Source organism: Pseudopodoces humilis, chromosome 19 (assembly GCF_049639895.1).
Source record: "Pseudopodoces humilis isolate 2021_Gansu_Grassland_sample_001 chromosome 19, ASM4963989v1, whole genome shotgun sequence".
Taxonomy (NCBI): domain Eukaryota; kingdom Metazoa; phylum Chordata; class Aves; order Passeriformes; family Paridae; genus Pseudopodoces; species Pseudopodoces humilis.
In genome coordinates this window covers 11,010,280-11,082,368 of record NC_142218.1, presented here as the reverse complement: position 1 = coordinate 11,082,368, position 72,089 = coordinate 11,010,280, and the positions used below count along the sequence as shown (strand labels likewise).

The following is a 72,089-nucleotide window of genomic DNA, read 5'->3' as shown; positions in this document are numbered from 1 at the left end:
TAAGTGTTTTTCTATTTTGAAAAATTCTCTGAGGATCTGGATCACAACAAAGCATGAACAAAATGCCTCGTTACCAAGTTATTTGTTTCTAAGAACAAGTAGATGTCACCAAACACTTTGTTTTACTGTCTAGAAGCCTAGTGGCAAATCAGAAGTATGTCTTTCCAAATCACCATGAGCTGAACTTTCTCTGTAAAATTCATATTTTGCATTGGGAGGTTATTTTGAGATCATATTTTCCAAAATAGCTTTATCAACTTTCCTGCCCTTCCCTCCTTTGCATGCTTGTGTTGCTGAATAGGTGCCACAGAACCCATTAACGCCTAAAGTGTCAGGATTTTTCCCTCACATTCCACATTTATCCAAATCCTTGGTTTTTCTAACACACTTCTACACCCAGCATCTATTTTGAGGAAACTGTTTCTTTCCTACAACTATTAATAACCTTTTTATGCTGCTTATTCTATAAATATCTGTGATATTATAAGTAGAGTGCAAAAACTGCTCTCTGAACCTTCCAATATAGAGCTTTTAAAGTGTCCATAATTCCATGGAGCTGAGTGCAGAGTGAAGCAGTGGCTCCACAAGGGCAGCAGCTGAAATCATCTTTACATCTTCAATTCACTTAAGCCAAAAATCTCAAATTCTGCTTTACAATGCATTTCCTTTAACAAGCCTTTTGATTAGTATTTTGCAATTAATTCCAAGCATGTAAGAAAACCTCAAGGAAGGATGGTGCCACATCACTTAGCCCACAGAGAAGGCACAATACAAATATTTTACACAGCTCTCCTCCCAGTCCTTACTCCTAGATTTTTATAAATGCAACATGTAGAATTTTTCTACGGAACCTGTGAGAACAGACAGACAAGACGAATCACAAGTATTTTCCTGGGATATTAAAATGTGTGTATCTTTCTGAAACTCATTTAATAAATGATGTGAAAAACATCAGCTTGACTTGCTAAGTGCAAATGAAAGTGGGTCTCGAGTTGTCTCTTATCTAACAGTTGCTTATTTCAATGATGTGCAAATGAGTAGTTCCCATATACAGAAATTATGGATTGGCAGAAAAACTTAATAAATCAACCTACTCCAACAAGATGTCTAGGTAGAATCATCTGTGATAAACTGTTGATCTGATTTACCATTTTTAGTAAAGATTTTATGCTAATGGAGTGGTAACTAAATTTGAGAAGTTTGGATCCTTACCACAACCAGATCTCACTTTCTTGGTTGGAATTAAATTCATCCACTCAGTAATCCCAAAGTAAAGCAGCTGGAGAATAATCCTATCAATATATTTCAAAATCCCTTTCTAGTTTATTCCCATATTAAAGTCTATACCCTACCCTGAGGAGGAGGCATTTTCAGGGAGAAAAAAGCCTTCAAATTTTAAAGAATTATTTTCTTCACAGCAAAAATTCTAAGCAGGACCCCAGAATAATCTATGGAAGAAAGCAGCTCAGGCCATGACAAGGTTTTTAATCCTCTTGCATTGGCACAAAGTTACTTTTTCTTTTCTTACACTTGTCCAAATTCCCCTGCCACTGAAGATCATTGTGCTCTGCAAGGGGACAATGCTCCAACTGCTCCTCATTTGTACAAACCAGGGCTTGGTGCCTGGTAAAGCCAAATATGTGCATGACAGGGATGCCACACAGCTTGTAGTGGGAAAGCCACAATGGGAATCTTTTTTCAGTAAGAAATTGGATATTGAAGCACTCTTATTTTGCTGCAAAAACCAAAACATCAGCACTTTCCAATAAGCAAGGCTTTTATCTGGTCAGTCTTAATTTCAGCCTGGGAGGAATATAAAATTCCTGATTTCAAGTTCCACAGTGCAATCTTGCCTACAATAAACTCCCCATTAGGGCAGTGTGTGTTCACAGCAGAGACAGAAACACGCAGCTCCAGGCTGGCTGTTTGCCACAGCATCAACCATTGCATGGTGAAGGATGTGTGATGGAGGGACATCTAAAATCTCCCTCAATTTCTCTGCAGCAATTTTTCTACAGGGTTGATTGTGATCTCTTACTCTGTTTTAGAAAGAAAACCCCTCTCTGAAATATTGCTTGCTGTGGGAGCTCATGTCACCTTGTCAGTGCATTCATCACCATTATCATATTCTACTAAAAGATTGGCAAATTTGTTCAGCTGTGTAAGACAGATGTTATGGCATTTGACAGATGATTTCAGCACTGAGATGAATTTTTTTTGCATGTGCTGTATACTTTCGCACTCCCTTATGCAGCACAAGAGTGAATTTTCTCATTGTTATCAGCCAAACAAGCCTTGAAAAGTGGGAATCATCAGGGAAGAATTATTCCTAAAGCCTGAAAATGGATTTTCCAAACACTGCGGTTTTAGTTCTAATTTCCTAATTATGATATGAGTTTGGTCACTGATTGGTCACATTCCTATTCTGATTGGCTGGAAATGGGTTTAAGATGAAGCCTTTCCCTCTCTGGCTCTCCAGAGAAGATGGTGTTTGGGGAGGATGTCTCCCAGATCACCAACTCATTTCCATAATGGGATTACCATGCCTAATGCAGCTAATGAGGAGCAAGGAGAGAAGCAGAACAGCAGAGAGAAAAGCCTGTAAAGGATTCCTGCTCACAAAGAAATACCTTTCCACTGTTTCTTCTGTCTGAGACCTGAGAGAGAAACCCAGCATTCAATTAACTAAAACAGTTTTTATGATTAAAACCTCAGCAGTGGAGCCTCAGATTCTGCAGGCCGATCCAGTGGTTGGGGTGACAGCTCTGAGACCTCAGAATTCCAGCTTTGTTCCAGTTATTTTTAACCTCAATTACCTCTGCACTGCATTCAGCACTGCTCTCCTGCCTCACTAGGGATATGTGATGGTGAATACATCCAACATTAAGTGCTGCACAGACACTGTGTGATGAGTTGCATGGGCAAAAGATGACAAAAGGACTGAAAATCTTCCCAGGAATCCTGTGAGGAAAGCTAATTTGATGGTTCCTGCAAATTTGATAATCACTCTGGTGTGAAAACTGGAATATCTGGCAGTGAGAAATGACTGTCAGCTTTAGGAACTTGAAATTTGGCATTCATAAGCTTTTCATGTCTTCACAAAAACTGCTGGAGTAGGGAGAGGCAACACCTCCTCACGTTTTGGCTTTTGCTGAGAAAAACAAAGGTGCTAAATAGTCTTAAGGTTGGATGATGGAGGGTGAACTCAGTTTTAGGACACCAGATTTAGGGAAAACAGGAAATATGTGAAAGAAATGTCCAGGTGGCTGAGCCACCTCATCACAGAAACTACCTCTCTTAATGGTACAGTTCATTATTACAATTTCATGATTAGAAACCTCATTAATTTTTATTGAGAAGTAAGGTTTATCAGAAGCACGACGTATTTGGAGGTAGGCAGCACCTCTAATATCTTCTCTTTGACATGTTTTTTTATAGAAGGCTGTCACATTGATGGCAGATGTTCAGCCTGCTTGTTTGTACCTTACATTTTCCAATGCAGGGTGCTGTGGCTTAAGTGATTCTTCAATTATTTTCAAGACGAGTGTTTGTTTTGTTTGGTGTTTTCAGTGTTCCAGTAATTAAAAAACGTGGCAGAACATTTGTCTTAATTGCACAATGAAAGCCCCTCACAATAGTAATTACTCCAGAATAAAGTCCCATAAAAAAATCTACTTGGCTTGTGAAAAAGCACTTTCCAATTAAAAAATTGATGTAAAAAAGTAAAGAAAGCCCCATGTCTGTATCACAAAACTTCTGTGTGTGCACAGCCAGCCCTATCAAAACACACAAATAAAAAGTGACCATGAAAAAGTGTGGGTTGAAGGTCACAACCTGAATCATAATTGGGATTCATTTAAAAAAGCTTAATGGGATGTTCCAAAATCACAGTTTTATAGCCAGGAAATGAGTGTGCAGATGGAGGAAATATGAATACCGATCACAAACTACATTCCAAAAACGCAACATTTCCTTAGAAGTATCTGGAAATAAAAAATTACCCCAGAAATTTTTAGCTGATTTAAGGAATAATGCATATTACAGGGTCCCTAAGGCCTCAGCCCAGAAGCCTGATCTGTTCTGGGGGAGCCCCTGTGCTCTCCCTTATCTTGGTGAATTTTTTATTGAGAAAAATGCTCGGGTTGAACAGATAAAATAAAATAATCTGTCCTGTTAACAGAAGAATTAACTTTTAAATTTTTTTTAGTGTATTAACTGCAAGTCCACCAGGCCTATGTAACTGTCATATTTTTAGGGAAAAGAATTTTTTTAGGGGCTGGAAAACCTTGTTATTGATTAGGTAGCTGCAGTGACTGTAACCTGAGCTGTGTTAGAAGTATTTTCCAGAAAGCTCTTTCTCATGATTAGATATGATTTCAAAATAATTATTTAACATAATTTGTACACAGATCTATGATACAATTGCACCTGATTATGATAATACCTAAGTGTAGGTTCTCAAGTGTCATGAATCATGATTAAGATGTTTGACACACAGAATTGAAGGCTCATAACAGACTTCATCTATGGTACACCTGTTTATCAAGTCAATTTTCCACTTTCAGAAGGCACTGTATGTTATGTACTGAGATTGTGTACAGAGGGTGGAGATGGAATGAACAAACTGTATTTTGAGCATGAATTATATATGTGAGTAATTTATTCAAAGTCTTTCACTCCTATAATTTTAGCTAAAAGCCTCAGAAAGCTTCTGCCAAAGTTTTTTCTGTTGGCTCAAAGGAGTTACCCAGGAATATTCTCTGGGAGGGGGAGAGGTGCAGTCACTGAGTGCTCACAGCTTTCAGCATCCTGTGAAAAATGTACCTGCAAATTGTTGCCTACTGACTGCACAATGCATTGGTAGAACTCAATCAAGGTGCCATCAAAATTCATGGAACAATTAATTCTGTTAAATTCAGTGCACTGCAGATCAGATTGACAAGGTAGTTAAAACTCCTCTGAAATTTGTAGGGCTAACAGCTACAATTTTGAATTTTTTAATATTTTAAAAAATGAGAATGCTGACCTGCTTGCCATGATTTTACCTCAATATCTGGTTTTAGCAACACAGTGGTAATTACATTTTCTCTTTCTCTCAGAGACTGAGTTTTTTCTATTAAATAGTCCAAATTAGCAGGTTATTCTGCATTAACTAGCCAAGATCTGCTTCTTTTGAATGTCACGTAAACAACATAATTAACAAATCCAATATCCAAGCCTGCTAATTTGTGTTTATTATGTATTTTTGTATTAGGTTATTGTTCATGTGCTTCCAGTCACTAAGTACACCCAAAATCACAAAGCTTAATACATGTACCTGAGGTAAACTGGTTAAAGAGGATGGTTACAGGTGAAGATAAAGGAAATGTTATACACTGGGTTTACATGGAAATGAGACACAGATCAATCAGCAAAAGTCAGAGACCCCGAGGAAGTAGGAGAGAAGAAATAACACAAAATCACTCCACACGGGTTAGACCTCAGTTGTGTGGCCTGTACTAGGAAAAGCCCAGGAAACAGCATCATCAGAGATACTGGGAAGCCAACAACAAACATGAAAATGGCCAAGAAATAGATGGGAAGCTGGATACTGGGAATGTGCACAGCAACCTCTTGCCAACAGCTGCATGTGAAACACAAATTTCACAGCAAATCCTGCTTACAGAAGGATGGATCCCAGAGTGCCCCAGTCTGTAAGGCACAAAAAGAAGTCTGCAATCATGTTGATTTATTCAGTTTAGGAGTTGCAGTGGAATGGGAAACTGCATCAGACACTGTCAAGTTAATGTGTTTTTTTGCTTCTCTATAATGAACTATTAGAATTTGTCTCTTAAATAGACCTACTCTTATCAAGCGAGCACATCTGTGTTGGCTTGCAGTTGATTGCTGGCCCTTTATTAGTTTTTTTCATTGTAAAGTTCTGTTCTTCACAAGCTAATCCCCAGGATGACAATATTCCAGGAGTAATGTCTGTTCGGTGAGTGTGGATGTTGACTCGTCCTCTCCTCATGAGCCCTTCTGTAAGCATTTGTGGGCCTTAATGATCCATATGGTGCTGTAAAGTAGGAGGCAGTAGGATAAAATATCCTATTTTTACCAATAACTTTGCCTGAAAAGAAAACTGATTTCCAAGGGAGACAGGTGAGGAAAATGGGTAAATGATTTTAAAACTGTTTGTCACAGTGTTGAGAAACAGCAGCTATCACAAACCCAGCTTTGGGCCACAGAGCTGCAGTTAAAATTTGTTTATGTTCCTACCAGACCTCAAAACTAGCTGCAAGAGACAACCACCTATTACAGTGTGCAGAAATCACAATTACAGCCCCATCCAGAAATCAAAACGAAGTTCTCCTGCCTCTGTTCTCTACCTCACAACTATTCTCAGCCTTAGCCAAACTCCAAACCAAGAACTATTCATACATTAGGTCCTGCATTATTTTTCAGACGTCCTGCATTATTTTTCAGACCTAACTCAGTTTTGAAAGAGAAGGAAGTAAAATTTCAGCACCTTAAGCTATGAAAGCAAAGCATTTCAGTATTAGAGAAAAAAAAAAATCCCCAGAACACAGGCTGTAAATCGATATTTTGTGGTGGAAGTTAACACCTGCCCACGTTTTGTACCCAGACATTTGTTCTGCTTTGTGACACACACACTGTCATCTGAACCTACTCCTCTCCTACTTTGTAACTCTTGCATCCCTGCTATCACAGATACTATCCCTGTGCAAGAAAATTCTGCCAAATTCCTATTGTTGCTTCTATTCTGCTGTATTGACAACCTGACTGTAAGCAGGGCATGGTGTGAGCCTGGAAGGATCAAAATCTGCTGCTGTCAGTGAAAATGCTTGCACCAGCTTCACTGGGCCATGCCTGCAGAGAGGAAATCCAAATATTTGATGGTACCCTCAAACTGGGGGTCCTTCTCCCCAACACATAGGGGAGCAGAACTCAGATCTCAAACAAGTTCAACACTTCAGCTGAAGTGAGGCATGGAACAACAATCCAGTTATGTAAACCTTTCACCACAAAGCCAGAAACCAAAGTCCAGCTGATTTCTGAAGATTAAAATTAAAGTAGGTTAGTTTGATTTAAATATTTCGCCATGATGGCTTTTCAGAAACATCAAATTCTTGAAACGTTGACAGAGGATAGGAATAAAACACAATTCTATAGCTATTTTAGCTGTTGTAAGCATGTCCTGAAGTATAGTTTTCTTTAAAAAAACCTTTTTTAATATTTATAGAGATGTGTATTCAGCACTGTAATCCCTCCCTTCCTAGACCATCAGCAAATTATTCATACTTAAAAGCCTTGCAGCTTTTTCATGGCTGATTTTCTTTTTTTTTTTTCTGTGACAGAAGGAATTAATCATGGCTCTAATGGCTCTCTGGCAAGTGCTACTTAAAAGCAACAAATGCATTTGAAAAATCATTAGGTTTGCCTGTCCAGTTTAAAGTTAAAAAAAAAAAAAAAGAAGAGTGAAAGAAGCTCTTGTATCTTAAAGTGTTTGGGAGCTGGGAGTGACCAAAACATGGAAAGAAAAAAAGAACTAAATGGTCCCTAACAAAAAATTCCCAGCAACTTTTTCTGTCTCTTTAGGAACATCAGGTTCTGCTGCAGGGACAGAAAAGCTCCTGGTTGGGGAACCAGCCTGACAGGGAGGTCCAAAACAGGGTGAAATTGTCCCTACCTAAATACCAGCAATCTCTGCCTCTCCAGTGCTCCAGCTTTTTGTCCCATTTTACAGCGGGTCTGAAAAATGGGACTGATGATATTTTCTGTATGAGATATGCTGATAAAAATCTTTGTATGAGGGGTAAACCAGTAGTTTTGCTTGTGCTTTTTTAGCATTTATTTGCTTGTACTACAAAAAATAATAATCAATGCTCATGTGCTTTTCTTGTAACTCTGTACCTAAACTCCTCCAGTATTCAGCAGCATTAATGCAGGCAAAAGTCTTTAAATAAAACTCATTTCCTTAAAGTCTAATTCTGTTGCTCCTAAATAATTCTATTCCAATAAAAGGAATATGAGGTACCAGATTTTATTTGATTAATATTGTTCTTAGAAGCCTTTACACTAACATGCCACATGAGGGAAGTGTAGATACTCTAAGACTTCTCCCTCTGAAAATAAGCACCCAATTTTATTTTTATCTTGTTAATGGATTATGAATGACATATAATTATTTTCCCTCTGAAAATCATGTTAATTTTCAAGAGAAAAGGCCCAGTGATAGAATTAGCTATTGAAATGTGATAATGTACCACTGTTTATTAGTAAAACAGAACAAGATTTCCTAATCCTCTGTAAACCATTTCCATCAATCCAATCCTGGCTGACACCACTGTATTAACGAGGTTGTGCTCTGTCCTGCAGGCACCAGCAGCACAGAAGAGCACTGAGGTTTCTGTGGGGGCAGCTTGGATCCCAGATGTTCACAAATGAGTTGTTTTGGATGAGGCCCTCAACTCGAGACTGACTTCAGGAGTGTCACAACCACCTCTCAAAGCAGTTTTTGTTTCTTATGATCCAGACCTGCCACTGAAAGACTCTGGCTCAATAATGATGAGAAAATCATGATTCAATCTTCCTACACTGCAAATCCACACACAACAGGTAATAATGATAATAATAATGACCCTAATCATCATCATCTATCTGTAAATACTGCTGTACTTCTGGATGTTCAAATTTTTTGTATTTGAGCACAATGACCTGTCCAGCTCCTCACCAGAACATTATGATAGAAAGGTTTTAATGTTTCATCTTCAGTTTCACTTGTTCATTGTCACCTTGGTGCTGTGGAAATCTCCACTGATCTTCATATAATGTTTTGAATAATGCATTGAAGATACATTTTGGAAACTATTCCTTACAAATGATTACATGCAGTAACATTTCACAATAGCACAAATAGTTAGAAAACTAATTTCCTGTGAAGTACAGTATGTTTTCTTTATTAATAATGGTGTTCCAAGTTGTATATATTACAATTCTTTCTAAAGTCATAATTCAGAGTAGTGCTCTGTTTCTTTATTTTTAGATTTCAATAAACTTGACATTATTGAAGAGGATTCATAAATTTTACTGAAATTCAATTACTATAACAATTGGTTCTTGCTCAGTGTCCTGACTGAGCCCACTGGTAGAAGTATGAGGATTATATATTCTCACCTCATTTCACAGGCAATAATGAAAGAAGATGAGACTAAATTCCTCCTATCTAGGTCTTTATTTAAAAAATAACAAGGGCTTGTGAAGAATTTCTTTCCACACATTCAGAACAATGAAAACAAGAGTTGATTGTTTGATTAGGAAAAATCTCAAAGACAATTTCTTCCTATAGGAATTTTGGCTTATTTTAAAAAAGTTGAAAAATTTAAAATCACAAGTAAATGGTTCAACATGTGATTTTCTACATTTCAGAGGTAGGAAACTTCTTTAAAAAATAATAATTCCTTTATTCTAATTCTAAAAATTAACATCCTCTAAATTTTCTTTTCTCCCCTGAGGACAGGCAGGACACGGAGGGCAGGATGAGCCCTCAGTCCACCAATGGAATTCCCAGCTCTGCCCCTGGAAAGGATCAATTTGTCTGCAAATCTCAGAATCAGTCACTGAGACACTCCCAGGTTAGAACGGTCACTCAATTAACAATTAGCCTTATTAACACCCAGCCCCAGAGTGGTAAAAGACTGGGGAACAGGGTCAGAACAGGCCCTAAACCACTCACAGCTTTTCTTACTGCTCCTCTCGATAACTTGTCTCTCATTTATTTGTTCAGAGCAGATACTTATGAGCCCAGTGGTTCAGTTTAGCAGGATTATTTCAAAGAAAACAGTTACTCAGTATGCAGAAAAACATGCCCCAAGCATATTAGGAACAAGGAAACAAAAAAAAAATCATTACAGTTCATCCCTAGGTGTAGAAAATTCAGGCCATTATAATGTAACTATATAGAACAGCAGCTAAATTTGCTGATTATGACCCATTTTGTCAAGGAAGAATGACAGCCTCAGCTTTTTATCAGAAATAAATCTGGACACCCTTAAGAAAACCCTAAACCAAAATCTTTCGTGGTTATCTTACAATGAACTTCATCTTTCCTTATTCTTTCCATACAGACTAAATAAAATCAAACAAATCTCTAACATTACTAAGTGAGAGAATATTGCCTACTCTCGGCTATTGAATTAAATATTAATTTACTGTTCTGATTTTTGACATAAGATTTCATTTTCCAGGACATGTAGGTCAGAGGATGACTGTATTAATCTGTCTGTCCCCAAATGATAACATCCTATTATAATCACATGACACAATAGAGCTCAGGATTTAAAAAAAAAATAAAAAAAAAATCTTTGTATTTATTATTAGGACACCCAGTATAAATTTCTTTTAGAACTTAAAATCTATGAGACACTCTGTGGTACCAAAACTCTAAGGGAAGTTCATCTTTAACAACACATCTGTGTGAGACATCATTTTCTGTTTTATTAAATAACATCTATTAACTTAGCTTTATTTTATTTGATGTGGCAAAGAATGTCTGACCTTTCAAAGCTTTTCATTTGCTGCAGTTTAAGAGAAACATTAGAAATGCCATAAGATACTGCTGCATGGGAAACACCAAGGACTCAAAGAAATTAAACTTGGATGTGAATAGAAAAGACAACTCCAAATGTCCCTGCTCCTTGCCATGGTATTCATTTCCTATCAGAAAGCTGACATTCAGAACATTCAAGAAATATGACTGCCCTTTCAAACTTCAAATTCAGATTTATTTCCTTCCCATGCGATGTTTATTTGACCCTGTATTAATGTCAGACACAAAAATCATGTTGTGATGAAAATGAAATATGTTGTTTGACTTTTTGATTCACATATACAGCACAAATGTCATTAGAAGGAAATGATACTTCAGGTTTGCTGATTTTCTGCAGCTGTTTTAAATATTCTGGGAGTCCTTTGGAATCTAAAGTTTAGTAGCCATACCAGTTTGGAGGAGATAGTTTGGGAGATAAATGTTAATAAACTATGATAAAATATATAATAATGAATGAATTTCCTTCAATGATCTCCAAATATTTTAGGACAATGTTAAATCCCTGCTGGGGAAGATCCCACAAGACGTACAGAGGGGCTCAAGTGTGGCCCATTCTGGACTCTTGGCTTGAAATTCCTTGATATTTTAAATCCAATTTATTATTATAATTCCAGCAACAGATATTCAATGCTCTGAATGCTCTGCTATTATGGAGCTGGATTTTTCACATCCTACTAACTCAGGGAGAAGTATTTCAGTGAAAATATTTATTACAAGCATCATCTTTACTTAGAAGGCTTTAAGTTATTCATTCTGGTTTTATTATTGCTTAATAATTTATGTTACAACATTCCATTGGCATTTTTCACTGTATTAATATTCTCATCCCAAATATATGTACTGAAATTTCTGTTAAGGCTACTACATTGCCACATAATTGTTAAGCACCAGCAACTAAATTCTGATAGAATAAATAAAAATACTATTTTCACAATTGCCATGGAGGAAAAAAAAAACCTCCTAGAAACTAGATTAAGTGTTGAATTTGCCAATTTCATCACTGTGGGAAATAAAATGCTATTCCAGCATTCCTGCTGGTATTGGAACTCTACATTTAGATGGCTGGAGCATAATATTCCAACTCATTTGGAATTTATAATTTCTCCATGAATGGCAATATATTGGATTTTTTTTCTGCATGTAACCTGAATTTTGAGCAGTTTTAAATGCAGGATGTGCCACTTTAAAATAATTTCTTGCTGCTGCATCTGTTGGTTTATCAGCTGATTCTACTTTCCCTCTTTGCCAGGTATTTCAGCTGCCCAAATCACAAAAAACCTCCACAGAAAAGATTTGAGGTGCATAGCACAAGAGCTATTAATTGAAATCTCCTATTTTTGTGTTATTTGATGGATAATTTAAAAATGCAAGCTGATGTGAATTGCACACATTTAAAACCTTACTTATGAAACTCTGCAGTGCAGGCAGTGCTCAGAAGATGTTGTGTGAGCCATTCTTTCCTTTCTTGAAATTAACAGTACCAATAATTAATTAAATTATAATAAATTATTATGAAAAGCAAAAAAATAAATAGTGTAAATGTCATTGTAGTGTCAAATTTTGCATCAAATCAACAGCAAATGACAGCAGTAATTTGTTCTGTTGCTGGAAGGGCACCAGGACTTCTGTGAGCACTTGGTGTCCCACTCTGAGTTTTATTGGAGACATGCAGCAGCTGCTACTGTGTGTTCTGTTGGTCATTCACCATTGCTCCCAGCAAACATCACTTATTTATAGGTGAGGGTGTGCGTGGCACACACAGATCCCTGCCTGACACCTGACAAAGCTCAGCAGAGGAGTCTGTGTCAGGGAGCTGGAGCATGGCTCAGACCTCAGCAAATTTGTGCAGCTTCTCCAAATCTCACCTCAGCACCTATTCCTGTGCAGCACTTATAAGTCCATTTTTGGAGTTAAATAGGCCTCCCTTGGTCTTCCTCTTCCTTCACAGCACATCAAATATTGTTCAGGCTGCTGTACATTGCACACCGGTAATATCGTGCAAAAACACAAAAGGCAGAAGAGGCACAGAGCTGAGATCTGCCCTTGCCTCCAAGTCTGGCAAAACCAGCAACTCCATCCTGCCCACTGATTCCAGCTGAGCCCCACTTTCCCAGTGCTCCTGAGACAGGTTAGAAAACTCAAAATAGTCCAAACTCACGGCCAATACCTGCTTCAAACCTCCCCAGGCAGTCACACCCCAGGAGCTGTTTCTTTTCACATCCAGAAGGGTCCATCACTGCGCTCTGTGGTTTGACATCTCAGCTGGGATATTTGCTTTGCTATAGTTTGCTTAGCTAATCCCAGTACGTAGAAACAACATCTTTGCAAAAAAACATGTCCTGAGACCAAGAACTCACTCAGCTGGAAATCTCCAGCAATGTTGTGGGAAAGTGATAAAGCTTTCAGTTTGCTTCAGTCCTGAGTTCTAGTGCTGGTCTCTTCATCTTCAGGCATTCTGATTTATAACTAATAATTACTTCATCATTAATTTTGAACTGAGAGAATAAAGAAAAGGTAATTAAAAAATCTCTGGAGAAGAATAAAATAAAGAGACAGAGTGACGTTAACTGAGTGGGAGGCAGAGATACTGAGCTACTGCAAATTAATATATCCTGAGCAACCGTCTGCTCTCCTTTCCTGGTCTGCAGTTAATAGACAGTTCATCTTCCATATAGCAAGTTCATTTTCCTTCTGCAATGAACAATTCACTTTGTTTATTGCAATTTCTCCAGCCAATCTCTTCTTCTATCCTTTTATAAAATAACTCCAGCCTTGCTGATTTTTCCAGTCTCATGTTCATAGATAAAACACTACAGAAGGCTGCACCAGGGCTAGGACAACTGCAGAAAACCTTCCAACAGCTTCAAAATATATCCAGAAACAGACAAAATCCACCTTAAAACCTTTGGTACACAACTTTAGCATGGCTATCTAAAATATCATGCTGAGAAGCTTTAGTTAAAGTGGGTCCAAATGCACGACATTTCCAGGCTTTGCCCCAAAAGTATGGATAGAATAGAAAAGTACTGCAGGAAAAAAAAAACCAATCAACCAACAGATAAATGAACATGAGACTGCAGACACGTTATTTTTCATTGTTAACCACCTTTTCCCTGAAAGATAAGTTCAAAAAGAAATGTATAACAGAAGAGTAACAGATAAATTATTAAAATGAATATCTTTGAAAGAGGGGGACTTCTAACCTTAAGAGCTTCAAGATCAATTAGAATGGCTCAAGGATCTTAGAACAATGACATCAGTTTAACTATAAAAACAAAAAGAAAGCCTTTTACTTACAGAGATGCTTACAAAGTTACTCTTTGAGTCACTAACTGCTCAGTATAACAACGTTTATTTAAGAAAAAGGACAATGATCATGTAGTGAGAGAAATAGTGTGATTGATATACAAAGAACTAGGAGGATGGCATTCTTGGCAAGTCCTTAAAATACAGGAAATCATTCACTGAAGCCAAATTAGGAACAGTCTGCTGTTCACAGGGTTCTGATGGAGGCAGACTGAAGCCTGGGGCAAGCCCTGACTCTGGAGTGCTGGGGAGGGCAGGCTTCAGGAGGAGAAGGTAACTCAGAGAAAAACAAGCAACAGAAAATGGAAAAAAAGCCCAGCTCCTGTGACAGTTCTGGAGAGGGGAATTCTTGCACAAGACAGGGCTCTTACAGCAGAACTGAGTCCTCCTATCCAAACTAATCTTTCCTTGGCACTTCTGACCTATTAGAGCTGGCATTTCACCTTGAGCAGGAGCAATGCCATGGTAACAGATGGGAGCAGCACAGCCTTGCAAAGCTATGTCTGAGCATCAACCGTTTGTTGAAGATGGGATCCCCAGCCAGTGCTGTCAAACACTGAGACTCAGAATCTCCCTGTGATGGAGCAAAAACTGCCTCCAGCCACAAGCCACTTCTGCAGAGTGTGACTCAGATTAAGTCACACACAGACACTACTGATGAAAGCAGCCCAGTTCCTTCCTTTAGTTCCCACTGTTAAAAATTTTCTTCAGATAAGCTCAGAACTGCATTGCACAGAGAGAAAGAAAGAGGAATTTTCTTGTTCTTGGAAAAGGAGGCAAGAATTTCAATGGGACAAAATCCTTAACCTCCCCCAAACTCTTTCTTCATCTCTGCCCCCTCAGAAAGAACCCACCAAAACCCAAACAATCAAAAAAACAAGCAAATGAGCTTAACATGATTGGACACACAAATGGGACAAAACTTTCTAGACTGGTAAGGAAATAAGGAAATTTATTTTTCTTATATAAGAAAAATAAGGAAACAAAGGGACACACAATATCAAAAATAAAAAAGATTTTAAAGGTTTTTTTGCTACCAGAGCTACACAAAGCTAGATCCAGCTCAATCTTCCTGGTGGACAAGAAATTCCCCAGTGTTACATATAATCTGGTGCAATTCAGCTATGAAAGGTAAATTTAAAAAAAGGTGCAATACTACTGCACTCCCTGTGACAGAAGTTATTATTCCAGATGTTTTTTAATTATTTCTGCAGAAGAACAGTGACAAAACAATCCTCCTGGCGGGTATTGCTTCCTGGTTTTGTGCAGGAGAGGTTGAGAGCAGTTTTAAAGAGGAAGAGACCAAGGAACAGTTTCCAACCAGCAAATGCTTGGCAGGTTTGGAAAGCAAACCTGTTCCTTTGAGCTGCTGGGCAGCACTCAGACTCCCAAACTGCACAGCCTGATCTTTTCATGGATAAGACAATAGTTCTTCAAACCAGCAAGAGTTAAGACATCCAGGGAGCTTTTATGGGAGTGGATTTTCCTACAGCACCTTGCAGGAAAGCAGCCAGCAAATACACTTTATATCCCCTGCAGTCCCATGGAAGTTGCTGGCTGTTTTTGTGCATAAACTGGAGAATGTGATATCTTTACAGAATCAGGGCCTTGGTTTGCACAGCATTACCCCAAATGCCAGTGGGAATCATGCAGTCCTTGACAGGGTGATGACTGAATAATTTCTCCTCATTGCTTAGGCAACACATTCCAAAAGATAACCTTATTGGACAACCTGACAAGATATTTTTATCATAGAATGCAAAACCAAGTTTAGGTGAAACTTTGATTAATTTTTAGCCAAAACCTGCAGCAATCTTTTAGCTTTCTACCAAGAGTTATTTTGACCAAAAAATCTCCTCCCTCCTCAAAATGTATAGCATGAAATTATTTTGATTCCACATCTTCAAATCACAGTATTAATTCACCATTTGAAAAATGTATTTCCTTATGACTTTTGTATTATTTAGATTTTAAGTCATAATTTAGGACACCCATATTTCATGTGATCATTTTTAGCATTGGGTTTAGATCAAAAATCCAATTATTTTTCCAAGTAACTCAATCATAAAATAGTTTGGAAGGGATCTTGAAGATCACCCAGTTCCAACTCCTTTAGCACAGACAGGGAAACAATTTCTACAAAAAGTGCAAGCAAAAATGTACAATTTTATTGGAAAGAAAAGATAAAAAGGGAGTGAAGGTAACTGACCACCAGAAATGTAATCAAAAATCAAAACAGCTGCATGTTTTGCGAAGACCATCACATGACAAAACACCTATGAAGACCCCCAGCAGTATGAACAGATAAATTTTAAGCAGGAGTGGTGGTGTGAATGATACCCTTGACCTTAACTCTGGAGTTACAAGATAAACTATTCCTTCACTATCCATTTTCCAGTCAAGCCGGACAACTTGGATATAAAATTTATATGAAATGTACTGACAAAACTCCTCAAAGTTCACCAATAATTGTACCTGACACCAGGGGCATTAGGTGACCCAAACACCCATCCATATTTTTCATGTAACTCATCTAACTGTCACCAAAGCGGCTTTTGCTTAGGACCTGCTTCTCCATTAAAAAAATAGATGAAGCTAATCCAAACTGGACAAAGGGTGGATAGAAGAAAGGACTTTGAACAGTTTGCAGTCACAGTGAAGATTTTTCTGGTTGATGGAACAATAAAATTAACAGCCAAAGAGTGCTCCTGGATGTCTCAACAATCCTAAGTTTGAATTCCTCACACCCACCCCAAATCAGTAACTGGCACAGTCCTCTTGGAGCAGGGAGCTGATATCTGTTCCAGGCTGCTGACAGCTGTGTGCACACCTGGGAGAAGCTGTACCAACAGAAAGCACATTTAACTCTCTCTTTGCTGTGGGACCATCCTGGGAACAGGCTCAGGAAGGATAATGCCTTCCCCAGACAGAAGTTCTCCTCACTGTTTGGTGAGGAGACACCATCTTCCCCTGTGTGCTGTGAGATTTGTCACTGACAGGAAGGCAGGGAAAGCGGTGATGGAGCCATCTGTCCTTGAGAAACACAAAGCTCCCAGGTTTAACAAACCCTGGAGGTAAAAGCAAATGCTGTATTTTCCCAGCACAAACATACTGTTTTATTTATTTTCATTTGATTTACACAAACACAGTAAATCCACTGAAACACAAATGGCTTCCAACTAATACCTGCAGTTCATGTTTACACCCACTTCCCTAGATATTTTCTGCAGTTTTAGCTCACTACTGCTCCACTCACTGGTCAAAAACAGGTGCAGCAAAGCACTAAAACAGAGCTAAAAGTTGAATTTATAATTCCATGTTGATGCAGCTTTAAAAGAGCGTGTTTCATCATTCAGGGCATGGATGATAAAGTCCATTCCCCTTCCCATCCCTTGGAGTTATCTTTAGCAGCCTGTGAGTCAAAAGTGTAACTGCAGCTCCTGCTGACGTACCCAGAAGAGCTTTCAGCAGGCTTTGATGTGCCCATGTGGGATGCAGCAGCACATTTGGACAGCAATTCTTCATGTCTAGGAATGAAAGTGTTAAATCTGAAATTCTCTTGACATAAAAGGGATATTGAGATGAAAGAATAATCAATCTTTCATAAATAATATACATGGGTGGGTACATTATATATTCAAAGCTACAGTCAAATGGTTGGGGAGAATGATAATTTATTCTGTTGAATTTCTTCGGAATGAATCCTGGAACAGATCAAACAAAAAAGTTATAAAATAGGAATTACAGGTAATGAAGGGCTCCTTGTTGCACAGGCTATCTTCTAGCTCTCATACATAATTAAAATATATGAGGTCAGGGATAAGCTTAAAGGTGATTATGTCAGGAATCATTTTGTTATTCTTTTATTAAACAATACTAGACCTATATTTATTTTACCAAGACATATATATACAATATGAAATGACTAGGATTGAAATGCATATTTTAACTTAACGTGTTTTGATTAAACACAGAAATAACAGAGAACTTTAATATTTGTATCTTGTACCTGTAGCAGGCTTGCTCTAGATATCTAAATTATTTGCCTTATTGCAAATTCATTCCAGGAAGCAACATTTCCAAGAGGAATCTTTTGGGGATATCACCAAGTTTCCTTTTTTTGCAAAGTTTTTTAGCCATTGTGTCTTGGTGTGCTGAGAACATGATGAAGCAATGGCTGGTTGGCTGAACAACCCTCATTACACTTCCAACACCTACTTTGCATAATTTTGCCATGGATATTTTTATTATTTGACTACCTGTTTATGACACTTGATGCAGGATAAAGATGGTGTGGTCCATGTCTGTACCACCACATAAGCCAGCACACACATCTCTAATATTATATATAAAATATATTTGGAGCTACAAGCAGGCTCAAGGGATGGTGAATAAAAGCCTGGGTTTATAGTTGTTTTTAGAACAAGTTCATCCCCTTTTGTTATAATTAACAAACGGCTGAGAAGTTTTGAAACCTGACTGAAGATTTGAAACCTGACAGAAACAAGCAACCCCTGACAGTATAAACCCAATTTCCATGTGAAAGCAAAAGACCCCAAAATGAAGGCAAAACTGGAAGAAACTTTTTTTAAAAAGTCCACTTTTTTTTGGGTCAAAACAGTAAAAAGCAAAATGTCTTGAAAAAAAGTAGGATCCACGAAAGACAGTAGGAATGAAGCTAGGGAGGGTGGATGATAGGAGAAACAAAAGAGAAGGGGGGAACCTGAGTTCACATCCTCTTATGAGCAGCAACTGTCAGGCAAGAGCAGTGATTACTGTGCACCAGTTCTGCAGACAGAGGCAGAAAGGCTGACAATCCTTATCTGGTGGCAGATGTTCAATGGCTTTTGAGAGAACAGAACTGTGATGATTTGTCCCATTCAATTTTGAAGAGAAAACAAAAGGAAGAAAAAAGTTTCTAATATGCCTCCTCTTATGCTTTCAACCTAGATTATAGTCTCTTCAAAGGCTGGTGCACACTCAGCTTCCCAAATAGTTTTAAAGGAAATATATAAACTGAATTTTTAAGATTTTTCTGCTTCAGTGTGACAGACTGTCAGAAAATTAAAGTAGCAAATTCAAGAAGGGTTTAGTCTTTGTTTTCTGGTTCTTTTCTTCTTGGCATTCACTCAGAAAAGCATAAACAATTCTCTTTGTACTGGCCACATAAGGATTTTTTTTCTGGGGGAGAAGAAAAAGCAACATCCAGGGAGATAAGGAGCTCTTGGATCCTCTTCCAGCATGAAAAAAGAAATTGATTTGAGAAAAGGAATCTGTGAGATAGTAACCACCTTTCCAATTTTAACTGAAGTAAATTTCATCTACAAATATTTTATTCTCAAATGCAAATTCCGGGAAGGACAAGTCTGCATTTCAGATCTGGGTCATGTTCTTTTGAGTCACCTGTTTCTGTGTGAACAAAGAGAAGGAAAGGAAACACAGGTGGCTGCACCTTCAGAGGCTTTAAATTATTCCTGAAGTTTTGGGTGCTTCTGGAGTTCTGATAGGAAAGTATTGACTGTCAGCATCCCTTCAGAGAAACAGCCCAGGAGCAGAGGAATGGAGGGGTGGAGTGACTCAGAGCAAAAGTGAGAGGTAACAAAAGTGTAAGGAATGGAAATGAAAGACGAATGTTACCATTGATTCCTAACTATAGAAAATAGATTCTACAGGACTCAACTGACTTTTAATATAAAAGTTACAAGAAAATTGAAAGTTTTTAATGGAACCTAGTGGATTTATATTTTTCCTCTTTTTTTAATGTAGAAAAAGCTTTCAGATTATCCAATAAAATGGGAAAATTAATTTACTGTTAATGGGAAAAATAATTTCATTTACTTCATAGCTGAAAGTTGAAGGTTATAAGAAATGCTTACTTGATGTAGAACTGGTTATGTATCACATTTGAATTCTAATAAACCACATTTATATGACAAGTTCCATTTTAATGCTCTCTACCTAAGAAGCCAGATTTAAAGTATAGCAATTTTCCCAATAGTAAATAAATTATCCCAAAATATTTTCTAGTACTTCTACTTTGATTACATGTATCCACCTTCCAACCCTTTAGAATATAAGAATTCAAAGTGATTTTTAGCTTTCTTCTGCACACCTGTTCTTACAAACTGTGGCTGAACTTCACCATAAAGTCTCAATGTATTTTTTTGTTATTAAGAAGATAATCTTAAAGAAAGACTTGATCTGAAAATTTATCAGAACTTCTGGGACTGATCATAGCACTTCTTTGACTTGTCCATTAATGAGACCACTTACACTTAATAAATTATTTCATAGAACAAATTGAGAACTGAAGAGAACACTGCATATTTCGTGAGGCAGATAACCACATGAATAAAATTTAATTTAAAAAAACCAGGGATCCCACAATCTCCCTTAGAGTGGCAGTACCCCTGCAACTACAATCTCAGTCCCTGTTTGGATGCACAGCCCAGGAAAGTTGCAGGGAATCCAGAGCACAAACCCCAAATGCCACGTCAGGTCAGCAGCAACACAGAACAAAGAGAACAACCACAGAAAGTATAGTCCTGACATATCCTTTAAGTAGAAATATTTCAAAAGATTTTCATGAGCTGCTCTTTAAAGGTCACATTACATTGCTGCTGTTTATTTCCTCATCAGTTAATCAGGTGCTGTTTCCTTTTTGTAAGGTTGCCAAACCCTAGTAATTGAGTTTTAGACTTTTTTTTAAATGTTCTGAGCCTGAGCAGAGCGTATTTTTTTTTTAGATCCCAGATTACTAAAAAGTAGAAGTAACTACTGTGTTAACAGAATTCTACTTATCTGGGTTCTCATACAGAAAATCCATGAACATGTCTGTAATTCACATATTTGAGTAAAATTGTGCGTGACACCAGACATTCAAACCCTCAGTATTATAAACAAATGCAAGAAGAACTCACAGGGAAGATGTCTGGGAGATAATTCCTAAATACTTCTCTAGCTCAGAATAAAGGATCTCTGAATGAAAAGAAACAGATATTGATACAAGTGAAGATCGTTGTGTTTTGGTGCTTTTCAGGCATGGTTTTGCATAGGATCAAAGCCCCCAAATCCACCAGACTTGACACCATTTACATCCTTGTAAAATTATGGTCCCTCTGAGTCACTTATAAATCCATGTTTCCAGCTTCTTTCTCAACCAAACCTCACTAGTCCCAAGTTGGAGGTTAAACAGAAGAACCAGAAACCTGCAGCACCTGAGAGAGCACCAGGAAAAATATCCCTGGGCACGGTCCTGCCTCCACCACCACTCCAAGAATTCTGATCCCTTTTTTTTTTCCAGATTTCTAGAAATTGAGAGGAATACACTGAAATGCAGAAATTAATAATCTCCTGGTTTAAAATAGCACTTGGAAAACTTAAAAAAAAGGCAATTAAAGGTAAATTTGTCCATCATTTGCCATAAATTAATGTAGGTCTAAAAAATCCAAAAGTCTCCTCATGCTGCACTGATTTTTCTTGCACAACACTCACTTTATTTTGACAGGTTCTGTCTTTCAGGCTAATGACTACTGGCATCAATCCCATTTAGTATTTCTCAATTTACTTCTGAACTGGTTCTTTCACATTTTATATTTCTTACTTTTCCCCTCACTTTTTTATTAAAAACTGTTAAAACCTTAAACACTGTTTATGTTCAAAATTAAGATGCAAAATGAGCTCATTGAAAAACAAATCTTAAATTATCTGTGGGCATAAGGTCTGATTTTCCCACATTTTTAGAACATGAGACCAAGGATGAAGGTAAGATGTGTCTCCTGAAGTCCTATTGAAAGTTCACACATGCTGTGTATTTAAAGTTTGCCTTTTGATGTATCTAAATATCCAATCAACAGACACTGTTCATTTCAATTGGACTCAGTGAAAATTTATCTTTCCAAAATAGCCCTAGGGAGTCACAGACTAGTCCAGAATAAGTAATTTCACTAGATCAGTTATCATCTGTTACATCAATGGAATGAGAGATGAGACTGGGGCCACTTTTCCTTCTGTGGTTCCAATCTAAAGGTTTTATAAAGTTTTTTCACCTCCTTAAATCCACCAAAGTATTGAACAGAGCTCGAGAGTTCTAAGCTCCAATCCACTGCCCTTTACAAACTCTCTCCTACAGTTGATTTTGGTTTACATTTTATTAAGTTTGCCTCAAGATAATTCACACACACATCCTCACACTTAGACACATAAAACAGTGTTTAAAAGTAGCATTTACAGAATTTTATAGCAATTCACAGCAGACTAATGAATTCAGACATCTTCGGGCAGGAAGCACTGCCAGCCACAAAGTTTTTATGTGACTATCTTTGCTGCTTCAAGATAACTAGAAGGCATTTTTTAGCTAAATGAGTCTGTGGTGCTCTCATTGATGATGTATAACTCCATTTACAGTTGTAATCTGGGTAACAAAATGAATAATCCATCATTGTACTATGAATAGTAAATTAACCCAGATAAAAGTGTTGAACATCCAATCAGAATCATTAAGTAAGCAGAAGACTAAGATTGGTGAGGACACATTGGAAGCAATTATAACTAATGAATACATTAACTTCAAGCTTGAGAACAGCACGGCTGATATTCCAGTCCATCAAAATAAAATTAGATTGGGGGCGAGCAGACACAATATGGAACAGTCTCTGAAAATAAACAATTATCCAGGAATGTAATTATTTTGAAGAGAAAGCTTCTGAGCAGTGATGTATTTTACATCACAGAAGACCTGCTGCATCTGCTGAAGGTGGTGCTGTGTAAATAAGAAAAAAAGTTGTGTACTTAAAAATGTGCTGCAATGAAAATCATCAGAATCACCAGGGGAGGGGGAGAAGCAAAGACAAAATAAGTTAAAAGTGCTTTTGCATATAAACCCAAAATGGTTGATTAGCTGCTGTGAAGATCATGGGCTATGCATTATGCTAATTACATTAACTAACCTGCAAGGCAGTAATATAACAACACACTGATTGTAAAGTCTTGACAGAGTCAAACTGGCTGCCAAACCCCAAAATATTTAAATGCTGGATTTAAATCCTGTACACCTAATATATTCTGAATGAGAATCACCTAGCCTATAATAGAAAAAGAAGTTAATCTTGCACAAACCTTTTGGGAGTGTGATACTGCTTTGGTTCCTACAAACAGTGCTTCTGGTGGTATCAGCATTTATCTAGCCACTGAACCTTCCACCACATTCTCAAGTCCAAGGTAACCACTTTTTTCCCATGAGGGAAAAAATCATCTTTGAGACTGCACATGCAGCTCCTCTACTTACTCCAAGTTGTGAAATCTCCGCAGGCCCAGTGGGTAACAGTATTTTGCATCCATATTACTCCAATATTCATGGGAATCCTTAAACAAGCTCCAAATCTGATTCAACAACGGTGCCACAATTCCCTGGTAGACCCCTCTCCTGACTTGCAGGCTGGGTAGGGTTGAGCCAGGTCCCCAGGCATTGAATAAAATCATCCCTCCATCTAATTAATCCAATTAATTCCCTTATCCTTTCACACAAGTGCAGGCAACAGTTGATTTACATAAAAATCAATGCACTAGGTTTTAAAGTAATTTTATAATCATAACATTAATTTTCCCAGTATTTAAGAAATGAGTTGGTGTTTGTTTGTTTATTATTTTAGATGCTATATGACACCTCAAAGATGGAACAAACTCAGGGCAAGAAATAAAGCATAAACTTCGACTGGAAAGAGACACAGGCTTTATCTTCATACTGACAATAACTTAGCTATGAATTAATTTATCATCATTTCTAAAAAGTTTAAAGTTTTGGCAAGTACTGAAAATTAGACTTTAAGGCACTCACAGGGAATTCTGGTGTCTTGTAATTTACATCACAAAATGACATTTCCAGCAGTTTGGAAGCTGGAATTGCTCTCAGTGACCACTTCAGCAAGGCTGGACTGAAGTCACTGATGTCTCACCTGTTAGGGGCAGCTCACTCAGTTTCCAGTCCCTTCAGAATCAAAGAAACTACTCACAATCAAATTTTTGGGTAATTCCAACCAGATTTGGACCAATTTAGAATATGGAAGCCCTCAGATATCAATCTACTCCTGCAAGCAGATATAAAAATCTAGCTCATACCTAGGGCCTAAATAAAGTGGGACTTTGAGAAATGTTTGGCATCTGATGCCTTCCATCTCATTATGAATGGCCAAAAGCTATTAACTCTTGAGTTGCAGATTGCCTCACAATACAGCAGAATTCCATCTTTTCAAGGCTTATTTTCCTGAATTCCAACTGAGTTTTACATCGGAGTCAGCTGGAATTACCTTAATTAAGCATAACAGTGAAAGATAGATTTTACTTAGCTGAAATAACTTGACAACGTCTTTCTTGTAACTGGTTACCTGTCAGTATTTAATGGGCTGGTAATTACTCATTTTATCTTAAGGCAAACACTACTAATAAAGTTTTAAAAACATTGCTCTTGCAGAGCTATTTTTTCATTGTGGGCCTAATACACAAGTAATTATGTCATAAAACTGGAAGAAAATCTCAACTTGATACATTAGCTTATTCTGGGTTTGACAATATGATTAAAATTGTTCTGAATCTTTCTCCCCCAACAATTTACTCTGAAATAAAAGTGCTGAGCATTGCTATTTATAATCTAAGGCTTCAGTGTACAAAAATGAACTGTTTATAATATGCAAGGAGGTAAAAATGTCTGGAATGAGACAGAGGTAAAAAGCTTCATTGATTTGACAGTGATTGCAATGCAGCTGGAGACCTGCAGCCTTTAGACTTCCTGCAGAAACAGGGATCAAAATCTCTAGGAACTGAGGCTCCTAATCTCCTAACACTTGAATCTTCTGACCTTTTGGGTTTTTTTTTTTTGAAGGATTTTATTCATAGTCTCCCATATCCAAAAATAAAAACCCAAAAACCCCAACCCCAAAATCTTACCAGTTTTATTCACAAATTAATTTGAGCTGGTTGGTTCAATTGCATATTTGGTTTGTATTTTGTTCTGAGGCAATTAGGCTGGTCTCATCTACCTGGCTGTTACACTCTCTAGTTATGACTTACATTTTTAAAGACTACAAAAACCTAGTATTTTTAGTCTTTTCTAACCTTATGGCCATAATAACAAAAAAAAATAATAAATCAGTCTTTGCTGCCACAGCAATCTGGAAAACTGACACAAATCAGCTTTGTCCCATCAATCCAAATATGAAATACCTTAGCTTTTAGATGAATATTTCAGTTTGCACAACTGTCAAAAAATTCTTGTAAATCCTATAGATCTGGTGTGAAGGTCATGGAGAGGGAAAGAATACAAGACACTAAGCTGCCATTCCTATAGTTACTTTTCTGTTCATTACCATGCTTAAAATAAAAAACCCACTGGTTATTTTTCTTATTCTCAGCTAACACAAATTCTTTTTTTAAAGACATTTTCACTGCTTTTGGATAATAAGCCTTTTTTCCGCTCATTATTGATGAATAACTTCATATTTGCTGGTTTTAGAAGGCTATTCTTAGTATTTTTTAGCTTTCCTAAAGCTTGATGAATTCAGAGTCTGATGAACTCAGTGACAAACCCACTAAAGTCCAGCTACTTGGGCCTTTCTTTTCAAATGTCTTTCCCATCCAAAGGGAGAAAAAAATATATTTCATAGCAGAGCTCACATCAAATTAAGAAACCCACATTATCCCAGAAAGGGTAAGAAAGCTGGACACTGAGCCCATGCATCACTCCCAAACTGCTCCACTGCTCCCACAGAACACATTTTCCCTTGGCAACTGGAATTAGATGTGATGATGTGTAAGGAGGAAGCTTTACATCACTGAGAGCAGGATGAGCATCTCCTCATCTTTCCATGGCTCTGAGCCAGGGCTTTCTCCTTCCACTGCCTGCCTCCACAGCAGCTAATACTGGAGCTTTTCAATACCAGTATTTCTACTATGCCACAGATTCATTGTTTGCTGTAGAAAGGAGTCACCCAGGCAAGGCCGTGGCCCACCAAGGAGTGTTTACATTTTTAAAACAGAGATGGGCACAAAAGATGATTTCTGCAGTGAGAGAAAATGTCCACTTCAGCCCAACACTTGTTAGGCTTTGCTGAGGGATAACACTCTGTTCAAGGCTGTGTTCTGCTGTTAAAGTGAAGGACACTGGAACTATCTACACAGACATTGTGATGCCATTAAACTGGTGAAAAAACCCACAAAAAAAATCCCTTTCTCTTGTGAGGTGAAAATGAGAAGAAAGCAATGAATTTTTGTATTACCTTAAAATACAAGTAGCAGACACCCTCATTTTCAGCAGTGGCTGAGCTATAGAAGATTTATGCAGGAAAAATAAATGCAATGAAGGAAACCAACACTCCTCTAAGTTCTCATTAAGGAGATCTTTTATCCCAGTTCAAAATAATGAACTATTATTTTTATTCTCTCTCCTGCAAATTACATAAATACTAAAATCCCACTGGACTACTGCTACTGAGACTGTTCACTTTCTTGTGCATTTACTCATTCTGCAGACACAGGTGAAACATCCACCTGGCTATGAGGCAGCAGCCAGCAGAACAGAGCCATGGGAGAGGCTGGGTGAGCTCAGGGGATGCTGTGTTTTGGGATGAAGCTCCTAAATTTGTGCAGCAACATTGGCCCCACTGTGGCTGGTAGAATATATAATAACCTTGCCAGCTGCCACAACTAACTGAGCCAGATGCTTTCTCCAGACAGAAGCATGAGTTCTACACCAAAATATCTGAGAAACACTTCAGACACACATCCTTGCCTTCCATAAGTGTCTGTGGAAAGAATCAGTCTCTAGTAGGTCCTTTATCTGTTCCTAACACTTCAGTAGTATCAGGAAATATTTTGTGTACATGCAACAAATGCCAGTAGTGGCTCTGCTACACTTATCCTACATGTAAAAAGGCAAAATTTTACCTTAATTCAAGGACAAACACAACTTATTTCTCATTCCTTTCACTGAAGTGATAATCTTGTCAGACCTAAGATTTTGATGTTGTCACACAAGATCAACTGTGCAAATCTGCCCCAGGGAATTAGAAACCATCATTATCTTTTGCATAATTAACACACTAGAACTTCTCTCTAAGGAAAGACAGTAGCAGCAGTTTGCACTTCTTAAATCTTTGCAGGAAAACTCATTCTCTACAATTTCATATTTCTTGTAACCTCCAGGTAATATCAAGAGGGTAAGTTCCCTCCTAGAATTTAGCTATAGAATTTAGTTCTCCATCGTAAAGAAAAAAAATCAATGGCAATTTTATGTAGAGTTTGAGAAAATGTGAGATAATTTGTTCTTAAGATCTCAAATTGAAAGTATTAATTACTTTAAATGCACAGCTCTCTTTCGAATATGTAATTGGGACAAGATTCTGCCACTTTTTTTAATAACACACATTTTAATTGAAACTTATTTCTTCTTCAAAAGCAAATGTAACTATACACTTTCAGTTCCCATGTAGTTGTACAATACAAAGACTGGGCTTCTCTACAGCTCTTCTCACACGTGAATCAAGCACTGAAAACCCTTCATGAAAGGCACACCCAAATTGCTTACATGAAATTCTGGATAAAATTATACCTTAATTTCAGCAGGTTTGAGATCTGACCCAAAATATCAGATCCACACTGCTTTGGACTGCGCTGGATCAGGAACAGTTAATTTGAATCTGTGCTGATGTCAATGAGAATTCTTCATTTTTCACAACTTAAAATGAACCATTTTCAACGGCCAGGAGCTCGGACAATCACAGCATGAATTGCAGAGCTCTATTCATGCACCATTCTGAAAGATTTCCTTGACCTACCATAATTAAAAAGTTTCCACTTGCCAAGCATCATGTAGATGTTATGCTTGGAAGGGTGATTTGAGGCACACTTGACTCTTGCTATATAAAATGAAATGAAAAAGTCCACATAGAAATAAGCCCATGTCTACATTTTATTGCAATCAGCCAGAAGACAATCAGAAAAACCTATTTTTCTGCACTTCTAATCATAAAAACAACCTTCATTTGAGGCCTGTAATTAACCTTTTTGTATTACTGCAATTTGCTGAAAGTCAGAAAAACTGAAACATGAAACTGAGCTTAAAAATGTTCTTGCTTATGTAAAAGGAAATGCATCATGCAGCATTAGACATTTCATTATAGTAGTATTTTCCTTCTCTCTTTTTCTCATTGGATCTTTGCCCTTCTATAATTATACAACATTAATTCCTCCTCAAACAAAAAGCCAGATGTTTGCAGGCTCAAACTGATCTCAGATCAGCTCAGACTGATTTGCTGCTAAAAGCAAGTCCAGCATTAGCTACTAATGGTTGTCTTCCTTCCATTAACCTGGATACAGGTAGCACTCCCAAGAGGAGCTGGCAGCATCCAGCTTTAAATTAGTGTTTTCTAGGAAGACAAACTATAAGACTGATCAGGGTCTGGACACGTTCTTAAACATTAAAGACACAATCAGGTAAGATTTGGGTTAGTTTTTTTTTGTTGCAAGCCAATTCTGGAACAGCTAAAAGGCTGCTGAATTAATTATTACTATGAAAGCTAATTTGCAAACCCTGGTTTTCCTTCAAGCAGTGGTGAGGAAGAAGGACCCAGAGCACAGATTAGATCCAGCCATTGTACACCCAGAGCTCTCCAGGGCTGTCTCAGAGACAGAATTCCACTTGTCTGTCCCCTGTGTGTGGGAGCACTCGGAAAGGCTGCCGGGGCTCTGCTGCTGAGATTCTGTAGCAGAAGCCTGAGGAGCACCTGACATTTGGTCCTTTTTCTCAGACATACTTATCTGTTCTGTGGTGGCTCTGAGCTGTCAGACACTCCATCCTTTCCAGGAAGGATCAGTGGGACCAACCCCTGCAGGTGCATCCTCCAGGGAATCTGACACAAACTAGTTTGTGGGCAAAAGGGCACCAGAATATTGTCCAGAGATAAAAATAAAGGCTTGGGGACAAGCCCAAGCACCACACAAGTATTAACTGACCGATTAGGCCTGGCAGGAACACAGCCAAGAGATCTCAAGCAGAAGCCAGACTTCTCCACCAAAACAGCACAAAAGAATTTCATTTTCCTACATTACTTTCCCCATACCCATTAAAATGGAATGTAATTTAAAAAGGGGAAATGACATTTCCACTATCCATTTTCTAGACCTTCCTGAAGTTGTGATGTATGAAACACCACCACATTAATAACACAGACTCTGTTAATGGAAGCTTTTTAATGCTATTCCAAGAATCTGTTTCTGCTCTACTAGCATCTATATATACAAAGGAACGTCTCAGAAATAATAGAAATATAAGGAAATACTTAAAATTAAATGGTAGTGGATCAAGATTAGACTAGCACTTCTATTCCCTTTGGATACATTTGTAACATTTAATCTAATCATCATTCAGCAGTAGATACAATTCCAGACTACATCAAAGCAACTAAAATACTGCTTTGATGGTTTAATAGTAGCTGGCAGTGTAATGACAGGTGGCCAGAACCACAACCTAATTTGAAACAAGCTGCAAGGGTGGTAGAAGACACAGCCCTGAATTCTGTGAAGCATATTTCTTTGAATAAATTGAGAAATTCAGTTGAGATCAGAGCACAGTAAATTTTGAGTGCTGTGCTTCCTGTACCTTCCTCACTGGCGCTGCCTCAGGAACCTGCTGCAGTGGGTACATTATTCAACAGCAGTAATGTTGCTGCTTGCTTACGACTCTTTTTAGTACTCTCAGCACTCTTTTTGTGTTAATTTAAGATGATGAACAAAAATTCTCATTTGCACAACTGCTTTAGCAGCAGGGCATGGTCTCTTGAGAAGCTGAGTGAGGATAAACGCGGCAGCATCACCTGAGGGTGGCTTTCATTGCCATGCCCCCATCATTGGGCTTCTGTTAGGAAGCATCCCTAACACCCATTTTCCTGAGAATTCATGAAAATGCATTTTTTGCATTTACTTTTAAGTCTTACTCCCAAAGTCTGCTTTTGGAAACATCAGGTTTCTCTAGCAAAACCTGTTACCTTAACTGTAAGGCTGCCAAAACAGCAGAAGATTAATTACACGAGCTAGAAGCTGAAACTACAAGGTGCAACAAAAATCACTCATCTACTTCAAAGTTTCACAGTAGATGAGGCTTTCAAAATATTATGGGTTTGTTATATGAGGAAACACCTGGGGTTTTTTGCATGCAGAAAGAGTGTAAATAATTTTTAAGCTTAATCACAACAAAGAACCATTAGGTAGTAATGGCATCACTCAAATATTCAGACGGGCAAAACTTCACACTGTGCTATGCAAAGGAGGCTCTGAAGTCACCAGAGGTCTTTCATGATTCTTAGTGCAGCCCTTAGAGCAGCTTTTTTTATTAGGAAAAGATATTCCCCCATCACTAATAGTAGCAAAATATACTTACCTTTCAAAATATTATCTGTAAGTCTTTAAAAGACACCTGCTTTGAAATTCAGTAGGTTTCTTCAGGGAAATAGTGTAAAACAGAACAGATTAAAAGGCCCTTTCATGAAGTGATGAATTACAGCTACTTGTTATCAAAATTCTCTGAGCATTCACACAGAGAAAAAAATTTGCAAAGATTAATTGGTAGAGACAAAAACTGGTCTTAAAAACCCTGTAAGCTGAAGTGAATCAGGAAATCAATTTCTTACATATGTTTTATCAAAGCAAGACAAGCATATTTGTAGAAATAAACTGTAAAGAATACATTATCTTGGAAGGTTAGGCTTCTTAGCTGGAAAATTTTCCTGGGTGTAATCATCGACTGTAAAGGCTGATTTTTTAATAAAAATAACTGCCCAGCAACACACTGGTATTTGCTGCAAGTCAATTTACGAAGTCATGACACAGAGATAAAGCTTAAACTTCAGTTAAATGAGTTGTCCCTAAAATTACTGTAAAAAGTAATGACTGAACAATCTCTGTCCTTTTGAAGTTCCTGTATTCCTCTATTTTGTGCAAATTGTGACAAAAGAGAATTTGTGAGCTCAAGGTTCTTCATATATTTACTATATCCCCTACTTCACAAGGCTTCTCCATCACACATTTTTGCATTGTTACATTTAAAAGTTTCACCATAGAGTTTTCATGCAGCTTTCCCCTATAGTTTGATTTTGAAATTACATGGCTTGACATTTCAGTGAAACAAGTATGGACTGATCAATATAATTATATACACTAGAAACAGTTTTTTTTCTTAAAACATTGTTTTGAAACCTATCTTGTCCTTCAAATTACTGCAAAACACATCACCTTTAAGTAAAATATTTTAAAGGACTTTATTGCACTGTGCTATATAATACTAAAAAAAGGGATTTATTTAAAATTCTTCAAAATCCCAGAGGATGACAAAGTGCACACAACAGAGGAGGTGTTGTTATGCTATGAATTACACAGCTTTCCAGCTCGGGAGTTTGTGACTAATTAAGAAAGCTTTAGAAGTGTAGGAAGGCCAATAACACTGAGCAGGATGTTAAGGAATCAATATTTTTGTTAAGGGATCAAGTTTTTCTGTGCATATTTTCAGGTTGTGGGCAATTAATGATCTTCTTGCAAGAAGCCTTTAGGATCACCTGAGAATGCTGATATTCAACTCCAGTTTGGGAGAAAACAGCCTGGGCTTTCTAACCCACAGCTGGAAGACAGCACTGGACATTGGCTCATCATCATAAATTCCTTCTCACTGGCCATTTTTCATTTTGGTCCTGATGAATTGGAAGAAAGGAATAAACTGACTTATCCAGACAGTGGAAAAAAAGAATTCTAATTTAAAATTGAAAAACTACTAGAATCTAGTGAAGTAGTTATCACACTTAGGAAAGTTTTAAAATTGGCAAGAAGGTATAATATATAGTCTTAAAATGGATGATCTATAACAAATTACATCATGTTTTAAAAGAAGCTTCAGGATTTTTCCCTCATCAAATATGTTTGTCAGCAATGAAAACACTGAAGTTCTTGCCAGGAGAATTTCTGTTGGATTTCTCCCATGACAGAAGCCATTGAGTGACTCAATGACACCATTCTGTGCCACCACACAAATGGCTGTGGGGGTGTGAAACAGTATGCTGACATTTCTGCTGATTTTCTTTAACCCTAAACCAAAAGATAACAAAGGCTTTGATAATTGGAAATCTGGTCCCACAAAAACTCAGGTGGTGGCATGCTCCCATAGCTGGTAACAATGATTATCCCAACACAGAGACTATTCCCACACAACTGGAATTACAGCTCCAAAGGAACCCAGCGATTTTGCAATCTCAGCCACCACCAGGAGTTCACCACATGCAACAGAGATCTTTAAACACATGATAAACTTTCATTCTGTTTTATGTGGCATCTTCAAAGACTGTCACCACAGACCTGTGGAAACCTTGGGCTTCACTTCAGCTCTGGAGAAAAGGATAAATGTTCAAGCCACATTTTTGATCTTTTAAAGTGCTTTACTCAAGTACACTCAGAACTGAGGGTGTATCACAGGGGTTCTGGCAAGAACTGCAGAAGTTTAATTGTTACTTCAAATTACCTATTAAGATAAAGCAGTTTCCTAAAGCCTTTTTTTCCTCCTATACAGGCAGAATTAATTGTGTCATGTGCCCTCATTTTCAACCAGGGGACCATAACCCAGGTCCCAACCTCGTTATCTTCTCGGATAACTCCTAACAGAGAAGTTGCTCTAAAGTGAAGCAGTGTATTCAGTTCTTTACATACCTGCCAGGAAATTATGATATAAAATGTACAACCTCATTTGACTGATACATACTTAATGCCAACCTTACAATTCACAGAAAAGCTCCCCAAAACAAACCCCAAGAATCTTGAATATTAGTTACATATTCTTTGCTTAATTTTCAAGAACAATTAGCAGGTTAGCCTTTGTTTTGATTTCTTTCTTGAAATCTAATTATTCCATATGTCCTTTCACATTTTGTCTGATTTGCAATTGTATTTCTAATTATCATTTTGTGAGGATATGCTGCTATTTCCTCCGGTTTCATTCTCTTTTATGTTTTACTTGTACAAAATTAATTACATTGTACCTTCAAGCATAATTTTAACAGTGTCTCCATTGCACTGTGTCTGCCTTTAATTAATGCTCTTCTAATGTAGGTTTTAGAGCCAAACGGTGCAATATTCTGAGCATCAAAGAAACAAAAGATCTAACAAAGCTGAAATGAAAGAACCAGACAACGCAGCAGACAATGTATTCTCATTTGAAAAATATCACTTCAATTTTATTTTAGATAGTAGACCCGAAAAAGATTGTTTCTACTTTTTCCACATTCATCACTAAACTTTGTGGTAAGGCTCCCTCCAATCTGAGACTAAATCTGTTATTTATGAAATAGGATTAATTTCTCAATTGTCTGCCTATCTGTTACAAGTCTCTAATCCACATCCCTCTGGCAGAATTTATTTTTTTTGTTTTAAAGACCCAGCAAGTTTTGGAGCTCCCCCATGAAATACAATACTCCTGTGCTCTCCCTCCCCCCAAAATAGGCAAATTGAACTCAAATTCTCTCTCAGCTGTCAATTCAAGGGACAACGGGGAAGGAATATTCCATGGATTAGCCTATGTGCCTTTTTTTCAGAAATGCAGTGTTTGCTCACCATTGATCTAATACTTATTCAACCAGGAACTTGAATTACCACAGACACTGAGGTAATAACTGCAGTTCTGCAGGGCTCTGGGTATTTTAGACTCATTCTGATCTTTGGGTTTCAAGGACTTCAAAGCAAAGCCTTGGGTGTTTCCTGTTTCTATTAGGCACAAAATAGATTTTACTGAGGTCAGGAGTTTTCTTATCACATTACATTTTCAAAGTTAATTTTCAATATATAGCAATTATGAGCAAAATGAAGCTTTTAAAATTTCCTGATCATAAAAACCAATTTTTCAGCTGCATGCAGCCATTTACTTAAGTGAATCAAGTTAAGTTTCAGGATCTGAAGAGCACTTTCAGTTTGATATTTAGATAAAAAATGGAATGAAGTAAAAATTAGTATCTTTCACAGCTCCAGGACCTATTGAGCAACAATGTTTGTGTGCGCATACGTGTGTGTATATATATATTATATATATACACCACAGTGACTTTGTTACGCACAAAGGTGGTACCTGGTTTTTAATAAAACCATTTTCTGGGCAATAATAAGCAGAGTATTTTTGAAGGAGATCATTATAGGTAATTAAAGCATTAGGGATTTAGCTTTGTTAGATGGAAGCACTCAGATTTAAAACCAAAGCATGTAACTCAATTTGGGGATTTACATCTGTGAGTTAAAGGGGAGAAGTTAAAATTATTTTCACTTGAAAAGGAGAGGGGGTTGTCTGAGGATTATTGCAATGGGATATATTTTTAATGGGGACAAAGCCTGTCCAGGGATTCACATGAATGGCTATCAACGACTTTGATCAGCACTGTAGCCACACATCAAAAGACATAACTAATTCCAAACCAGTTTTGCTCGTTGTTTGATAAGCACTAGTCAGTTCAGATAAAGTCTGCATGCTTCAATCACCTGCCTACATTGATCTGCATTATGCAAAAGTCACTTATAATCTATGTTTCTGAATTTTTAATTGTTTAATTTTATGAAGAAAAGCGAGCTTTGAAGCACTGTACGTAGAAAAGAATTAAATAAGCTTTGTAATAGAATAAGAGGTAAAAGAAACAAAACTAGGTGGGTCATATTTAGAGCTTAGCAAACTTGACAATGTCTTTAAGGTGAAGGAATAATAGAGTTAGTCAAAGTTCTCCCTTTCATGGTCTTATAATGTCAAGAGAACAGCATTTCAAAGTATGACATTACACGGGCTCATTCTTTTCAAGAACACAAAAACTTTGATTTCAGAAACAAATGAAAGGAAAAAAGTGGCTCTGAAACAAAGCACTCCCCACATGTATATTTTTAGTGCCACGTGTTCAGACTAAGGGGCCATAAGCCCTCACATTACTTAATGCAGGAAAAAAGGCATTTCCAAACCACCTTTGAAATCTCAGTTCTCAGAGAGTAAACTTGAAACCGGCCAGTAGGCAGAGGCCAGAGCCACATTTTGAAACATAAAATAACTTAAAAAAACCCCTTTTGTATTTCAATTTTACTTTTATCCCTGAATCTTTTTCTTTGAACATTTAACAATGGACTGTCTTTTTTTTTTCCTCCTGCAGCTTCATTCTAAATCCTAAAGGGGCACTTTCCATGCAGTCAAAAATACGAAGTTCAAAACGTTCAGAGAAAATAAAGATTGAATTTAAATGGCTTGCACACATCATAGATGTGGTTGAATTACACTCTTTTGCCTTTAACCTCTGCTAATATTGGTTCTAACAAAGGCAATAGTAATATGTGTTTTTCCACTGTGAATCCAGAATGTATTCCTTTTGCCTCAATATTGTTGCAACAGAAATTTTCACATAAATGCATTTTGTGCCTTCTGCTGGTTGTGAGACAAGCATCAATATTCCATGGGGAGAATGATGATTCCACCCCAGTTTGAGTGTTCACAGAACTTCCTGTCAGAAGGGATGATAAACCCCAAAACCAGACATGATCCAGCACTCTGCAGTCTGGCAGAGCAGGCAGGTCCCCTGGACTGCTCTGGGAATAAACTGTGCCATAAACACTGCTTGATTTGTTTGTTTGCTCCATCAGACTCATTGTACACACCAGCTCGACTTGCTAGCTCTTGCATTGCACCAAGTGGAGATTTGCAAAACCATTTAAAAAGTACCATTGGCCTTTAGCTTTCAGATATCTCCCAAGTGTTGCTGATGTTTGAGCTGCAAAGCTCAAGATGCAGATGTTCTGCCCTTCAAGTCCCATGAATGCTGGTTTTGGAACTGCAAAGCCTGCTTTGACAAAAACAGAGATGCCACAGGCAGAGCTTTAGATTTTTTTTCTGCAAATGGAATAAGAGTAGAGACAGATATTGCAGCTTTCAGAAGAAAACTGTCCAAATTTGACTCTAATTGAATGGTGACAAATTTAAAGCAAAAATTCCAAGTGGTTTTACCTGAACTCAAACCTCTGGCTTTAAGAGGACTGCTTCACATGTATTCAGCTTTTACATTCTCCCACAGTAACAAAGTGCTTATATTTCTACTCCTACAACACAACAATATGGAGAACACACAAAAATATTTGGACCCTCCAGCCTTAAGATACAAAGCAAGGGGCGTCAGACTCTATAGTAATTTTAACTGTTGATCACTCAGCCAGAAGAAAGTAATGAAGAGCAGATTATGCCCCTGGTAATCATTTATTTCAAACCCCACCCAAATTAACTCCATAATCTTGCACTATTTCATCTGAATGTTCCTCAATATTCATCATTTTATCATTTAAAATTTTTTTTTTTTGATGATGCCTATAAGAAAGAAAATGTAAGGACATTTTGAAGATACAAGGACATGTGAGAGCAGCAGCTGTGTGACATTATTCACTTCAGTAAATGAGCCAGTGTGCACTCTTTGATGTATTACTGTGACAAGGTCACTCTGAGCAACAAGGGACAGGTAGATGCTTTCTGAAGTACTTGCTGGAGTTTTTGAGAATAAAGAGTGCATTCTATAGCTCCCTACTTCCTTTTATTTCTTGAGTCACTGAGTCTCATCAACAATGCAACAAGGCAACTGCCACCCAGCATGAAAAGTCATATTTAGGGCTCTAAAGGACACTAATTCTGGCAAGAATCCTAATTCAGTCTTCATGGTCAAAGATGCCACAGTACTCTTCACAACAAAATAACTACCAGTACACGGTGATCTAAACATTAGTGGTGGGGAATATAGTCTTTTGTCATCTTTAGTACTATCCAATTTAAACTACTCAAACACTTGAACACCCTTTTTGTCTAGCATAAACTACATGTTGGAATTGTTTGGTCAATGTTCACTTGCTCCAAAGCAGAGATGGAAATCTGTAATCTGAGTTGTGTTAAACAATCATTTATGAGTACATGATATCTATGTTAACCAAAATATTAATCATTCTGTGAAATAAGACATTAATTACTTGTCCACTTATAAAAGGTGCTCATTTGACTGCACTCCGTTTTTCTTTCCTACTTTTTCACAGTAGCACTGTGGGCAAGCTACACCTTCCTCCACTGAGCCTAATTTTATTCATATAGGTGTCCAATTCTAAAATAAGAAAATGAATACTTAAATTCAGCATTGAATAATTTTAAAGTACTGAAAATGCTATAGATTTGAATCAAAATTTTCTATGTAAAACATACCTGAAGTAAAACTACTTAAAGCACAAAATCTGCATTTAATGGGCTTTTAAGAGAATTTAGTTGGCAGGTGTCTGTATCCCAGAAATATGCAAGGAGAGTCCAAAATAAATAAATAAATCAGGTGAAGTTCTTGACATCATAACTTTTAATTGTTTTACAGGTTTTATAGCCTTATGGATATGCCTTTTGGCTACCATTCTGTGAAAATAAAATGTTCAAATGTTTTCATTGAGGGCCAGCTCAGAATTCACCTTTGTCTAGTGCAGAAATGTTGCCAAGAATTTTCTTTAATCAGGCACAGCATGAAAACATCGTTTTTAGCCTTCCCAGTAGTGGTGTGGACTCTCCCCAGTAGAGCACCCAAGAACCCCAGACTTCTCTGGGCTGTCTCACCCTGGGCTGCCTGGTGAGCTCTGCTCCCATACAGTTCTAATGAAGCTGTCTGGCTTTGTGCAGTGCCACTGATTGAGTTGCCATTGACTAAGAAGTGGCGTGAGGTCACCGAAGGGAAAGCCAGAGGATATGGATGGCTCAGGGCATGTTTGAACACAGGAAGAAAGAGAAAACAGAACAGTCAGGGCTTAAGTGTAGCCCTGTCTGCATTCCCTGCTCCTATTGATCTGCTCTTACACATGCACATTTCAGGCTCTGTGGAATAAGATACCAGAGAAATATTCAAAGAGCTTCAAAAATACACCACAGCAAAGTACCAAAGCTTCAAAATGAGTGAAGCAGCAGACTGGAGAGAACTGACCAACTTCAGCATAACCAAAAAAAAAAAAAAGTTGAAGCTAAATCCAGTCTTTCTGGCTGCAGTTAATTGAACAACTGTGCCTGTCCTTTGCACGCAGCTAAAGTAGGGTCTTAAAACAACCCCTCAGCATGAATTACTTTCAGATAGTTCAGAAAACTTACAGCACTTGGGAGTTAATTTCTAACTTTCTCACATTTAGCACATGCACATAAGTTCTGGTATGCTTTGATCTTTTCCTTTACAAGATAGAGGCTGATATTATGGCACAATTTCTAAAAGAAAAATTAAAGGAAATTAAAGGCACCACTAAAACATGGATTTTCTTTTTTTTTAAATTAAAAGAACTCAACTGGGATAAAACATCTCTTTGGCTCAAAATGGAACTGATCAATTGTTCAACAGTTGGAATTCATGCAGTCTTATTTAATGATGTGCTCTAATGGCAACCTTTTTATGCTTCATTTCCCAATGGCAATACACAATGACACAGAGGAAAAGCCATGTAACATGCTGAAACAATATCTTGGATTGTTGCTAAGATTTAAGGGAAATAAAGTAGTGCCAAACCGTTAGCACTCCTAAGGAAGCAGATGGATGGATGGTCTGTGCAAACTAACCCCAAGTGGAAATGAGATCCATTCTCCTGTGGCTGCACAGAGACACTTCCAGTTGGAAACCAACTCATTTCAGGCCCAGTGGACTTGGTTTTCTGAGAAGTTTTAGACCTGGGTATTCCCACATACTCATCTTCAACATGTTCACTACTGTACACATCAAAATTCTGTTTCCACTTTCGGGTGTTCATCTAAAACTGCTAATTGCCATGAACATTTCAATGTGAGCATAATATCAAAGGTCAGTTTACTACAAAAATACAAGATTGTGATACTTGTGGAGCATTTCCAGATGAGTGCTGAAATAAGTAACATTGCATTCAACTGCTCTCCTGCTGTTTTACTCAAGACACAAACTTTTCAGATAAGAGTGATATATGAAAAGATTTGGGCACTTCAAGTTAAACATTTGCTTTTCAAACCTATGTATAAAATCAAAAATCATGCTGCTGATGTTAAGATCTCAGCAGGTTAAAAAACTTAACAAAAGGAAAGGTATAATCTTTTGAAATGGTGAAATGTAGGCTCACTTAACTTAGTACACAGCTCCAGTAAAGTCCTTGCTCACACTGCAAAGGATTCAAAGGTTTGTAGGTTCATGAGGAGAGCTGACGAGCAATCTGAAGTTGTATTGCAATGACCACTGACATTATCACATGGATGATCTTAATTCCTTGTCCTTAGAACTGATGCTGTTATGAAAAAGCATTCCCCCTTTGAAATGGCAGTGGTACATCATCCACTCCTTCTTGCACAACTTTTTGATGCCTTCATAGAAACCAAACATTTACTGCTGTGTGCTCAGAGGCCACACTTATTTTCACTCTGCAAAAAACATGCTCTCTGCCATTAAAACAGTCCCCTCTGCAGAATGGACATATAGCCCTTTTAGGAGCTGCTTTTCCTTTAGGTCCTCTCCTGCTTGTCACTGGAAGCTAAATAAAGTACATGAATTTTCATGTCCTCTATAAAAAAAAAAACCTCAACCTCTTATCTACCTCTTTGTAGCAATGAAAGCTGAGCACCTTCCTGAACTCTTGTGTCATACATCCATTTATTATGTGTACAGACTTTAAAGCACATCAATCTGTATAGGTAAATTAACACCCCACACAAGAAAAGAGCTTTCCCTATATAACTGCAACATTAATCATCCTTTGATAAATCAATCATATCACATAAGGAAGGCCCACATTTTGTCTAGAAAAGAGCTTTTTACTTTTTTATTTGAGTACTAATTGGCCATTAAGAGAAAGATACATTCTGCTTTGTCAAACTTAGATTTATGTAACATGCTCCCATTTTAAATTTCTCTAAAGATATCTGCACTCAAAGTCACAGAACATTTAACTAACAGTTTCATTTCAGCCCAAGATCTAAAGGAACTAACATATTTATTAAAGCATTTTGATCCTTCAGAGACAGATTAATAAGAAGCTTGTGACAGTTCAGCATGATAAAATGAGCCAATAAACAGCAATGTGTGCTGACGTTAGATATACTGATCCACAAATAATATAATACATATTTGGTTTGTCACAAAGAAAAATCTCTTGAAAAAGCCATTGCCATGATTAAATACTTTCTGCTATCTCAAAATTTCTATATTCTATACAAGTTTTCCTTACAAATTCCCTCAACAAATAAACCAAGCAAGTCTTTTTCCTACATAAGGAAATGACAGCTTTGTATGATATCAATATGGAATAATGAGTCAAAATGCAGCATGAAAAGGGTTTCAATATTGTATGGGTTTTTGGGGTAAAAATAGAGCACTAGATGCCAGAAGTATTCAATGTTCATTCACTATAAAACAGATGTTCAGGCATGCCCAGCTAGCTGCCATTCACCTACCTATGAATTATTATTTGTATTATGCATTTGTTTTCTGGTAACATCTCAGAAATCCAAAAATTTTAATGTGGTTGTCAGTAACAATAGGGACTCAAGGTTTAGATCTGGGATAGTCTTTTCTGTGCAACAGCTTTGTTTATTAGAGCTCATCCTTTGCTGCACATCAAGTGAGGGTCAAGCTTGGGAAATACATACACTCACATGCTTCAGACACATTTCTTCCACTAAACATTGAATAATGGAGTCAATTGTTTTCTCATTTTCACTGTTTATACATCACTGCTGCCAAATGACTTTCCTGATGTCCATTGTGATTTATGACGTGAAAGAATACTAAAACTAATTTATACTAAAATGCAAACAGCCCCATTAACATCAATACATATCCTAATTTACACCACCAAAGAATCCATACTGGTATACTTAGAGCAATTTCAGAGTATTGCCTAATGAAGATAAAAGGTCATTGTACAAACTAGCAGTGATGGAAAGTTTACAGCAGTCATCCCAAGGTTCCAAATGCTGTGCATAAAACTTAATGTAGTGTACTGCATTATCCACTAATGCTTAAAATAATGGCTCCTGAGATTCTGCTTATAATGATCCTGATCTAAATGTGAAAATAACTTCATGCAGTTTTTTATCCAGTCATTACTTCCTAATCTGCTTTCTCTCTCTTCATCCAACCTGTCAGACTGATGGGGGATCAGACATAGGAGGAACTGGAATGGACCCTACAAGTTACTCATTGCTTCACACAGCAAAATCCATGCTTGCTTAGTCTGGCATGGATGTGGCAATAATAGTTTATTCTGTTACATTGAAATACTCACCATATAATGAAATACTACACAGCACACAGGAAGAAACAACAGCAGATTAAATTGTAAGCAAAGAAATAAAACAAACCATCAAAATAATTCCAATTTTGTTTTTGAGTAATTAATGTTTTTGACTTCAGCCCAAAACAAGTGTTAAATTCATACTCTAGGACTTCAACTTCACTGTTGAAGCTTCTTGTTTTTGTTTACTATCCAAGTATTCAGGAGAACACAAACAACCTAGGAGGTGCTGAGCTGGCACACAAATCAAATTACCTTTCTTAAACAACTACAGTTGTATCACCAAGACCAGCCTTTTCTGAGGGGAAATATTTGGATTTCTTTCTTTTCTTCCAATAGCATAAGATCTAGACATTTTAAAACTGTGTAATAGTGTCTTAGGAGACAACTTAAAAAGTCACTAAATTGCTACCCTAACACACTGCATTAGGAAAACACAACAGAACCATTAATATATTGATATTTTATTTTACTAAATGTATTTCTCTACTTCAGAAATTCTCTTATCTGTAATCTCTCATCAGTACACAATGCTTATTAGTACATGCTTCCAATACACCGGTTAACCAGAGCCTGGTTCTCCATATGTACATGTAGGAAAGAGACAGACAAAAGGCTCTGATCCAAAGTCAACTGCAGCTAATGCAAAAAGCCCTGCTAGTGCCATTGGCAATTTCCCAGCACTGTCCTGGCAATTAAAAGCAGATGAGTGATGGAAAACCAGCCTTGGTGACCAACACCTAACCCAGGGTCACATAATGAGTCTGGCTCAGACCTGAGACTGGAACTCAAATCTACTGAATTTCTGTCCAGGGGTTTAATCACAAAACCACTACTCGTAATATAAAATCAAAAGATTCTGAAAAAAAATACAAGTAAGATACAAATTTTTCACTTCAGGGATCTATATCATCATTCAGTTAACCATTTTTTTAAAGATCTCAGACCAAAACAAGTAATCAAAGTTCTTTGCTATAGTGTTAATTAAGGATTTCTATTCATACCTCTGAGCAATCCACTAACCTCTAAATGATGTTCTAACTGAAGCCTGAACAGGAGCAAAACTAAAGTACAATTAAGACTTGCAGATCTGCCTATATTATAGCTTTTTGGCTATAACCTTTCTACCCTGTTCTATAATTAGTGAACCAGATCGTACGTTCTCCAGACACAGACATTTATGAAGAGTTCAAAGCTTTTTTTTACAAACTGTGGAGCAAGAACTCCAAGAAAGTAGAGTAATTCTGAATCAGCAAAGCAGCACTACCACATACAGCACCTGCCTACCTGGTTGCCCTTTGCAGAAATTGAGATTATTTTTTTTCCCCTCACACACCTCTTGCTTATCAGACCACATCTTTCAAGTCAACAAAATGCAAGGTTTTCTACCTTTCAGATTTCTCACACAGCCCAGTTCTCCTAGGTTTGTTTTCACTCCTGTTCTACAGTCAGCAGAATACACCAGATCTGCATCTCTTTTGAGCATAGCTACAGATAAAAGCAGGTCCCTCACACCTCAGCTCCTTCAGCAGAAAAATCCAGCAAGGACCCACAAGTCAGAATAACCTGAAAGCCACACATGGGGCTGAATGTACAATCACCATTTCCTGTATCTCTCTGGCAGTGTACAAAACCAGGACTTATAAAAGGCACACTCCCTCATTTCTCTGGAGCTAATAGCCAGGGATTTACAAACCCATTGCCACAGGAGGGAGGCTGAGCAGAGCCCAGATAGCTGCTATACCTGCCCACCTGTCCCCCCAGCAGTGTGTGAGCTGCCAAGAACCCCATGGCAGCTCAACCTCAGCAGGAACCTCAGTGTTCCAGCCAGGAGCAGGGACTCACCCTCAGCTGGGCCCGAGGACAGAGCCATGGGCTGTAGGACCACTGTTGCCACTCGGAGGTACAGGAGAACATCCAGGCCGCACAAAGCTGTAGTTGGGCTACTAACAACCAGGAGAAACTCCTATAAGACTAAGGGAGGACTACCAGCACCTCTCTCAGTTTTATACCCCCTCACAGCCTGGGAGGTAATTAGAGAACCACCAACACCTGTGCTGGACAAAACACCCTTCCCTCAAATTGGAGCCAGCTGGTGCTGGGCCTCTTTGGAGCTGCAGCTGAGGGACCATGGCCGCTGCTCCCTCAGGGCTGCTCGGCTTCCTATCCCAACAGCGAGGGCTACCAGCAACCCCTGCTGTGTCCCCTGAGCCATTTGGGATTTAATTTCCCAAATTCTTTTATCGATTTTTTTACAAGTTATCTGTGATACTGTAAATTCTGGAGGAAGAAGCTGGGCTAGTTTGTGCACAGAGAACCAGAGGTAAGTCTGAGAGGGTTCCCCCTCAGGGGCTGCTGGCTGGCTCTAATTCTAGCCAATATTCTGCCTATTGGGTATGCAAAAATTCAGATGATATTCCAGATTTTACTGTGTGAAAGTATGTGTGCATGTTCTTCGGGAAAGGTAGCCCTGTTAAGCTCTCAGTTGCAGAGGAAATTATTTTCCCATGATAGGAAATGTGTGAGAAATCTTTATCTGGAATGTTCTTTCTTGTGGGGTGTTTGCTGGCCTGAGGAATGGGGGGTATATCTAATGGTCCCAAAGGCAAAATGAGAATTTAAGGATGGTTTTGGTGTGGGACACTGTGTGGGAATGGTATTGCTAGGCTGCTGAATGAGTGTGAGCAAGTGGGTTGTGTCGCTAGGGCAAAACCCACCCTAGTTTGTCACCCATTATAAATCACTGTTATGAGAAAATGGTATAAGGAGGTGATTTTACTGGCCATTTAATATTGATCCTCTGCTATTCTGACAGTGCTCCTTGGGGATGTTTGGCCTGTTATACACTGCTCCATATGATGTTTGAATGAAATACCTGTTTGTGATCAGAATATGGTACTTACCCATAATTACTTCATAAATCCTAGTAATTAAAAAAAATCTCTAATAAGCAATTCTGAAAATGCATTAAAAACATACTCTCTGTTTTCCTGTTTTGTTCAGAATAAACCTTTTCTTTGCCTTTCACACAGAGCTTTTAGAGTACACTTGAGTCATACTTTCATACAGTTCTCCAGAACCTGAGAGCTAGCAATATAAGGATTTTTAAATTGAAGTTGGGATTCTCAAATAATCTTAAGAGCCTGAGAACTGGGACTGTAGGAGAAATAAACATCACCAATCTAAATATCATGAGTCTGATAACATGGAACAGGGATAAACCAGAGATTTATAGATGAATGGAATAAAGGAGGAAAGCACAAGATCAAAATGAAGATGTTGCTTTCTAGGTAATTTAAGTTTTCTGTTTAACATATTGTTTAGGAAGAGTGGAAGAGTGCTGATGAGAATGTAAAGGGAGAACTAAGGCAAGTGTTATATTTGGGGAGGTTTGTGCTTATCTGCTGCAAGTGAAACAGCTTGTTACCAGTGTGGGTGAGAAGTGGGGTATGGTTATAATCGAAAGATAGCTCTGGCTGTGCTTATTTGCTACTGTAGTTGGACCACCTAAATGGCTTTTGTCACTATGCTGGATATCCTCTTGTTTTTCTGAGAAAACGAGTTCCTTAACTTGCCCTTCCTTTGCAGTCTCTAATTGTAAAGTACAATCAAAGTCAGATTGAAGTGTATTGTGTTTACCATGTGCCTTCAGTGTTAACAAAGGAATGAAAATTCTGCCCTGATCTAGTAAAAATACACATGCTGTTACTTTCTTTGGGTTTGCTTCCTTGGGTTTCTGTAAACAAAGATGGATTTATTAACTGGGTGGGTTTATGCCAGCTGTTCTTTCAAACCTGTCAATGTGCCACTTGGATTTGTGGTAGCGACTGGAAAAGTAGGAGCGCCCTTTTCCCAAGCACAGGACAAACAGAGCTCCAGCAGGCTCCTGAATTCGGTGTGGCCTCTACAACCACGATTTTATCGTTAATCAGACCTGTTGAAATAAGCTCTGGATAAATGATAAAACTTGTCAAATGTTAATGCACTCATCATTGTGTGAGGCTTGGGTTTTACAAACCTGGTTCTTGATAATAGTTCTTTCTTGGGAAACCACCACATATCCAGGTCAGTTGTTTTAGCCTAACTTAACTGTTTTTATGTGACTGAAAGTACTGCTTTACATAGCACTTAGCCAGAGAAACAGTACTGACCTTTGGATAGAAACTCTTTAATTTTGTCTATCCATGGATTACCACTTATGGTGAAAAATGTGGGGTCCAGGATGTCCTGAGGCAAAAATTCCTGTCAAAATTGAGGGCAGCAGATGAGAACTCCCTGAGCAGCCTGGAGACAGGTCTTCCAAAACTCTGTTTGCAGGTTTGTTATTGGTTTGCTGTAATTGCCCAGACAAATCATCTGCTTGTTACTTTACCTGGCTATAAAATTGGAACAGTAAGGGGATCAAGATATTTCATGTGTGAATTTTACTTATTTAATACTTTGAAAGAGCCCTACAAGCCCTTAGTATTTCTATTGAAAGTATTTTGGAAGCTAAATTGCTTTCTTTGTGCTAGTTGTATAACTTTATAGGAGTGATGTATGAGACAAGCACTGTGGCATAATATAATTTAACTTTTGTTTTACACAGCTTTTGATATTAATTTGATTATTTTCCATAACTCAACAATGTAGTTCACCCTATGTTAAAATAAGACTAAATTTGCTTGGTAGGGGAATAAAAAGGAAATGGTACTTCAGACAGTGGCCCTGGGGTTATGCTAACTTCACTGGTTTATTTGATGCCATTTTTCTGGTAAAATGTTTTGAAGAAGAAAATTTTTAATCTTTTGTCCAGGGAACTTAATTTTCCATAGTTTTTACACCTTTAGAGTGATTTCTAAGAAAAGAGGACTACACCACATAAAATGTTTCAAAGTTAGGGACCAGCAAACATAGTGATAATATGGTTTGGTTGTATAGACTTGCATCTGATAAATATAAATAGCCCCCCTTTCAAATTAACACGAGCCAAAAGTCAACTTAGTGATCTGATGAGGTACTGACAAATTCACATCCTAACCTAAATGACATTTGTCACACTGAAGTAGAAACAATTATTAATAATTTTCATTTCATTAGGAGCACTACAATGAAATGTCAACAACTTCAAAAGTGTAGCAGAAGTGTACAAATTAATTTTGATTTTCTGAAGTGTAATTATTTTTGTAAGTACCGCACCGTGTAATCACTTTTGGCGCTATTACTTGTGCAATCAATAACACTTAAATGTACTTAACTGTTTTCAAACATGGTTTCCTAAGGTCACCCTTTACTGGTGTGGAAGAATGTAAAGAGTTGTTTTCTAACTGGTCAAAGATGTAGTGGAATTTTTTAAATACATAATTATTCATGTATATTTTTATTTTTATGTTGATTGCCATAAAGAGGTGCTCGATGTCTGTGCAGTTTGGATGAGAAAAAAAGCCTGTCCTGACTTTGCTGATGAGTCCATTTTTGTGCTCTGGGTGGCAGCATCAGCTCTTGCTCCTGTGCCTTCACCACCCAGGGCTCATCCTACTTGGCAAATGCAACCTGACTGCAGAGTTAATTATATTCCCCTGAGCCAGGCAGTCAGGCCAGACTTGGCCACACATTAGCCAGATGAATGGCTGGTAATCATCTAGAGGAGCACATCGTTCCCACAAGCTTAGTCAGTCCTCAAGTGCCAGCATTTGTAATAATTCACAGCCCTGCAAAAAAGACCACAAGAATGCCCATCTTGGAGGAAAGTTACTTTCCTACAACGTGGCTTAACTGTTCTGTGATTTTAGCTGACATTCTGATAGGTTTCCTCCACGAGCATTTTGCTCGTGTATTTGTTCATTATTTTATGGAGATCTCCAAGATCCTCTGGGAGCCTTTCCCATGCCCTTTGCATCAGGGTAGGAGCAGAGATTGTTGTTGCCAGTTCAGTGTTCAGGTTGGTTTCTGCACTTCACAGCAGCTCCTTAAAGGATGCAATTTAGAATGTAGCTTGAATGGATCCTGGAGTCTCTTCCTGTAACTCAGCTTTCAACCCTATTTTAACTTCATTTGTAAAACTGCATCAATGATTTATCCATACTGGAAGATAAAGCTGGTGTAACCAGAACAAGGAATAGAGGCTGTACTTCAGCTATTAAAATTACAGATCCCTGCCATTAAAAATGAAAACCCAATAAAAATAGATTGAAGCTTCCTGTCAGATTAGTAAATTATCCATTATTAAACAGAAGTAAAAACAGGAAAAGACTTTTTGCCATGAGGAAAAGAGAGTCAGAAAATGTACAAAAAAAGAAGTATCATAGTCAGCAGTAATGTCTCTTGACATCTACTGCTAATTGTCATTAAAAATAGTGGTTCAGCCATTTATAGCAACATAACAGTTTGAGAACACAAGAGATAAGGCATTCCAGGCACTAACTTATTTAGAGGCTGAATATCAATTCTGAATCCAGAATGATATTAATGTTAAAAAATACACACTATTTTAACATTTCTAGCTTTCTTTCAGAAGTTATCTGCATTTGAAATCTGTGTGGAAGAATAACTCCAGTAAATTGTGGGCAAGTTTGTTCTGCTATTTAGGAGCACATATATTATACAAGGAAAGTCAGTTAGAGATGGAGGAACTGTGTGTATGAATGTAACTATTCAGTAATTGTACCTGAAAATTTGTTTTAGAATAATTCATCTAAACATGTATACTATACCTCTCTGTCTTGGATTTCAGTATTCTGAAATTTTGTTTGACTTTTGGGACAACTAAAGCATTAAATTCTTAGTCAATACTCCAGAGCCCACAGTTCCTAGGCAGTTGTACTGGAACTGTGTTACTGGGCTGACTGCCAGGAAGCCAGGTAGGGTTTGTTCTGCTTGGAACTCAGCTACTCTGCAAAAATGCTTGAGTTTTGGTGACACAGCAAATTCTGTTGCAAAGTATTTTGCTGGAATTGTCAAACTAAGTGCAAAGTCCATATAAGAGTTTGTTTGCACCTGAATTTGACATCATTGCTGCAGATACCTAATGGATGTGTATGTTTTAAGCTCTCAATATCAGAGTATTTTTTTGTTACTTAAGCTGTCGTGTGTGTGTTATTCTACTATTATGGAAGTAATCCTCATTATATATCAGTGACTTTAGTGTAAAAGAGAAAAAAGGGAAAAATTCCTGCCAGGTTTTCTCAGCTGTGTTCCATAGCCTTAGTTCCTCATCCATCCCATTGGATCACAGCAGAACATCTCCACACCTGTTCTTCTGGTTTCTTGGGAAGAAAAGCTCCATCACAGGTTCGACTGTTCTGAAACGTTCATACACCTAGAAAGACTTTGGTTTATCTTGCTGAAGAAGTAAACACAGAATTAGCTTCAAGTAGGCATTTTTTAATAGATAAAACCAAAATTAAACTCCAAATCTAAACATCATGCTGGTTTGAAATTTCTTTATGTGAATGTATTCCAAATCCTATAGCAGATAACAATTTTGTATTATTTCCATGTGAAATGAATTACACCTTCATTTTCATAGCTAATCAGGTTTGGTTAGTGATTAAGAATATCTGGGGTTGCAGGTGATTAGCAAGTTGGGAATTGGGAGCTACCCTATAATTTGGATTGGATTTATAATTTTGTCTAGATTGAGTTGAAGCACTTGAGATTAATGGAAATAGATAACATGTTTATTCTTTGAGGAAAAAGCAAGTCAATTGTGCCTATCTTACATGGATTGCATCTATTTGCTTACTTTACTTGTCAGCAGGTGACTGTGAAACCAAGGAATGTTTCATGCACTGTAATTTGGTTCAGAATAAAAGATTTTAGTGAGCAAACCCAGGAACAGTTAACACAGTTCTGCCTACAGACCACCAGACTGCCCCCAAAAAGATGTCTGAGCCATAGTCAGTAGATGAAATGGAAATATTGTTTGTGTGATCTGATGGGATGCATTCTAAATCCTGCAAAATTATGGGATGTTTTTGCCATGGAGCATTGGGTTTAAAAGGTAGTATCACTAAGTCAAAACTGGAAAAGAAGAAAAAAAGAAGTAGACCTTGCCAGCTGCAATTACATCTTCTAGTCACTGAAATGTAATATAATTCAATGTCTGTATTAGCATTCAGCATTGTTAATTCATGGGCAAGTAATTTAGTTGAATTCTCAATGAGAAATTGAATTTGAGGTGACTCAGCAGGAAAATCAGTGTGTTCTGTAATTGAATGGAAAATAGTTGAGTTATCACTGGCAGCGTGCTTGATGTAACAAGCCTTTGTATTACATGTGCCATGAATAGACTGAACGGTTTGACAAGGATTACATTTATTTCAGATAATGAAGCACAATAAAATGTGGGGTAATTAAGTACTAAAGAAAACTACACGACCCAAATCCAATGTGAAAGGTCCCAATTTAGGGAGAAGTTCGAAAGTATCCATATAAGGAATGTTTATGTAGAGTGTTTCACTTTTGACACAGTTGATTCTGCCTTGTTATAAGAGATGGTTAGACTGTGTTTCTAGGTCTTTATCAATTTCTTTTTTATACTTCTGTGGTTGTCTGATTGCAGCATTCACATCAACATCCAGCATGCATTTGAGTGGAGGAAACAGTGTGATCGATGTCCTCTGAAAGGTAGCTCACCTAAAAAAGAGCTGGTACAGGTGCTGCCCTGCCATGGGGAGCTGCATCACAGCACCTCTCCTCTTACCTTCAGCTCCATGTGATGCAACCATTTACAATAAGCTGTTCATTTCTGACTCAGGCTTTCTGCTGAGGAAAAGGTGAAGTTGAGCTTTGTCTCATCCAAGTACAGGACAAGTAAACACTCCTTCTAAAGGAACAGGCTCTTAGGGCACTTATTCAGGTTTTATAGTCAGTCTCAAAGCTTAAACATGAAGACTTCTGAAAAGGATTTAATTCAATACCTGTTCATATCAGTTTGCCTTGGAAAAGTTTTTTTAGCCCAAATGCAACTTTTGTAATCTGACTTGTCAGGTGACTCAATAAACATAATGGTTAAACTTGTGCTATAATCCCATAGATTGGGCTAAAAATGTGGCTATTAGAGAAAAACAATACCCATTATCTAGATTAGTGTTTGGAATGCCAGTCTATCCTCTGTGAAATGCACAATTGTGGAAAATACACTTAACTCCAAATATCACAGCAAGCAGATCATGTGTGACAGCTCATCACAGCTCTCGCAAAGGTGTGCTAAGGAACAGATGAGTATAAATAGCATTACAAGAATGCTTTTGAATGTACAGGTGTCTGCGTTTTTAGTTTGTCAAATGCATAAAAAAGGCTGCTAAAACCTGATTTAAACATAAAAGCAGATGCATTCTTTTGAACAGGGATTAGAAAGCAAATAATTAATCATGCATACCTGAGGATTTATGTAAGCAGCTGCTTAAATAAGAATCATAAACCTACAAATGCAGTCTCTCCTACTTTGCAATCTCTTGAATTTAAAAAAAAAACAGTGTGGATTTGTTTGGTAGATAGCACTTGACATCAAAAGAAAAATGCTAACATATTCTCCTGGTACCATATAGAAATGAAAATATTCCTAACAAACATCCTGTGCTGTTTTTAACTAGGTGGTAAATACTTTACAAATGCTGGAGTTTGTAAACTGTAGTGTGCTGATTAGGTAAATTAGGATTGGGGAACTTGAGGCTATGTAGGCCTTCTACACAATGGAAGTTTGTTTTCCATCCAGTAAAAAGATGGAAATTTGCATGAGGGTCACGAAGAAAAGATTGGCTGGTCTGAACAGGTTTCTAAGTATTATGGGAAGTGTATAAAATGGACTGGTTTTGACTTTAAGTCAGGTGAAACCAAGTTGATTTCACAGTTATGTTTTCGAATCCGCACATCAAACCAAAATCAAAAGGTCTGGATCTGAGGGAAGTGAAAGAGAAAAACAATTTTTTGCGTGAACAGCTACAGGATGAGATCACCAGGAGTCACACAGCTTTAGTGTTTGGTGCCAGTCTCTACCACACACTGTAAGAAAGGTCTGTACTCTGCTCTGCTGAGCGATTTGCTAGAAGTTCATCACCCGCAGTGAATTCCATGGGCTAACAGAGTTTTTATGAATAGGATAAGTAATTCTGGCAACACTTCTGGGATTTGAGGGACCAAGACTTTACATATCAGTTTATTGAATTTGGACTGAGGTTCCAGAACTGTAATAATAAGTTTAAGCTTGTGGCAATAAAGCTACCTGCAGTAATATATTTAGGCACAAGGGCCCAAACTCCTGCAAAGAAAAAGTGACTCACTTTTATTCAAAATTCAGCTCTCACTGGATTTTTGTCTCTGTTACTTCTCTTGACATACTTCATGAAGCTTTTACTGTCCTTGCACTCCACTTCTCTGGCAGTTAAGCACACAAGATGTAGAATTAAACTTGGTTGTAAAGATGGAGGAAAAAAAGAGAAGCAGGAGAGAGATGGGGTGCCTTGCCAGCCACTTGGAAAGTTCCTACGTGTGCGTGGTGCTCTCTCAATTCTGCTGGGGATTGGAAATTACCCTTTTCCTTTTCTGAGGAACATTTTAATCTTGTTGCTGCCTTGTCACTGTGTTCATGTATTGCAGCCTTGCTTTTATTGCACTGAGCTTGTTTTCATGGGTTCCTTTTTCAACATATCTCCTTATGAAATTGAACACTTTAGGGTTTGAATTTGACAGCTGGAAGATGAGAGAGGGTGTCTGATCCCGCTTCTACAGAATTCCCACAGTGCCCCCTACACTGAAAGGCTTTAAATGTATCTCTCCTTTGAACATCTGATGCTGCTAAAAGTAATGCTTCTGTAGTGTCTACAACTCACTTTATCTTGTTCCAAGAACTGACAGTGTCCCTAGAATACTTTTAAAAAGAGAACTTCTTGGATAAATTCTTTCACTGGTGTATTTTTTCCTTTTTCCCAAACTGCATCTAATGAATATATTCCTTGAACAGCATATTTCAACAACTGTACCTTATAAACTTTTAACCCTGTCCCTTGATGTAGTGGCCCCTTTCAGGCACACAGGACTGTGGAGGACAGACACTGCACTAACTGAAGATAAGAAACGCTACAGTAGAGTGTGACAGGTCACTTTTTAAGGTGCGGCTGTGAATCTCTGCTTAAAAAAAATCAGTAGGGTTCAAGTTCCACAGGGTCCGTGTCCTGTGGATCCACATGGATTTTTAGTTGACTTGTAATCTCCTTGGTTTTCCCCAAAGCCGTGAATTTTCATGCCGCCTCCTCAGATGCTGAGCAAGTCAAGGGTTCACCCTACCATCAAAGTTGAAAGATTTAGTGGGAAGAGATTTGCATTGAAACATTTACAGCGATTGCTTGTGGCTCACTGCAGTCTACCGAGCCCCTTTTTAAACTTCACAGTTGTAAACCCATTTTTAAGCTTGTCGTTTGGAAACAACTCTACATGAGAAGGTGAAAGGAGCATTTTCCTCAGCGGTCTGGAACGTAACAGCCAGTGAGAGGAGCAGAATGGGAGAACTGCTGTGAAAGGCTTCAATAAGTGGCTGTTCTGTAGCAATCATTGAGTCCTGTCTCAAATCTGAACAGCAACTCCTACTATTGCTCTGAACTTCATTGATGAACAGCAATTTGCCTTGCAGCGTTTAAACCTTTACACACACTGGAACAGTTGTCTGAGTACCCTGACCTAGGGTGCTTTCCCTACCTGGAAAACACCTTTGGAGTTGTAGAGTTTAGCTATGGAAGAACAGAAAAATAGGGCATGTGTTTACTTTCTCAGTACTGGAGGGTATTCATAAACCAACTGCATCCTGAAAGGATGAAACCAAATACTCAAATGCAGCACTGGAACAGAAATTATTGTATTTTCCATAGAAGCGAACAGGTGGTGCTTTTAATCCGACCAAAATTAACCCATGTTCAATAATTTATGCACTCAAATTGACTCTAACAAATGCTGCTTAATTATGCATTCTTGGAAACATGCTTTACATTTGGTTTCAAATTGGAATTTACATCCAACTATGGTTATCTTCCCACAGCAGTTTTCAGTATGTAATGAGGTAAGGAATTCAGGACATAAAGAATATTTAAAGTAACTTTGCTCTGAATCCAGCTACAATTGCCTACATAGTGTAATTGTCACATTTTCCAACAATGAGAATTAAAAAAAACCCTATCTTTTAAAAAAAGCTGTTCAAAGAATGTTCTCACAAAAAGAAAATAAAAATAGAGCAGCTCATTAGATCTGTAGCTTGACTCAGGAAAACATAAATACCGGAGTCAGTCTGTGTTTGAAGTAGAAAAAAGGAGGACAAATACACAGGTTGTCAGTAATCTTTAATGTCTTTCCTTTGTCTCACTCTGAGGTAAAAACAACTGAAACTGTTGAAAGATGGGTTTATCTAATTCATACCAACAGACTCTTTCTTCCCCCCGATTAGTACTTGGAATAATCCTTCTTTATTGGTGTGGTGCACACTTTTCTTGTGTGCATATCTTGCTATTTTTTTCTGAAGAAAAAGTGCTTCAAGATAATCAAATATAACTTTACTATGCAGTTTGGAGGAAACTGAAAATTATTTTCTTCTGCTCTTAATGTTGACACGAAGAACTATTTAATGTATTTTTCTTGTAACAAGAACTGGAATAGTACTGCAGGAGTGAATTAGCACTTTTTCTAATCTTGCCTGGGAGAAAAATAATCAATCATGCTTTTAGCTTTTCATATTTTAGGCATCAATGAGATTGTTCACATGAATAAAACCAATTTTTAAATTTTATAAGACTGAGCACCAGCACAGAGTTTTGGACGACGTAGTAGTGCTTATACAATTTTTAGTGTTCTGCTGATCAATTTTCAGGAAAACTGAAATTTTCCCTTTCAGCCTGTTTTGTAATCTGTTCACTGCTGCCACATGGGATGCCACTGACTCTGTATTTGCATTGCTAAAAGTAGATCTATTTATTTTTACTTGTAGAATTGAGGAAAGGATGCAGTGGAGAGAAATCTAAGCCTTTGCTGAAAATCCTCATCTCTACGCAGTTTGGACTGCCCAGTTGGAGTGTCCAGGCTCTGAGCAGGTTTGGTATCACCCTTGTGAAATTTCTATCTCAAATTGCAGGGAACTTGTTGGTAAAAGTAGAAACTTCAGGAGGAGCAAGGAAAGCTCCCCCTGAGGCTGACTTGAGGGAGAAACCTGAACTCAATGAAAGGTCTTGGATAATGCAGAAACGTGAGGGATATTTGGGAAACTGAGGCAAACACTGAACTGAAACATAAAAGTTCAGACTTTCTCTTCATCGTCAGCATAAGGAGAGTTTTTATTCTAGTTCAAATATTGAAACACAGTGATATATTGCTGTTGTAAAGAAACAGTCAGTGAAGGCCTTTCACAAAAGGTCATGTGTTGTTAGCATGAGGAACAGCATCCAACCAGAAGCCTTTTGCTTTTTGTACCTTCTTACATTTTTCTTAGCAAGTTTCTCTCCAGAAAGGTAGGCAAAAGCTCCCTTCTGTCAAGGGATGCTTGTAGGCAATGAAAAAATAAGATCCTGGGTGACATCTAGGGGATGTGGTGGGTAGGTAGCCAAGGCTGATGTGGAAAACTAGGGAAAACAGTTCACAAATCTGTAGTAATCTATCTGTATTTATTTCTGTGTGCAGCTCTTGTGTTTGTACGTACTTACATACATGAACAGTGATGTGTATGAGGAAAACTGAAGGGACAGTTTGGTTTGCTGTCCCAGGAAGCTGAGGTAGAGCAGAGCATAGAAAGCAGCAACACTGTGCACACCTCCATCTGCAACAAAAACAAAAAAAGGAGCAAAACACTATTGCTTTCCCAAGTAGTGAGCTAGAATTCTGGCTCTCTATTTGTCCTCAGTATTTGAAATAATACTAGAGTATATAACTTTATAATAATTGCTAAATAAACTTGGCAGTTATAATGAAACCCCAAAGTTTGATGTTTGCAATATTTTCTGTGCAAGTCAAGGGTGGCAATTCTGTCCCTCCAGTCCACTCTCATGAGACTCCCACCTGGAGTATTCCTTCCAGCTCTGGAGGAAGGCAGGATAAGAACCTAAGGATGTGGAACTGCTGGATTGAGTCCAGAGGGGCACAGAGATGCTCACAGGGCTGGAGTAAGGCAGGGAGAGCTGGGGGTGGGTGTTCAGCCTGGAGAAGGCTCTGGGGAGACCTTAGAGCCACTTCCAGTGCCTGAAGAGGCTCCAGGAGAGCTGGGGAGGGACCTGGGACAAGGCCCCAGAGGGACAGGACAAGACGGAAGGGCTTTAAATGGAAAGAGGTTGGGTTTAGATGTTAGGAGGGAGTTCTCCCCAGTGAGGGTGGTGAGGCAAAGGCTGCCCAGAGAAGCTGCAGCTGCCCCATCCCTGGAAGTGTTCAGTGGGGCCATGAGCGACCTGATCTGGGGAACACTGTCCCTGCCCATGGCAGGGGTGGAACCAGATGAGCTTTAGGCTCTCTTCCAACACAAACCACTTTATGCTACTTGTAGGAAGTGTAAAAAATGGAGTACTGAGGCAGAGCAAAGGTTTCTGGGAGATGAGACTGATCACAGCTCTGTCCTGTTATTACTGTGACCAGCAAACAGTAAATCCAACCCAAACCCCCTTGCCCCTGTAGTACCCTCCAGTTTACAGTGCTGAAGTTCAATTTTAAAGCTCTCATGAATTGTTCAGTACATGCTGTTAATTATCAGCCAGTGTGAATCACCAAAGTCATAACCTGACTCTTAAATGAGTTTCCCATAAATCTGTTCTATTCATTAGAGGTCAAGTTGATAACTGCTAAGAAGGAATATCAATGCTGCATATCAGTTTATAAGGGTATAATTGTAACTAAAAAAATCCCAAATCTTCTTCTCCCTGTGCTTTAGATAATTTAAGTGTGGAACTCAAAGCCCTCAAGTAACTGTTATTTCTTAACAAGGTGCTGTGAAAGAGGAGAACAAGTGAAAAAACCCATGCAAAACTGGTATGGACATTTCTGAATATCTTCTATATCTATGGGATACAGATGGAATGGTTTAAGTATTTGTTTTGAAAATCTTAGAGGTATGACCAAACTTTTTCCTAAATATCCATTAAAGAGAATAATTATCCATAGGAAATATTATCCAATAGGCAATAGTAATGGAAAAGCTTCATTCTTGGAAGGTGGCAATAGGAGGAATTAATATCAACATCCAGATTATGAAGATCTACCCTTGTATCTTCATATTTTAAGAAAACCCAACTTTTCTTCTAATTTTTATAATGGTTGGTTGATTAGAAAAAAAAAGCAGTTGAAACTTGCTTAGAACATTTTAAATTAGAACACTTCTGCTGTGTACAGTGTCAGGTCACATCAATTTGAGAAAAGCTGCTGAAAAAAGCAAATTATGAGCTAGAAATGTAATACAAACTCTGAAACTAAATCATGTACCCCGTATATACCACATTTTGGGGAACTTTCATTTGTGAGCTTTCAATAAGAAATGGAATGCAGTAGAACTTTTGGGAACAATTTTAATTTATCATCACTTGCAGTATGTGTGTAATAAAAACATGCAGGTTGTCTTTGGAAGAGCATTGAATCAGGCAGATTTAATTGTTTGGGCATCAAAAATAACACCAATAATCAAAAATGTGTTTTTTTGTTAACAGTCAGGTCCTTTTTGGGTACCTAATTGTCATGTGGTATATGGCCCCATACTTCTGCTGAATTTAAATAACCTGATAAAAATTAAGTTGTTCAGAAGAGGCTTTTCCTGTTTATGATTCCTGCTTGAATTACTGATAGATTTGCATAGGTACAATTTCATACCAACGTGAAGGTTTTTTTTTGAAAAATGTGGGGACAGCTGCTGGCTGAATTCCATATAACTGAGCACAGCTACATGGTATTTCTGCTGCTGCTATGAAATGGGAGTGAAAATAGAAATACATAGAATTTTCATAACATGTGAATAGTGAAACTTTGAAAGAGATGTTGACAGAGGAGTTTATTTTTTGACTAGGATTACAGGATGGAGAGGTGAGGCAATGAAACAAAACCAAGGAACTTTGAGATGAAGAAAACTCTGATAACTGAAGTCTACAAATTATTAATAAGATTATAGTTGGTTTAATGGATCCAATTAAATATAATTGACCTAATTTTATCAGCAAAAATTGTTCTGTTCAATTAGCATGAAATCAGGACAGCACCTACATCAAAAGCTCAATATTAATACTTTTCTAATATACAGCATCTTGCAGAGCGTAAAGTCTTCATCTCTACAAGCTTGTCTCTATTTGGATTGTTTTAAGATTTCTTAAAACAGGTCTAATTTGGTTTGAGGCACAGGAATGAATTGTTAAAGTCTCATTTTACTGACAGGTGTGACAGTAACTGTATAAATTGTTTATTGTATCATGTTCATGTGTCCTACTCTAAAACTCATCAAATGAACTGGAAAGTCATCAGTTGACTTCAAACAGGCTTTTAAATAATGCCCACAGATAAATGTGCACACTTTGTACTGTAGGTCTTCTCAATTTTAAATTTTAATCTTTTAGTGCTGTCATGGACTGAATGTGCAGTTCTGAGATTTCAGAGCTTCTTCACCAGACACTTCTCTTGAAGATTTTAAATTAGTTTAATCCTCCAACACGAAAGGATCAGAGGCTCTCCCTCAAATTTGGACTGTGCCATGGGAGAAGAGGAATAACTTGTAATTTTTGATTCCATTCCTGAGTTTGGTGGGAGATGAATGAGGCATTTTGAGATTCTGCCTCTTCTTCATTAAAGAGGAAAAAAGAGGTTGTGAGAGGTATATAAATCTCATTTGTTAACTTTAATCAGTTAACTGAGTGCGGTTAAGGATTCAACCAAATAATACATTTTCTTAATCAACGTAAAAATCTGTTATTATTTAAGGACAACTGCTGTTCTCCAATAGCTGGCTTGTATTTTTTTTCAGTTCCAATTACAAGTTCTTACTCTTGTTGTTTTCTTTATTAATTCTTTATCTATACAGAAAATTATAGTAAGTTTAACCAAGTCCTAGCTCAGGGAAAGTTATTCACGTGCTCAGATCTTGCTCTAAGGTTTATGGTTCTTTGTGGCTGGATTTGAGGAAGGAACTTAACCTGCTCCTCACCTTCAGAAAGTTTAAAACACATCTCTAATAATGCCATGTACTTCTCTTTACAAAGATGAAACCTGCCTGTATCTGCAGTCCTTTCTTCCATAGGCTGGTTTTATGACAACATTTCACTCCTCTTCACCAATTCACTTCAAATTTGTCCTCAGTTTCTGTTGAAGATTAGTGACCCAGCTCCAATCTTAGAAAACCCTTTCCAGCTAAATTCGTACACCCTGAGGAAAATGTCTCTGTATTTTGCTTTAGGCTTTTTCAGCCATCAATGGCAGGTCTGCTACAAAAGATGCTCCAAGGCCATTTTTAACCTTTTTGTCCTTTCACTCTCTGGGTGCTGCACAGCAGGTAAGGGATTTTTAAATACTTGCCAGCATGTGTGGAAAAATAATTCCTGACAAATAACTGTCTTGATGTATTCCATTTCTGTTCTCAAAAGTGGCTTGCAGTGTTTTCCATACATTTTAGAGTCAATAATTATTGGTTGAAAGTGCATTTTTGAAACTGAGTTGGGAATATTTGACTAGATTGGTTATCTATGTTGCATATTTTATTTTTATTCCAATTAGAAGTAGGATAATTGCATGAAGTTGTCTCAAAAAAAGCAACTCCATACTTATAGTTAGAATTTTTTCTAGCACATCCAAAAATATTCCTTCCATATCTGTGCACTAAAGTTTTTCTAACAAATGAATACTGGAGCCAGGAACGCAAATGAAATGAATGTTTAAAATTTTATGAGTATTTTACATTATCTCTTCTGATCTACCTCTATAGTAACTTCTGTAACACAAAGCAAACAGCATTTCTCAGAGGAAAAGAAAATGAAGGAATTTGGTGTAGTTCTGTTGCAGGAGTTAGTAAGGGTAGAAATACATGTTTACTACTAGAGGCTCCCAGCTCTTGCAATAATTGGTGATGTTCCTAAGGGTTTACCTTCAGGAGTCATTTAATGCCTATAAATCACAGCTTCCTTTCCAGGTAAATATCTGGCTGTCAAGGCTGCAGGAAAAAGCACAAACCCAAGCATACCCTGGAGTTAAAAACCCGACTAAACAAACTCTTAAAAACAGGTGAAGCAGAAAGATAAAAGATCAAAAGAAAGTGAATTTCCATAGTTTTCAAAACATGGCTTTTTTCAGGTTCTACTTGTTTTCTGAGCACTGGGTGTATAAATGCTGTTTTTATTTGTATGCTGATGACCATAGCAGTTCTTTAACTCTTTGAAAATGAGTCCTCTGAATTCCTATGGGGTGCTGTGGATCCCACTGCTAGCAAGGGATCTTTCTTTGGAGGTGTTATAGACTGGCCGCTGAAAAGGGTTAAAGGGTAGGAACTTGTGGTGTTCACATAAACTAAACTTGACTAACTGCAGTTGTTCTGTGGCACATCTTCCTTGTTTAAAGTTTATTTTAAGATGTATTTTGTTCAACAGTAAACATCTCTTGTTGTCCTTCAGAGAAACTGTTTTCTCCTTTGTCAGCATCTTGTGCCTTACGTGCTTGAGAAATATTCGTAAACTTCAGTCCTTTTAGTTCTGTATTTCTGCCTTGCTGTGTTTAAAATGCCTGTGACTTACCTGTTTCTCAAGGACTCTGGTATTTCTGTACCTTCAAGTCTTCTGTTCTGCCCTTCACATTTTCATCATCACTTCCCCACAGTGCTGGCTCTGGACACAGGTATAGCCTGGGAACACACATAGCCCCGAAGGGTATTGTGCAGAAATACATTCCTGGACTTACACAAAACAGCAGGGTAAACATGGAAAAAGCACTGTTTTCACATAACACTGAGCAGGGAAAAAGGTTAAAGCAAAGGCTAAAATAAACAGTTCTGCCCAACACCCCTCTTGTCACTTAAATTGAAAGATTGGAGGCTGAGTGCTGGTGTCCTATGAGGAGCTGAATCATTCCAGTGGGACTTTATCATCTAAAGGTCATGGGCTGGACAAGAGGAAATATTCTCTATCAGAACATCTGCTGTAGTTAGAAAAACAGGTGTACTTGTGGAAGCAGAGACCCTTGTTCAGGTCATCTTGGAGATCTCTTTAAGGCCTGCTTTGTCAATAATCAGTGTCTAACTTGGGAGATCCATGAGGGAAGTGCAGCACTGCTCTTAAAAGGCTTTTCTGCTCTGTTGTCTTTGACTGCTCCCTGGGTTTTCCAAACCCAGGCCAAGTAACTGTGCTCAGGCTGTAAATTTGGGCTCTTCACTACTGCCAATTTATTTCTAGTTTTCCTGATCAGCTGAATCCCTGAGATGCACCTGGACATGGCAGTGCCAATATGAAACTTCTCAAACTGGTAACCTGCAAGTGCTCTCACACGAGAACCACCCCAAAAATATTGTGTCTCAGGGATTTCAGAGCAGAATCTGGGACTGAGAATGTGGCTAAATCCTGTGTGATGTGGATGAGGCCAGACTGTGCAGAATGTGCCAAGTCTGGCCAGTGTGGACATCACCAGAATTCAGCCGGAAAGCATCTCACAAGAGAAACCAAAGCATTAAAATGTTTGCTGACAGCATAAAGCACGTTGATTAGCTGCACACTAAGAATTGAAAAAAACCCCAACAAACAAGGGCACAGAAAAGTCTCAGAAGCACCATGTGCTGAATAAATATCCACAATATGTCCTTTATTATGTATTTAAATCAAAAGATCAATCTAGATTTACATTAAATTGTTTTATCTTATTGTGAAAATAAGAGAAGTATTTAGAGTTGCTTTGCATGCACATTAATGCTATTTTAAGAGTTCTGGATAGCTGGATCAGCACAGTATATATAGAGAGGGGAAAAAAAATTTGAGTTTTACATCTGTACATACAGAAATGAGGGTTTGACACCCTGTGATTCACTTCATTAAAGTCAGTTATTTTCAGACTTCTGTTCAGAGCAATAAAATGTGCGGAAACATTAACTAAGGGAGCAAGGAGTGCATTAATGTCAGAACAGTTGTGAAATTAATGTGACCTTAAATAATAACCCTTTAGGCAGTACTGTTCATACAGTAGTGACCAGGGCATTGCAAGAGCTAAATTTGAATTGCACATTGAGTCACAAAAACCAGTGTTCAGCAGTTTAGGTGAAGTTCAGGTTCCTTTTTTCCAGAAGTAAATAAAAGCAGAAACCCAAAGGAGAACATACCCACTCATCCCAATGGAGCACAAATAAACTGTGGGTGAAAAAAGCAAATTTTTTTACATGTAAATCAAATACTTGTTTATGTTCTGGAGGGAAAAAAATCACATCAGTTTCCAGTAGCATCAACCATATCTGTACAAGCAGCGATAATTGTTTAACAATTAGAAAATTCCCAGAAGGTAGATAACAAATGTAATTTTAGTAATTGGGAATTGATTTGCAGGTTTTGCATGTTTGTTTGCATTTTTTTTAAAGCAGTCATCTTAATAGGTGTGTAAATTTGTTAGTTAAAATATACGGTGAAATTCATGTTCATCACCTGCACAATAAAGCAATTCTAACTTATCACAGAATTATAGCTAAATAAAATACCAAATATTTTCTGATAGGCACCTTTTTAGGCAGTTAGGAAATAGGGAAGTGAATCTTAGTGTGTGATGAAGTGTACAGAGAATTCTGGACTTTATTCTTTCCTCATAAACATTCAGCCATAAATAAATTTTTCTTGTAATTCTCAGCTTAGCCAGACTTTTAAGCACACGTTCAGGCTTTTTCAGCTGCAGGTAAATGTGGGAAGAGCAGGTTTACACTGGGAACATTTGAAATGTCTGAAGAGCAGCTCTCAAGCTGATGAGATTATAACTGGAACAGCGGTCTCCATACAGCACAGCCTCTTTAAAAACAACTCAATAAAAAGCCCTTTTCTGTCTCATATATTGGAAAATAAGTTGAGTGTGATTCTGTGATGCTGGCTTAAAGAATGTCTCCTGCTACTGTGACCTGCCTTTTGTTGGGTCTCATCAAATGGCCAAAATACCTCCTTATTTATTTCTATAATAATTTGAATACGGAGGTTTTTGAAATATTTTGTTTGAGAAATGTTACTATACTACCTCATGGAATTTGAAAATTAGGGTTAAAAGAACCTATTGAATGTGTGCAAGGGCAGCAAAGCTGATAAATACTTTAAAAACCCCACCCCTGCTCAGTGTTTCTTCTATCAGACTAAGGAAATTTTTTCATTCAAGGACCGAGTTCAGGAGCAGGGATGAGAAGATGCAGCTTTGTTCATTTCTCTTCACTTTCCATAAAGAAACACCCAAGCTTGTTTTTCTTACTGTTAGCAAGGAGAGCCAGAAGTTGTGTTTTGGCCCACATTCAACATTTAATTTGTAGTTTCATTAGACATATCAGTGAGCAGCCTTTTCTACCTCCTTGTTAATTGTCAGTAGCTTCCTATGAGCTACCTGTTTCTTTTATTTTTCATTACTAAACTATAGAAGGCTGATGAAATTTTGAGGGAACAGTTTGCAATATTGCAAAAGTCGTCTATGTTCTTTTCAAGCTACTGACCTGAAGTGTGACTTGTAAAAAAAAATACGTGGGAATACCTTCAGATTCTGAAAGTTGAAATGCTTTAAATGAAAGCTGTCTCTGGACATATCTGTTTAATAACCATGCTAAGGAAAAGATGCCAGTCCCTCAATATCTTTGAGGATGACAATTGTGGAGAGGATTTTAGGACATAGGTGTGCTCTTCCCTGCTTCTGCAAAGGATTACTGCACCAGGGAGGTTATTAATTAAGGTTTTTCACTGAAACAATGGTGAATGACTTTCAGCAGTGAAAAAAAAAGACATTTCTGAGGTACAGAGATGCCATAAAAAAGAAATAAAAGCCACCAAAGTGATTTCCCTGCTGATAGAGTTCTGTTAGTGTTTTGCATTATTTAGAACATACAAGAGCTGAACTAATGTAAAAGATACCAGGACTGTTGAAGGCCAAAAGATGGTTGAAATATTTGACAGGCTTTTTATTATTACTTTTAAGGTTGCAGTGTCTGAAAAGCAAGCAGACATTATGTCATCCTGCAGCAGGAATATGTTCTTTGACTGAGGTAACAGTGAAATTGCATTTATAATAACCTATATACACGTGTGTATATACATCTTTGAGGTTTGATAATTGGGGATGTAACTACAAAGTTGTCAATGGCTTTTGAAATGTCTTACATTTTAAAGATACTGGGAAAAATATAGCATAGCTATTTCTCCAGCTGAAATAGGAAGGAAAAACTGCAGAGATACTTAGTGCAGCAATTCAAAACAGAAACCTGAAACCCTACCTTTTTTTTTTGCCTATTTGTAACACTGTTGCTTGCACAAACCATATACCCTAAGCATTATTATCAGTTTCCTGCCTTCACATATAAACAGCTTTTCAGGATGAATATGAGCCAAGCTTTAGAGATGCAGTCATCTATCCAATAGATAGGATAAGAAACCTCTAGTCTTTCACTAGAAAATTTCATTGTATGTTTTAAATAGGAGAAAGGTTCAATGTGCAAAAGCTTTGAGCAGCTGAAGGCTTATCTAAAACAATTCTAAAGAGTTGGTAAGAGCACAGAAGGGGAGCATGAAAATCTCCTGCAATATGCCAAGGAGAATGTTTCGCAATGGAGTTTGACCGAGCACTGTCCCATTATGGACATTGTATTTCTATGTTAGGTGTTTTCTGTGCATCAGTTTTGCTCCTTCTATCCTGATTCTAAAACATTCAGCTTGGAGATTTTTGTTCAGCCAGTTTTAGCTCAGAAAGAGTCTTTTACTTCCACAATTTCCCATGTTTATACTTAGGGAAGTATGGAATTAAACATTGTTATAGCAAAATTGACTAAATTCCCAACTTTTAGAAGTGAGTTTTCCTTCTCAGCTTTTGAATTCCAATTTTTTGAATTCCAAAAAGAATTCCAATTTGTGTGAAGTTGTTGTACTGTTGCTAAGATTGTCAGTATTGGTCTCCTCAAGCTCAGGTGCATGCCAAGGAAATGGGATGAAGTTTATATTACATCAGGGTTGTGGCTTTTAGTACCTTGAAAATGAAATTTGTCTTTCACCCAAGGCAAACCAGTTTCCCAGGGGGTTCTGGGGGAGCCCTTGGTTGGTCTGTTGGACTCTCTCATCCTGTTTTTCTGGGAATACCCTGGCACCCCACTAAGCTGCCCTCTCCAGCAGCCACTGGCCAGAAGCAGTTTTACATCAGCCCTGGTGAGCAGCAGATGAAAACCTACAAATCCCATTGACTGTCTCAAGCCATCCAATTCTCACCCCAACTGTGCATGTGTTAACATGTTGACAATGACATTTTTTCTGGGTTCAAGTGCTTCATTATCAAGATTAACCTACATATTATTCTTCATTCTAATATATATATCTTCAATGTTAAGTCTTCTTCAGGGATATCTTATTTCCTGAACCCTCAATTTAGTAAATCCTGCTTATTCATGCCCTTTTATTATATTTATTTCTTTTAAGGGTATCTATCCCTATCTAGAATTGTCAAGGAAACCACCATCTTTGGCTTTAAACAACATCCCTGGAGTTTGACAGAGCAGTGTTATTAGAAGGAGGAGTGAAATGATATTTTAATTTGCTTCCTAAATTACATTTAATTATGTATGATCTCTTTTTTGCTTAATGCATCCTTTAAATTTGAGAATTTAAATAGAAAAGAACTTTATTTTTCATTACTAATTTTCAGATAATTAAGTATATATTGAGTTTGTTTCAAAAACTTTTAAAGGTTTGAAGCAGAGACCCTGAATGGCCAGATCTTGTAACAAAGCATGAGAATACATCCCATCCTGTATCAATTACTATTTTAGTTATTATTCTATCATAAAATGCCACTTCAACACTGCTTCACTACTCACTTTGTAGGCAGGACAATGATAGCACTTGACAAGAAAATAACGAGTATTTATCTGGGAGTTCCTTCTTCCTCTGCTCTGTAAAGAAATTTTTCCCCTTCTTGATCCCCAGATGGAAAACACCATCTGTCCTTTGAATAAAAAAAATAAAAATATCAAGTTAATGCATTTTGAAATCCAGAGAATAGATACCAAATATATCAAACACTATAAATGTAATTTAAAACAGTAGGTGAGTAGAAATAGGATGTGTAAATTATTATAATGTTATCAAGTCTCTTCCAGCCATATCTCATCTTGCTTATTATCAAAGTTATTCAAAATGTGATACATGGGGAGCCTCCAGCCAGGTGTCAGCCTTTGCTTCCCCTGAACTCTGACTTGGCTTTTAAAGAGCAGAGGTGTCCAAAGAGATTATAATGGAATGAGCAGGGCAGGGGGACCAAGAGACACAAAGACTCCGGGGAAAGCATGGAGATGAAAACATCGAGACAGTGGCAGCAGCGAGGTGCCCACAGCACGTGGGTTTGTATTGCTTGGAAAGGGGAAAACTTCCTTCTCTAGGCTGAAGTGGAAATCACAGCCTCCCAAACCGACCACAGAGTGGGTGTCAAAGTGCAGAGTACATCCTTGTGTGTTTAGGAATTTATCTTTTAATCCACCTCTCCATCTAATCTGGGCCCTGGCTGCCTCCTGGGGTTTGTTGCTTCATCTGCCTTGCTACAAACAATTCCCAAACTCTTCTGGAGCCTGCTCTGGCAAAGCTTTGAGAACATGAAATGAGTGAATTTTACATTACACGAAGTACAGAAATAGAAGTTTTGAATTTCTCTTGAACCCATTTATTTGTTTGTGTTTTTTGGTTTTGGGGTGGTGGTGTTACTGCTTTGTTTTTTTGGTTTGTTTTTGTTTTCTTAATTTTTCTCCTTGCTTATAGCAAGAGATTAAGAATGAAGATTTTTTTCACTCATTTTTCCACTATTTTGGTTTCATTAAATCAAAATGCATTTGGTCTTTAGCAAGCGTCAATTCTCCAAATGTTTTGTGGAGAGGAAAAGTGCATTTATGTCTTTGTAACAACATTAAACAAGGCAAGAAAAGTGACAAACATCCCATCAGGCTGTATAATTATTGCCTATCACTCCTGCAATTCTTCAGCTATGTATTTATCTTCTGTACGTCTTGCTCTAATCTTCCTCTGGAGTGAATAAGATCATCTACACCTACACCTGAAGAGGGAACAGAATGAAATTATAGGCATTCTCTTTGAAATTTAATGAGGAGTAACGTGTGTTCCAGAGATGGAACCTGGATCTTGTTACCTACAAATACGAGAAATATCTTAAGCTGAAGACAAGACTATTTTTCACATCCTGATCCCAGCTCCAGCCCACTTGGATGAATCACAGAACTACTTAATAGGATCGAGAAATGACAGGAGTGACAAGTAATTGTAGCAGTTTATTTCATTTTCCTTTACTGATAATGCAGTGCTGAGGGCTCCATGAAACTACTGTAGCTGTCCAGGAAAGAAAAATAAAGTGTAAGCACAGGGTTAGTGAAGGAAGACTTAGGCAGTTTGTACCATTTACTTTCCTTCCATTTCTGTGAGACATCTTGATGCTAAAATAATATTTTCTGTTCCATTGGCTTTATAGTGCTCGACTGTTGGACAAGTGGAGGAGGAAAAGGTGAAATTCAAGCTACCAAATAAAAAGGAATGCTCCAATATCCAGACATTTTTAATACTTGCCCTGGCAGGATTACAAATGAAACTGTTGCTGCACAGATGTTGTGAACTGCCCTAATTCAAAACCAACACTCTCCTTGATCACAAACAAAATTTTGAGTTTTTCTCTAAAATTATTTAATGTTTTAATCACACAGCATGTACTGAAATCCTGACAAGACAATAATTCCAAATTGATTCTTCTGGTCTTTAGTAATCTCTAGCTGCATGCCTTTATGGTTTGATGAGGTCTGCACAACAGATTTAGTTCTTTCCATGGTTTTAAATGTACAGAGAAGGGAGAAGAGAAACATTTTTCTCCCCATTCCAGCCTCTAAGCACAGATATGCATGCGGACAGTACCTTAGGCAGGTTGCTGTTCAAAGCCCAGAATTTTTCTTTCTGCCAATCTGATGAACCATGAGATTTTCCTTGGTTTATGTGCTAAAAAATTCTCCAAGAACCAAGTTTGTAGCTGCCCATGTTTCAGTTTTGGTCCAGGGTCCTGGTAATAGGGGTCAGAGCCTTCCCAGGGACAATGTCTCTGGCAGAGACACCAAGGAAAATGCTTTGGCTCTTTGTATCAGCTGCTCTGTACTCCAGACCTGGAAGGGTGAGACAGAGTGATCAATAAAAGACAGATCAAAATACATGAGAAAGCAATACAGTGTCAATACCCATTAGGATGAATAAACTCTATGTTTTTCTCCCCTAATTTTATCTCTATGACATTTTTATTCTTATTTTGTTTTAATGAGATGCAAAGTTCTGTCTTGAATTAAAATATCTTTGTTATGTTCATCACTCTGGACAGGCTACTAACCAAAGGCTTTGGACTGGCTCTAGCACAGTAATCACCTGATATTCTAAATTCCTGAAACGTGAGAGAAAATTGCTGGAAATTAAAGCCTGATCTGGTAAAGAATCGTGTGAAGCACTTTACTAATTGTGACAGCTGAGCTTTCCTAAGTCCTCAAGTTCACAGGTGTCCTGCAGCTGATGGTGAGAGCTTTGCACTGCTGGTATTGGCTGCCTTGGCTAATCCCAGCAGGTGCATTGGGGAGGGGCTGCAGCACCGAGCTTACCTGGCAGGTAAGCACAGACCCCTGGAGGCAAAGGAGCTCGCTGGCTCTGCAGGGTTTTGGACCTCTCAAGGTAAGGGAGCTCTCTCTGGGTCTGTAGGGTTTTGGGCCTCTCAAGGTAAAAGAGCTCTCTGGGGTTTTAGGGTTTTTATGAAACCTTTTGATACTAATAGGGCTAAAGAGTTATGTGTGTTTTGGTCTCTTGTGTATAGTTGTCTTAACGCCCCTTTTCTCCCCTTCCCAATCTGTTTTGTCTGTTGTTCGATGGCAGTCCTCAGCACAGAAATTGGCATTATTGTGTCAGTTATTTGCTCAAAAGCTCTCCTGCTTTTTACGTGTATATCTTCCCTTCAGCTTTCCCAGCACTCAGGTTAGCCTATTAAATAGGCTTCTAAATATAACAAATATTTGATATATCAATATCTCCCCTTGGTCTTCCTTATATCAGATATTCTCAAAAGCAATATCCCATCCTTTCAGATCGCAATTCTCCCTTTGTACCTCCATTTCCTTTATCACTGCTATCTTAAGGATCTTTTGTATCTCCTACTTGAGGGTTTTTTTCCCTATATTTATCAGATTCCCTTGTTCTCCTATGAGCGTTTGGTGGTTTTCCATTTTCACTTATTTTTTGGGTGGGTTTATTTCTGGATTTTATGCTGTCTTAATGTTAAAGACAACAATTAATTCAAATAACAGAAGATTTCTTGGATCAATATCAATCTGTGGTATTGGTAAATGGTGGTATTTCTGTGTTCATCTGTAGCTTACAGCAATCTCAGAAAATGGATTCTTTGTTTCACTGTAGTGCTGCCTTCTAGAATTTGCTGTGTGCTTTTTTTCACAAATTTCAAGTTTTTAAAAGTCAAGGATATTTCCCTAAAATTCTTAGGAATGAGTAGTTTACTGTGATTTTCATGGTGGGTGTTGATGTGGTGGGTGTTGAAGTTTTTAAAATAAAATAAGGAGAGCGTTAGCAGAAACTTTTGTATAACGAATGTAACATCCATTGTTCAAGGGCACCATGTGTGCCTGGATATTTTTCTTTATTGGGATATTTTTCTTCACTGAAGGCAGACAGAAAACACTCTGAGCCTGTGGGTGGAGGTCAGAACAACATCTGCTCTACCCATGGAGTACAATTTCTGCTGTTGCTTGGAGAATCAATTGAGCCTGTAATAAGGAGAGCTCCAATATAGACAAGATGCACAGAACATATTGATCAGAGCCTAAGTAAACCCAGCACGGAGCCTGTGCTGGGCCTGGCTGTACCTAGGGCAATTTACTGCCCATGGAACAGGCATTAGCAGCAGCTTTCCTGCCATGTTCAGGGATAAAAACACCCCAGACTACAAAGCCTTTGTTAACAAATGATGTTATTTGTCTCAGTTTTAGCTGGGATCCTGATAGCTGTAATTATGAAGTTGTAAGGGAAGGCATGTAAGTTATTAAAATATTGCCGTATATAAGGTTTCCTGGTGCAGAAGTATTGGCAAAAGGAAAATTTAAGTTTCTAAAGTTTTGTTAAAAAAAGTAATTTTTGAAAAGAGAGCTTGTAAACGGATGAAATTAGGAAGCCAGTATTAAAAAGCAATCACTTCAAAACTGGCCAGTTCTGCTAGAACTCTCTGGATCTTGAAAGAGAATTCCTAGTGTGAATTTTAGGAATATTAAAACATCAGAAACTTTAAATAAATACTTAATATTTATCAAGAACATTGTTTTTGATATCAATCCTCTAAAATATCTTCAAACACTATGTTGTGCTACTGGTATATTTTAAATATGCTTTTCATGGCTGGTGGTGGTGAGGCTTTTTGCTTGTGTTTTTATTTTGCTTTTTTTTTTTGTGGGTTTTTTTGTTGCTGTTTTTTTTGCTTTTTTTTGGCTTTTTGTTTTGTCCTGCTTTGCACTCTGGAGAAGAACTTGTCCATCTTAAGGAACAGAAGTTGTGGAACAGCCTTAGAGTTGTGTGTGCTCTGCAAGGCAGCAGAGATAAGCCCTTGCTTGTCACTGTCAGCAGAGCCCGACAAATCAGTCTGAGAGGTTTTTGTTACTTAGTGAGAGGAAAATACCCACTTCCACATTATGCACTGGTTGCTCTTCATCTTCCTGCTGCCAAAATGGCAAAGCATGTTAGCTTAGACTGCAAAGATGAATTTATGGCAGGTCAATTTTGAAGCAGTTGTTCTGGGCAAGCAGTGTCTAATTCAAAGCCACTTAATTAGCAGCAGTTTTGCTTTCATTTTTAAGCCCTGTGACTACAGGTGGAAATGGGAGAAGGGAGATGCAACACTGAACCCTGTTTGTGTGCTCCTCTAGAGAGAGGAATGAGAGCAGCTGATGGAGGCTGTGCACAGCACACCCAACTCCAGAATGTTTTTGGGGTTTTTTTACCTTCTATTTTTCTTTGTGGCTGTAATAGGTTTTTGCTACTTAAAATTAAAAGATCATTTTTCCAAATGCACATAACTCTCACTAAAGCCAAAAATGTATTACTGGAAAATGCATTCTCCTTAATGAGATAAATGTTGTGTTTTGCTGTTAAGGTATCCGTGCATTTGAAACTCTCTAATATTCTTCCTCTTCTGAATACACACCTGTGTGAATCTTTCTCAGAATTGCTTGCTCTCTATCATACCAATTTTTTTTCAAAAAGGAAGAAAGATTAGCTGCATTTATGTGCCAAATCTGGAATATTGAAACATGATTTAATTAGTCCATTTTAGAGGTTGTCAATTACAGAATGGGTTTTTTTAATTGTCTGTGGCAGTGCCTAATTTGGCTGAAGGGTTTTTAATGAAATTTGAAAGCAATAGCAGATAATATTGGAATTCAAAGGAAGTCACCAGTGTCTAGTGTACATTATAGGCTTTCATTTTGGATGGCTGCTAAGCCTCATTTGGGACTGACCCTTCCTAATTCCAGGAACAAAGGTCTACCTATCAAAAGAAGTCAAGAGACAAAGTGAGAGACGATCTAGTGCCTTTGGTCCAGTGCAGGTGAAAAGAGATCTCAGGCTGTGGTGTCGCACAAACCAAACACAAAGGCCATCACCTCTGTGTGTTTCAGGTCTCTGTCTGCGCAAGGGTGTTAATGCAGCAGCTGCAAACCAAATATCTGAGGGCACCAGGACATAACCAGATGTGATGTGCACTTCACAGCTATGCATAAGTAGAAAAACAAAAATTTAAGCTATAGCATATAATCAAGTTGTCAGACTGTTCCCTTCTACTTCACAATTTTAGGGTATGATGCAAATGAGCTTTTAAAATCGATTTGGATTTGTCAACACTGTTAATGAAAATGTTAATGCCTTGTTAGTTGTCGACTAATGATAGTGGAGGTTCTCATTCCTCACTTAATGGTGGCACTGAATGTAAGAAATCCTGATTTATGGGCTGGAATCACAGTGAGCTTTCCTGCTCCGAGCACTCCCGTCCCGCCTGTGCCGTGCTGCACGAGGAGGGATATTGATGAATGGCTTTCTGACTCATTTGGGGAGATCTGTGAAGGCAGTTACTTCATAAGGTGCCATTTTATCCCTGTTGTGTTCGACCCACTGCAGCTGACTCATTGATTGCAGTCAGTCAGGGGCAGCAAAAAGCACAGACTTGGGGAATGCTGGAGAAAGTACTGATATTTGTATCTTTTTTTATTTTTCCCTTAGACTTGACTTTTGACAATGTTCCAATGATTGCTTTATGGATGCCTAATTATTCTGTCATTACATGAGGTTTCGTAATGCTGTTCAGAGTGGCAAAGTCAGAGTTTAATATCAGCAGATGCTGCTTTTCCTTTCTAGTGGTGTTTTTCCTCCTTCTTTGGCAGTGCTTTTTGGATTTTTGATTGAAGAAGTTGAACTTTGAATCTATACACATTCATGCATCATTTAGTTTGTAGACCTCTGTGCAATTACAATGCAGAGCAGAGATGGAGTGAGATCTGTGTGAGAACTCCTTTTCTGCTTTAAAGAACAGTTTAAATGCTGGTTTGTGGATGTGGTTTAGTATTATTGGCAAGATGAGCAATTATTAGTAAGTGCTCTCTTTCCCTTCAGAACTC

The 72,089-nt window shown here is 37.8% G+C and overlaps 2 long non-coding RNA genes across 3 annotated transcripts; one reads left to right on the top strand and one right to left on the bottom strand.

The window, feature by feature from the left end:
* Positions 1–17,007: 17,007 nt before the first annotated feature.
* On the bottom strand, positions 17,008–43,218 carry LOC148182823 (uncharacterized). Its single transcript, XR_015774189.1, has 2 exons — positions 43,094–43,218; positions 17,008–17,442 (listed from the first exon to the last, which is right to left on the bottom strand). It is a non-coding gene; the product is annotated as an uncharacterized LOC148182823 (long non-coding RNA).
* A 156-nt stretch (positions 43,219–43,374) lies between these two features.
* On the top strand, positions 43,375–67,393 carry LOC148182822 (uncharacterized). Of its 2 annotated transcripts, XR_015774168.1 has the most exons (7): positions 43,375–43,571; positions 54,198–54,300; positions 56,171–56,215; positions 58,614–58,709; positions 59,331–59,434; positions 63,335–63,401; positions 66,872–67,393. It is a non-coding gene; the product is annotated as an uncharacterized LOC148182822 (long non-coding RNA). The 2 variants fall into 2 exon arrangements; XR_015774167.1 differs by lacking the exons at positions 63,335–63,401; positions 66,872–67,393 and having other exon boundaries at positions 59,331–59,839.
* The last annotated feature ends 4,696 nt before the right edge of the window (positions 67,394–72,089 follow it).